Source organism: Tenrec ecaudatus, chromosome 3 (assembly GCF_050624435.1).
Source record: "Tenrec ecaudatus isolate mTenEca1 chromosome 3, mTenEca1.hap1, whole genome shotgun sequence".
Classification (NCBI taxonomy): domain Eukaryota; kingdom Metazoa; phylum Chordata; class Mammalia; order Afrosoricida; family Tenrecidae; genus Tenrec; species Tenrec ecaudatus.
Genome location: NC_134532.1, coordinates 53,609,413 through 53,681,501, shown reverse-complemented (window position 1 = coordinate 53,681,501; position 72,089 = coordinate 53,609,413).

Genomic DNA, 72,089 nt, shown 5'->3' with positions numbered 1-72,089 from the left:
TATCTTGATTTCTTAGCGGGGACTTGGACTATATAGGTTACCTAGCGGGACCTTGGACTATGTAGGTTACCTAGCAGGCACTTGGACAATCTAGGTTAACGAAATGGCACTTGGACTATGTACGTCCCCTAGCAGGCACTTAGACTATCTAGGTTAACTAGAGGGCCCTTGGACTATGTAGGTTAACTAGCGGGCACTTGGACTATCTAGATTAACTAACGGGCCCTTATACTATCTAGGTTTACTAGCGGGCACTTGGACTATCTAGGTTAACTAGCGGGCACTTGGACTATGTAGTTTCCTTAGTGGGCATTTGGATTATTTAGGTTACCTAGTGGGCACTTGGACTATGTAGGTTGCCTAGCAGGCACTTGGACTATCTAGGTTAACGAAATGGCACTTGGACTATGTAGGTTACCTAGCGGGCACTTGGATTATCTAGGTTAGCTAACAGGAACTTGGAATATCTAGGTAACCTAGCAGGCACTTGGACTATGGAGGTTACCTTGCGGGGACTTGTACTATCTAGGTTACCTAACGGGAACTTGGACTATGTAGGTTAACTAGCATACACTTGGACGATCTAGGTTAACTAGCTTGCACTTGGAATATCTAGGTTAACTAGCGGGGACTTGGACTATGTAGGTTAACTAGCAGGCACTTGGACAATGTAGGTTAACTAGCGGGCACTTGGACTATCTAGGTTACCTAGCGGGCACTTGGACTATGTACGTCCCCTAGCAGGCACTTGGACTATCTAGGTTAACTAGAGGGCCCTTGGACTATGTAGGTTAACTAGCGGGCACTTGGACTATCTAGGTTAACTAGCGGGCACTTGGACTATCTAGATTAACTAACGGGCCCTTATACTATCTAGGTTTACTAGCGGGCACTTTGGACTATCTAGGTTAACTAGCGGGCACTTGGACTATGTAGTTTCCCTAGTGGGCATTTGGATTATTTAGGTTACCTAGTGGGCACTTGGACTATGTAGGTTGCCTAGCAGGCACTTGGACTATCTAGATTAACGAAATGGCACTTGGACTATGTAGGTTACCTAGCGGGCACTTGGATTATCTAGGGTAGCTAACAGGAACTTGTAATATCTAGGTTACCTAGCGGGCACTTGGACTATGGAGGTTACCTTGCGGGCACTTGTACTATCTAGGTTACCTAACGGGAACTTGGACTATGTAGGTTAACTAACATACACTTGGACGATCTAGGTTAACTAGCGGGCACTTGGAATATCTAGGTTAACTAGCGGGCCCTTGGACTATGTAGGTTAACTAGCAGGCACTTGGACTATCTAGGTTAACTAGCTGACCTTAGACTAATAGGTTAACTATTGGGCACTTCGACTATCTTGGTTAACTAGCGGGCACTTGGACTATCTAGGTTAACTAGCGGGCACTTGGACTATGTAGGTTCCTCTGCGGGCACTTGGACTATGTACGTTCCCTATCAGGCACTTGGACTATGTAGGTTAACTATCGGGCACTTGGACTATCTAGGTTAACTAGCGGGCACGTGGAATATCTAGGTAAATTAGCGGGCACTTGTACAATGCAGGTTCCCTAGCCGGCATTTTGAGTATGTAGGTTCCCTAGTGGGCACTTGGACTATCTAGGTTCCGTAACGGGCACTTGGAATATGTAGGTTCCCTATCGGGCACTTGGACTTTGTAGGTTCCTCCGGGGGCACTTGGACTATGTAGGTTCCCTATCGGGCATTGGACTATGTAGGTTAACTAGCAGGACCTTGGACTATCTAGGTTACCTAGCGGGCACTTGGACTATGTAGGTTAACTAGCGGACACTTGGAGAATCTAGGTTACCTAGCGGGCACTTGAACTATGTACATACCTTGGCGGGCACTTGGACTATCTAGGTTACCTAGCGGGCACTTGGACTATGTACGTCCCCTAGCGGGCACTTGGACTATTTAGGTTAACTAGAAGGCCCTTGTACTATGTAGGTTAACTAGCGGGCACTTGGATTATCTAGGTTAACTAGCGGGCACTTAGACGATCTAGGTTAACTAGCGGGCACTTGGACTATCTAGGTTAACTAGCGGGCCCTTGGACTATGTAGGTTAACTAGCAGGCACTTGGACTATGTAGGTTAACTAGCGGGAACTTGGACTATCTAGGTTAACTAGCTGACCTTGGACTATGTAGGTTAACTATCGGGCACTTGGACTATCTAGGTTAACTAGCGGGCACGTGGAACATCTAGGTTAATTAGCGGGCACTTGTACAATGCAGGTTCCCTAGCGGGCATTTTGAGTATGTAGGTTCCCTAGCGGGCACTTGGACTATCTAGGTTCCCTAACGGGCACTTGGAATATGTAGGTTCCTCAGCGGGCACTTGGACTATGTAGGTTCCCTATCGGACATTGGACTATGTAGGTTAACTAGCAGGACCTTGGACTATGTAGGTAAACTAGCGGGCACTCGGACAGTTCCGGTTACCTAGCTTGCACTTGGACTTCTAGGTTAACCAATGGGCACTTGGACTATGTATGTTGCATAGCGGGCAATTGGATTATGTAGGTTAGGTAACGGGCACTTGGACTATCTAGGTTACCTAGCAGGAACTTGGACTATTTAGGTTACCTAGCGGGCACTTGGACTATCTAGGTTACCTAACGGGCATTTGGACTATCTTGATTTCTTAGCGGGGACTTGGACTATATAGGTTACCTAGCGGGACCTTGGACTATGTAGGTTACCTAGCAGGCACTTGGACAATCTAGGTTAACGAAATGGCACTTGGACTATGTAGGTTACCTAGCGGGCACTTGGATTATCTAGGTTAGCTAACAGGAACTTGGAATATCTAGGTAACCTAGCGGGCACTTGGACTATGGAGGTTACCTTGCGGGGACTTGTACTATCTAGGTTACCTAACGGGAACTTGGACTATGTAGGTTAACTAGCATACACTTGGACGATCTAGGTTAACTAGCGGGCACTTGGAATAGCTAGGTTAACTAGCGGGGCCTTGGACTATGTAGGTTAACTAGCAGGCACTTGGACAATGTAGGTTAACTAGCGGGCACTTGGACTATCTAGGTTACCTAGCGGGCACTTGGAGTATGTACGTCCCCTAGCAGGCACTTGGACTATCTAGGTTAACTAGAGGGCCCTTGGACTATGTAGGTTAACTAGCGGGCACTTGGACTATCTAGATTAACTAACGGGCCCTTATACTATCTAGGTTTACTAGCGGGCACTTGGACTATCTAGGTTAACTAGCGGGCACTTGGACTATGTAGTTTCCCTAGTGGGCATTTGGATTATTTAGGTTACCTAGTGGGCACTTGGACTATGTAGGTTGCCTAGCAGGCACTTGGACAATCTAGGTTAACGAAATGGCACTTGGACTATGTAGGTTACCTAGCGGGCACTTGGATTATCTAGGTTAGCTAACAGGAACTTGGAATATCTAGGTAACCTAGCGGGCACTTGGACTATGGAGGTTACCTTGCGGGGACTTGTACTATCTAGGTTACCTAACGGGAACTTGGACTATGTAGGTTAACTAGCATACACTTGGACGATCTAGGTTAACTAGCGGGCACTTGGAATATCTAGGTTAACTAGCGGGGCCTTGGACTATGTAGGTTAACTAGCAGGCACTTGGACAATGTAGGTTAACTAGCGGGCACTTGGACTATCTAGGTTACCTAGCGGGCACTTGGACTATGTACGTCCCCTAGCAGGCACTTAGACTATCTAGGTTAACTAGAGGGCCCTTGGACTATGTAGGTTAACTAGCGGGCACTTGGACTATCTAGGTTAACTAGCGGGCACTTGGACTATCTAGATTAACTAACGGGCCCTTATACTATCTAGGTTTACTAGCGGGCACTTGGACTATCTAGGTTACCTAGCGGGCACTTGGACTATGTACGTCCCCTAGCAGGCACTTGGACTATCTAGGTTAACTAGAGGGCCCTTGGACTATGTAGGTTAACTAGCGGGCACTTGGACTATCTAGGTTAACTAGCGGGCACTTGGACTATCTAGATTAACTAACGGGCCCTTATACTATCTAGGTTTACTAGCGGGCATTTGGACTATCTAGGTTAACTAGCGGGCACATGGACTATGTAGTTTCCCTAGTGGGCATTTGGATTATTTAGGTTACCTAGTGGGCACTTGGACTATGTAGGTTGCCTAGCAGGCACTTGGACTATCTAGATTAACGAAATGGCACTTGGACTATGTAGGTTACCTAGCGGGCACTTGGATTATCTAGGTTAGCTAACAGGAACTTGTAATATCTAGGTTACCTAGCGGGCACTTGGACTATGGAGGTTACCTTGCGGGCACTTGTACTATCTAGGTTACCTAACGGGAACTTGGACTATGTAGGTTAACTAACATACACTTGGACGATCTAGGTTAACTAGCGGGCACTTGGAATATCTAGGTTAACTAGCGGGCCCTTGGACTATGTAGGTTAACTAGCAGGCACTTGGACTATCTAGGTTAACTAGCTGACCTTGGACTAATAGGTTAACTATTGGGCACTTCGACTATCTAGGTTAACTAGCGGGCACTTGGACTATCTAGGTTAACTAGCGGGCACTTGCACAAAACAGGTTCCCTAGCGGGCACTTTTACTATGTAGGCTCCCTAGCGGGCAATTGGACTATATAGTTTCCCTACGGGCACTTGGACTATCTAGGTTCCCTAACGGGCACTTGGACTATGTAGGTTCCTCTGCGGGCACTTGGACTATGTACGTTCCCTATCAGGCACTTGGACTATGTGGTTAACTATCGGGCACTTGGACTGTCTAGGTTAACTAGCGGGCACGTGGAATATCTAGGTAAATTAGCGGGCACTTGTACAATGCAGGTTCCCTAGCCGGCATTTTGAGTATGTAGGTTCCCTAGCGGGCACTTGGACTATCTAGGTTCCGTAACGGGCACTTGGAATATGTAGGTTCCCTATCGGGCACTTGGACTTTGTAGGTTCCTCGGGGGGCACTTGGACTATGTAGGTTCCCTATCGGGCATTGGACTATGTAGGTTAACTAGCAGGACCTTGGACTATCTAGGTTACCTAGCGGGCACTTGGACTATGTAGGTTAACTAGCGGACACTTGGACAATCTAGGTTACCTAGCGGGCACTTGAACTATGTACATACCTTGGCGGGCACTTGGACTATCTAGGTTACCTAGCGGGCACTTGGACTATGTACGTCCCCTAGCGGGAACTTGGACTATTTAGGTTAACTAGAAGGCCCTTGTACTATGTAGGTTAACTAGCGGGCACTTGGATTATCTAGGTTAACAAGCGGGCACTTAGACGATCTAGGTTAACTAGCGGGCACTTGGACTATCTAGGTTAACTAGTGGGCACTTGGACTATCTAGATTAACTAACGGGCCCTTATACTATCTAGGTTTACTAGCGGTCACTTGGACTATGTACGTTCCCTAGCGGGCACTTGGACTATGTACGTTTCCTAGCGGGTACTTGGACTATCTATGTTATCTAGCGGGCACTTGGACTATGTAGGTTCCCTATCGGGCACTTGGACTAGATAGGTTCCCTAGCGGGCACTTGGTCTATCTAGGTTTACTAGTGGGCACTTGGACTATCTATTTTAAGTAGCGAGCACTTGGACTATCTAGGTTAACTAGCGGACATTTGGACTATTAGGGTCCCTAGCGGGCATTTGGACTATATTGGTTACATAGCGCGCACTTGGATTATGTAGGTAAATGAACGGGCACTTGGACTATGTAGGTAACCTAGTGCTCACTTGAACTGTCTAGGTTACCTAGCGGGCACTTGGAGTATGTAGGTTAACTAGGGGGCACTTGGACTACGTAGGTTAACTAGCGGGCCCTTGGACGATGCAGGTTAACTAGTGGGCCCTTGGACTATGTAGGTTAACTAGCGGGCCCTTGGACTATGTAAGTTAACTAGCGGGCACTTGGACGATCTAGGTTAACTAGCGGATACTTGGACTATGTAGGTTAACTTGCGGGCCCTTAAACTATGTAGATTAACTAGAGGCAGTTGGAGTACCTACGTTAACTAGCGGGCCCTTGGACTATGTAGATTCCTTGGCGGGCACTTGGACTATGTAAGTTCCAGAGCGGGCACTTGTACTATGTAGGTTCCCTAGCAGGCACTTGGACTATGTTGGTTCCGTAGCGGGCACTTGTACTATGTAGGTTAACTAGCGGATACTTGGACGATCTAGGTTAACTAGCCGGTACTTGGACTATGTAGGTTAACTAGCGGTCCCTTGAACTATGTAGATTAACTAGCGGCACTTGGACTATCTACGTTAACTAGCGGGCCCTTGGACTATGTAGATTCCCTAGCGGGCACTTGGACTATGTAGGTTCCCTAGCGGGCACTTGTACTATGTAGGTTAACTAGGGGACACTTGCTCTATATAGGTTACCTAGCGGCACTTGGACTATCTAGGTTAACTAGCGGGCACTTGGAATATCTGGGTTAACTAGCGTGCACTTGGACTATGTAGGTTCCTTAGCGAGAATTTGGATATCTAGTTTACCCAGCGGGCACTGGGACTATGTACGTCCCCTAGAGGGCACTTGGACTATTTAGGTTAACTAGAAGGCCCTTGTACTATGTAGGTTAACTAGCGGGCACTTGGATTATCAAGGTTAACTAGCGGGCACTTAGACGATCTAGGTTAACTTGCGGGCACTTGGACTATCTAGGTTAACTAGCGGGCCCTTATACTATCTAGGTTTACTAGCGGGCACTTGGACTATCTAGGTTACCTAGCGGGCACTTGGACTATGTACGTTCCCTAGCGGGCACTTGGACTATGTACGTTTCCTAGTGGGTACTTGGACTATCTATGTTATCTAGCGGGCACTTGGACTATGTAGGTTCCCTATCGGGCACTTGGACTAGATAGGTTCCCTAGCGGGCATTTGGTCTATCTAGGTTAACTAGTGGGCACTTGGACTATCTATGTTAAGTAATGAGCACTTGGACTATCTAGGTTAACTAGCGGACATTTGGACTATTAGGGTCCCTAGCGGGCATTTGGACTATATTGGTTACCTAGCGGGCACTTGGATTATGTAGGTAAACGAACGGGCACTTGGACTATGTAGGTAAACTAGTGCTCACTTGAACTGTCTAGGTTACCTAGCGGGCACTTGGAGTATGTAGGTTAACTAGGGGGCACTTGGACTACGTAGGTTAACTAGCGGGCCCTTGGACGATGTAGGTTAACTAGTGGGCCCTTGGACTATGTAGGTTAACTAGCGGGCCCTTGGACAATGTAAGTTAACTAGCGGTCACTTGGACGATCTAGGTTGACTAGCGGATACTTGGACTATGTAGGTTAACTTGCGGGCCCTTAAACTATGTAGATTAACTAGAGGCACTTGGAGTATCTTCGTTAACTAGCGGGCCCTTGGACTATGTAGATTCCCTGGCGGGCACTTGGACTATGTATGTTCCAGAGCGGGCACTTGGACTATGTAGGTTCCCTAGCAGGCACTTGGACTATGTAGGTTCCCTAGCGGGCACTTGTACTATGTAGGTTAACTAGCGGACACTTGGACGATCTAGGTTAACTAGCCGGTACTTGGACTATGTAGGTTAACTAGCGGTCCCTTGAACTATGTAGATTAACTAGCGGCACTTGGACTATCTACGTTAACTAGCGGGCCCTTGGACTATGTAGATTCCCTAGCGGGCACTTGGACTACGTAGGTTCCCTAGCGGGCACTTAGACTCTGTATGTTCCCTAGCGGGCACTTGGACTATATATGTTCCTTACGGACACTTGAACTATGTAAGTTAACTAACGGGCACTTGGACTATGTAGGTTAACTAGCGCGCCCTTGGACTATCTAGGTAACCTAGCGGGCACTTGGGCTATGTAGGTTAACTACCGGGCACTTGCACTATCTAGGTTACCTAACGGGCACTTGGACTATGTACGTTCCCTAGCGGGCACTTGGACTATCTATGTTAACTAGCGGGCACTTGGACTATGTAGGTTAACTAGGGGACACTTGCACTATATAGGTTACCTAGCGGCACTTGGACTATCTAGGTTATCTAGCGGGCACTTGGACTATCTGGGTTAACTAGCGTGCACTTGGACTATGTAGGTTCCTTAGCGGGAATTTGGATATCTAGTTTACCTAGCGGGCACTTGGACTATGTAGGTTAACTAGCGGGCCCTTGGACTATCTAAGTTACATAGATGGAACTTGGATTTTATAGGTCACCTTGCGGGCACTTGGACTATGTAGGTTAACCGAGGCACTTGGACGATCTAAGTTAAATAGTGGGCCCTTGGACTATGTAGGTTAACGAACGGGCATTTGGACTATGTAGGTTACCTAGCAGGCACTTGGACTGTCTAGGTTACCTAGCGGGCACTTGGACTATCTAGGTTAACGAACGGGCACTTGGACTATCTACGTTAACGAAATGGCACTAGGACTATGTAGGTTACCTAGCGGGCACTTGTATTATCTAGGTTAGCTAACAGGAACTTGGAATATCTAGGTTACCTAGCAGGCACTTGGACTATGGAGGTTACCTTGCGGGCAATTGTACTATCTAGGTTACCTAACGGGAACTTGGACTATGTAGGTTAACTAGCATACACTTGGACGATCTAGGTTAACTAGCGGGCACTTGGAATATCTAGGTTAACTAGCGGGCCCTTGGACTATGTAGGTTAACTAGCAGGCACTTGGACTATGTAGGTTAACTAGCGGGAACTTGGACTATCTAGGTTAACTAGCTGACCTTGGACTATGTAGGTTAACTATCGGGCACTTGGACTATCTAGGTTAACTAGCGGGCACTTGGACTATCTATGTTAACTAGCGGGCACTTGCACAAAGCAGGTTCCCTAGCGGGCACTTTTACTATGTAGGTTCCCTAGCGGGCACTTGGACTATCTAGGTTCCCTATGGGCACTTGGACTATCTAGGTTCCCTAACGGGCACTTGGACTATGTAGGTTCCTCTGCGGGCACTTGGACTATGTAGGTTCCCTATCAGGCTCTTGGACTATGTAGGTTAAATATCGGGTACTTGGACTATCTAGGTTAACTAGAGGGCACGTGGACTATCTAAGTTAATTAGCGGGTACTTGTACAATGCAGGTTCCCTAGCGGGCATTTTGAGTATGTAGGTTCCCTAGCGGGCACTTGGACTCTATATAAATTCCCTAACGGGCACTTGGAATATATAGGTTCCCTATCGGGCACTTGGACTATGTAGGTTCCTCAGCGGGCACTTGGACTATGTAGGTTCCCTATTGGGCATTGGACTATGTAGGTTAACTAGCAGGACCTTGGACTATCTAAGATACCTAGCGGGCACTTGGACTATGTAGTTTAACTAGCGGACACTTGGACAATCTAGGTTACCAAGCGGGCACTTGAACTATGTACATACCTTGGCGGGCACTTGGACTATCTAGGTTACCTAGCGGGCACTTGGACTATGTACGTCCCCTAGCGGGCACTTGGACTATCTAGGTTAACTAGAAGGCCCTTGTACTATGTAGGTTAACTAGCGGGCACTTGGATTATCAAGGTTAACTAGCGGGCACTTGGATTATCAAGGTTAACTAGCGGGCACTTAGACGATCTAGGTTAACTAGCGGGCACTTGGACTATCTAGGTTAACTAGCGGGCCCTTATACTATCTAGGTTTACTAGCGGGCACTTGGACTATCTAGGTTACCTAGCGGGCACTTGGACTATGTACGTTCCCTAGCGGGCACTTGGACTATGTACGTTTCCTAGCGGGTACTTGGACTATCTATGTTATCTAGCGGGCACTTGGACTATGTAGGTTCCCTATCGGGCACTTGGACTAGATAGGTTCCCTAGCGGGCACTTGGTTTATCTAGGTTAACTAGTGGGCACTTGGACTATCTATGTTAAGTAGTGAGCACTTGGACTATCTAGGTTAACTAGCGGACATTTGGACTATTAGGGTCCCTAGCGGGCATTTGGACTATATTGGTTACGTAGCGGGCACTTGGATTATGTAGGTAAACGAACGGGCACTTGGACTATGTAGGAACCTAGTGCTCACTTGAACTGTCTAGGTTACCTAGCGGGCACTTGGAGTATGTAGGTTAACTAGGGGGCACTTGGACTACGTAGGTTAACTAGCGGGCCCTTGGACGATGTAGGTTAACTAGCGGGCCCTTGGACTATGTAGGTTAACTAGCGGGCCCTTGGACTATGTAAGTTAACTAGCGGTCACTTGGACGATCTAGGTTGACTAGCGGATACTTGGACTATGTAGGTTAACTTGCGGGCCCTTAAACTATGTAGATTAACTAGAGGCACTTGGAGTATCTTCGTTAACTAGCGGGCCCTTGGACTATGTAGATTCCCTGGCGGGCACTTGGACTATGTATGTTCCAGAGCGGGCACTTGGACTATGTAGGTTCCCTAGCAGGCACTTGGACTATGTAGGTTCCCTAGCGGGCACTTGTACTATGTAGGTTAACTAGCGGACACTTGGACGATCTAGGTTAACTAGCCGGTACTTGGACTATGTAGGTTAACTAGCGGTCCCTTGAACTATGTAGATTAACTAGCGGCACTTGGACTATCTACGTTAACTAGCGGGCCCTTGGACTATGTAGATTCCCTAGCGGGCACTTGGACTACGTAGGTTCCCTAGCGGGCACTTAGACTCTGTATGTTCCCTAGCGGGCACTTGGACTATATATGTTCCTTACGGACACTTGAACTATGTAAGTTAACTAACGGGCACTTGGACTATGTAGGTTAACTAGCGCGCCCTTGGACTATCTAGGTAACCTAGCGGGCACTTGGGCTATGTAGGTTAACTACCGGGCACTTGCACTATCTAGGTTACCTAACGGGCACTTGGACTATGTACGTTCCCTAGCGGGCACTTGGACTATCTATGTTAACTAGCGGGCACTTGGACTATGTAGGTTAACTAGGGGACACTTGCACTATATAGGTTACCTAGCGGCACTTGGACTATCTAGGTTAACTAGCGGGCACTTGGACTATCTGGGTTAACTAGCGTGCACTTGGACTATGTAGGTTCCTTAGCGGGAATTTGGATATCTAGTTTACCTAGCGGGCACTTGGACTATGTAGGTTAACTAGCGGGCCCTTGGACTATCTAGGTTACATAGATGGAACTTGGATTTTATAGGTCACCTTGCTGGCACTTGGACTATGTAGGTTACCCGAGGCACTTGGACGATCTAAGTTAAATAGTGGGCCCTTGGACTATGTAGGTTAACGAACGGGCATTTGGACTATGTAGGTTACCTAGCAGGCACTTGGACTGTCTAGGTTACCTAGCGGGCACTTGGACTATCTAGGTTAACGAACGGGCACTTGGACTATCTAGGTTAACGAAATGGCACTTGGACTATGTAGGTTACCTAGCGGGCACTTGCACTATCTAGGTTACCTAGCGGGCACTTGGACTATGTAGGTTAATTAGCGGGCATTTGGACTATGTAGGTAACCTAGCGGGCACTTGGACAGTCCCGGTTACCTAGCGGGCACTTGGATTTCTAGGTTAACGAATGGGCACTTGGACTATGTATGTTGCATAGCGGGCAATTGGATTATCTAGGTTAGGTAACGGGCACTTGGAATATTTAGGTTACCTAGCGGGAACTTGGACTATCTAGGTTAACTAACGGGCACTTGGACTATGTAGGTTCCCTAGCGGGCCCTTGGATTATGTAAGTTCCCTAAGGGGAACTTGGACTATGTGGGTTCCCTAGCGGGCATTTGGACTATCTAGGTTACGTAACGGGCACTTGGACTATGTGGGTTCCCTAGCGGGCATTTGGACTATCCAGGTTACCTAGCGGGCACTTGGACTATGTACGTTACCTAGCGGGCACTTGGCCTATTTACGTTTCCTAGCGGGTACTTGGACTATCTATGTTATCTAGTGGGCACTTGGACTATGTAGGTTCCCTATCGGGCACTTGGACTAGATAGGTTCCCTAGCGGGCACTTGGTCTATCTAGGTTAACTAGTGGGCACTTGGACTATCTATGTTAAGTAGCGAGCACTTGGACTATCTAGGTTAACTAGTGGGCATTTGGACTATTAGGGTCCCTAGCGGGCATTTGGACTATATTGGTTACCTAGCGGGCACTTGGATTATGTAGGTAAACGAACGGGCACTTGGACTATGTAGGTAACCTAGTGCTCACTTGAACTGTCTAGGTTACCTAGCGGGCACTTGGAGTATATAGGTTAACTCAGGGGCACTTGGACTACGTAGGTTAACTGGTGGGCCCTTGGACGATGTAGGTTAACTAGCGGGCCCTTGGACTATGTAGGTTAACTAGCGGGCCCTTGGACTATGTAGATTCCCTAGCGGGCACTTGGACTATGTATGTTCCAGAGCGGGCACTTGGACTATGTAGGTTCCCTAGCAGGCACTTGGACTATGTAGGTTCCCTATCGGGCACTTGGACTAGATAGGTTCCCTAGCGGGCACTTGGTCTATCTAGGTTAACTAGTGGGCACTTGGACTATCTATGTTAAGTAGCGAGCACTTGGACTATCTAGGTTAACTAGCGGACATTTGGACTATTAGGGTCCCTAGCGGGCATTTGGACTATATTGGTTACCTAGCGGGCACTTGGATTATGTAGGTAAACGAACGGGCACTTGGACTATGTAGGTAACCTAGTGCTCACTTGAACTGTCTAGGTTACCTAGCGGGCACTTGGAGTATGTAGGTTAACTAGGGGGCACTTGGACTACGTAGGTTAACTAGCGGGCCCTTGGACGATGTAGGTTAACTAGTGGGCCCTTGGACTATGTAGGTTAACTAGCGGGCCCTTGGACAATGTAAGTTAACTAGCGGTCACTTGGACGATCTAGGTTGACTAGCGGATACTTGGACTATGTAGGTTAACTTGCGGGCCCTTAAACTATGTAGATTAACTAGAGGCACTTGGAGTATCTTCGTTAACTAGCGGGCCCTTGGACTATGTAGATTCCCTGGCGGGCACTTGGACTATGTATGTTCCAGAGCGGGCACTTGGACTATGTAGGTTCCCTAGCAGGCACTTGGACTATGTAGGTTCCCTAGCGGGCACTTGTACTATGTAGGTTAACTAGCGGACACTTGGACGATCTAGGTTAACTAGCCGGTACTTGGACTATGTAGGTTAACTAGCGGTCCCTTGAACTATGTAGATTAACTAGCGGCACTTGGACTATCTACGTTAACTAGCGGGCCCTTGGACTATGTAGATTCCCTAGCGGGCACTTGGACTACGTAGGTTCCCTAGCGGGCACTTAGACTCTGTATGTTCCCTAGCGGGCACTTGGACTATATATGTTCCTTACGGACACTTGAACTATGTAAGTTAACTAACGGGCACTTGGACTATGTAGGTTAACTAGCGCGCCCTTGGACTATCTAGGTAACCTAGCGGGCACTTGGGCTATGTAGGTTAACTACCGGGCACTTGCACTATCTAGGTTACCTAACGGGCACTTGGACTATGTACGTTCCCTAGCGGGCACTTGGACTATCTATGTTAACTAGTGGGCACTTGGACTATGTAGGTTAACTAGGGGACACTTGCACTATATAGGTTACCTAGCGGCACTTGGACTATCTAGGTTAACTAGCGGGCACTTGGACTATCTGGGTTAACTAGCATGCACTTGGACTATGTAGGTTCCTTAGCGGGAATTTGGATATCTAGTTTACCTAGCGGGCACTTGGACTATTTAGGTTAACTAGCGGGCCCTTGGACTATCTAGGTTACATAGATGGAACTTGGATTTATAGGTCACCTTGCGGGCACTTGGACTATGTAGGTTAACCGAGGCACTTGGACGATCTAAGTTAAATAGTGGGCCCTTGGACTATGTAGGTTAACGAACGGGCATTTGGACTATGTAGGTTACCTAGCAGGCACTTGGACTGTCTAGGTTACCTAGCTGGCACTTGGACTATCTAGGTTAACGAACGGGCACTTGGACTATCTACGTTAACGAAATGGCACTGGGACTATTTAGGTTACCTAGCGGGCACTTGTATTATCTAGGTTAGCTAACAGGAACTTGGAATATCTAGGTTACCTAGCAGGCACTTGGACTATGGAGGTTACCTTGCGGGCAATTGTACTATCTAGGTTACCTAACGGGAACTTGGACTATGTAGGTTAACTAGCATACACTTGGACGATCTAGGTTAACTAGCGGGCACTTGGAATATCTAGGTTAACTAGCGGGCCCTTAGACTATGTAGGTTAACTAGCAGGCACTTGGACTATGTAGGTTAACTAGCGGGAACTTGGACTATCTAGGTTAACTAGCTGACCTTGGACTATGTAGGTTAACTATCGGGCACTTGGACTATCTATGTTAACTAGCGGGCACTTGCACAAAGCAGGTTCCCTAGCGGGCACTTTTACTATGTAGGTTCCCTAGCGGGCACTTGGACTATCTAGGTTCCCTATGGGCACTTGGACTATCTAGGTTCCCTAACGGGCACTTGGACTATGTAGGTTCCTCTGCGGGCACTTGGACTATGTAGGTTCCCTATCAGGCTCTTGGACTATGTAGGTTAAATATCGGGCACTTGGACTATCTAGGTTAACTAGAGGGCACGTGGACTATCTAAGTTAATTAGCGGGTACTTGTACAATGCAGGTTCCCTAGCGGGCATTTTGAGTATGTAGGTTCCCTAGCGGGCACTTGGACTATATAAGTTCCCTAACGGGCACTTGGAATATATAGGTTCCCTATCGGGCACTTGGACTATGTAGGTTCCTCAGCGGGCACTTGGACTATGTAGGTTCCCTATTGGGCATTGGACTATGTAGGTTAACTAGCAGGACCTTGGACTATCTAAGATACCTAGCGGGCACTTGGACTATGTAGTTTAACTAGCGGACACTTGGACAATCTAGGTTACCAAGCGGGCACTTGAACTATGTACATACCTTGGCGGGCACTTGGACTATCTAGGTTACCTAGCGGGCACTTGGACTATGTACGTCCCCTAGCGGGCACTTGGACTATCTAGGTTAACTAGAAGGCCCTTGTACTATGTAGGTTAACTAGCGGGCACTTGGATTATCAAGGTTAACTAGCGGGCACTTGGATTATCAAGGTTAACTAGCGGGCACTTAGACGATCTAGGTTAACTAGCGGGCACTTGGACTATCTAGTTTAACTAGCGGGCCCTTATACTATCTAGGTTTACTAGCGGGCACTTGGACTATCTAGGTTACCTAGCGGGCACTTGGACTATGTACGTTCCCTAGCGGGCACTTGGACTATGTACGTTTCCTAGCGGGTACTTGGACTATCTATGTTATCTAGCGGGCACTTGGACTATGTAGGTTCCCTATCGGGCACTTGGACTAGATAGGTTCCCTAGCGGGCACTTGGTCTATCTAGGTTAACTAGTGGGCACTTGGACTATCTATGTTAAGTAGTGAGCACTTGGACTATCTAGGTTAACTAGCGGACATTTGGACTATTAGGGTCCCTAGCGGGCATTTGGACTATATTGGTTACGTAGCGGGCACTTGGATTATGTAGGTAAACGAACGGGCACTTGGACTATGTAGGTAACCTAGTGCTCACTTGAACTGTCTAGGTTACCTAGCGGGCACTTGGAGTATGTAGGTTAACTAGGGGGCACTTGGACTACGTAGGTTAACTAGCGGGCCCTTGGACGATGTAGGTTAACTAGCGGGCCCTTGGACTATGTAGGTTAACTTGCGGGCCCTTGGACTATGTAAGTTAACTAGCGGTCACTTGGACGATCTAGGTTGACTAGCGGATACTTGGACTATGTAGGTTAACTTGCGGGCCCTTAAACTATGTAGATTAACTAGAGGCACTTGGAGTATCTTCGTTAACTAGCGGGCCCTTGGACTATGTAGATTCCCTGGCGGGCACTTGGACTATGTATGTTCCAGAGCGGGCACTTGGACTATGTAGGTTCCCTAGCAGGCACTTGGACTATGTAGGTTCCCTAGCGGACACTTGTACTATGTAGGTTAACTAGCGGACACTTGGACGATCTAGGTTAACTAGCCGGTACTTGGACTATGTAGGTTAACTAGCGGTCCCTTGAACTATGTAGATTAACTAGCGGCACTTGGACTATCTACGTTAACTAGCGGGCCCTTGGACTATGTAGATTCCCTAGCGGGCACTTGGACTACGTAGGTTCCCTAGTGGGCACTTAGACTCTGTATGTTCCCTAGCGGGCACTTGGACTATATATGTTCCTTACGGACACTTGAACTATGTAAGTTAACTAACGGGCACTTGGACTATCTAGGTAAACTAGCGGGCACTTGGGCTATGTAGGTTAACTACCGGGCACTTGCACTATCTAGGTTACCTAACGGGCACTTGGACTATGTACGTTCCCTAGCGGGCACTTGGACTATCTATGTTAACTAGCGGGCACTTGGACTATGTAGGTTAACTAGGGGACACTTGCACTATATAGGTTACCTAGCGGCACTTGGACTATCTAGGTTAACTAGCGGGCACTTGGACTATCTGGGTTAACTAGCGTGCACTTGGACTATGTAGGTTCCTTAGCGGGAATTTGGATATCTAGTTTACCTAGCGGGCACTTGGACTATGTAGGTTAACTAGCGGGCCCTTGGACTATCTAGGTTACATAGATGGAACTTGGATTTTATAGGTCACCTTGCGGGCACTTGGACTATGTAGGTTAACCGAGGCACTTGGACGATCTAAGTTAAATAGTGGGCCCTTGGACTATGTAGGTTAACGAACGGGCATTTGGACTATGTAGGTTACCTAGCAGGCACTTGGACTGTCTAGGTTACCTAGCGGGCACTTGGACTATCTAGGTTAACGAACGGGCACTTGGACTATCTACGTTAACGAAATGGCACTAGGACTATGTAGGTTACCTAGCGGGCACTTGTATTATCTAGGTTAGCTAACAGGAACTTGGAATATCTAGGTTACCTAGCAGGCACTTGGACTATGGAGGTTACCTTGCGGGCAATTGTACTATCTAGGTTACCTAACGGGAACTTGGACTATGTAGGTTAACTAGCATACACTTGGACGATCTAGGTTAACTAGCGGGCACTTGGAATATCTAGGTTAACTAGCGGGCCCTTGGACTATGTAGGTTAACTAGCAGGCACTTGGACTATGTAGGTTAACTAGCGGGAACTTGGACTATCTAGGTTAACTAGCTGACCTTGGACTATGTAGGTTAACTATCGGGCACTTGGACTATCTAGGTTAACTAGCGGGCACTTGGACTATCTATGTTAACTAGCGGGCACTTGCACAAAGCAGGTTCCCTAGCGGGCACTTTTACTATGTAGGTTCCCTAGCGGGCACTTGGACTATCTAGGTTCCCTACGGGCACTTGGACTATCTAGGTTCCTTAACGGGCACTTGGACTATGTAGGTTCCTCTGCGGGCACTTGGACTATGTAGGTTCCCTATCAGGCTCTTGGACTATGTAGGTTAAATATCGGGCACTTGGACTATCTTGGTTAACTAGAGGGCACGTGGACTATCTAAGTTAATTAGCGGGTACTTGTACAATGCAGGTTCCCTAGCGGGCATTTTGAGTATGTAGGTTCCCTAGCGGGCACTTGGACTATATAAGTTCCCTAACGGGCACTTGGAATATATAGGTTCCCTATCGGGCACTTGGACTATGTAGGTTCCTCAGCGGGCACTTGGACTATGTAGGTTCCCTATTGGGCATTGGACTATGTAGGTTAACTAGCAGGACCTTGGACTATCTAAGATACCTAGCGGGCACTTGGACTATGTAGTTTAACTAGCGGACACTTGGACAATCTAGGTTACCAAGCGGGCACTTGAACTATGTACATACCTTGGCGGGCACTTGGACTATCTAGGTTACCTAGCGGGCACTTGGACTATGTACGTCCCCTAGCGGGCACTTGGACTATCTAGGTTAACTAGAGGGCCCTTGGACTATGTAGGTTAACTAGCGGGCACTTGGATTATGTAGGTTAACTAGCGGGCACTTAGACGATCTAGGTTAACTAGCGGGCACTTGGACTATCTAGGTTAACTAGCGGGCACTTGGACTATGTAGTTTCCCTAGTGGGCTTTGGATTATTTAGGTTACCTAGTGGGCACTTGGACTATGTAGGTTACCTAGCAGGCACTTGGACTATCTAGGTTAACGAAATGGCACTAGGACTATGTAGGTTACCTAGCGGGCACTTGTATTATCTAGGTTAGCTAACAGGAACTTGGAATATCTAGGTTACCTAGCAGGCACTTGGACTATGGAGGTTACCTTGCGGGCACTTGTACTATCTAGGTTACCTAACGGGAACTTGGACTATGTAGGTTAACTAGCATACACTTGGACGATCTAGGTTAACTAGCGGGCACTTGGAATATCTAGGTTAACTAGCGGGCCCTTGGACTATGTAGGTTAACTAGCAGGCACTTGGACTATGTAGGTTAACTAGCGGGAACTTGGACTATCTAGGTTAACTAGCTGACCTTGTACTATGTAGGTTAACTATCGGGCACTTGGACTATCTAGGTTAACTAGCGGGCACGTGGAACATCTAGGTTAATTAGCGGGCACTTGTACAATGCAGGTTCCCTAGCGGGCATTTTGAGTATGTAGGTTCCCTAGCGGGCACTTGGACTATCTAGGTTCCCTAACGGGCACTTGGAATATGTAGGTTCCTCAGCGGGCACTTGGACTATGTAGGTTCCCTATCGGGCATTTTACTATGTAGGTTAACTAGCAGGACCTTGGACTATGTAGGTAAACTAGCGGGCACTTGGACAGTTCCGGTTACCTAGCTTGCACTTGGACTTCTAGGTTAACCAATGGGCACTTGGACTATGTATGTTGCATAGCGGGCAATTGGATTATGTAGGTTAGGTAACGGGCACTTGGACTATCTAGGTTACCTAGCAGGAACTTGGACTATTTAGGTTACCTAGCGGGCACTTGGACTATCTAGGTTACCTAACGGGCACTTGGACTATCTTGATTTCTTAGCGGGGACATGGACTATATAGGTTACCTAGCGGGACCTTGGACTATGTAGGTTACCTAGCAGGCACTTGGACAATCTAGGTTAACGAAATGGCACTTGGACTATGTAGGTTACCTAGCGGGCACTTGAATTATCTAGGTTAGCTAACAGGAACTTGTAATATCTAGGTAACCTAGCGGGCACTTGGACTATGGAGGTTACATTGCGGTGACTTGTACTATCTAGGTTACCTAACGGGACTTGGACAATGTAGGTTACCTAGCATACACTTGGACGATCTAGGTTAACTAGCGGGCACTTGGAATATCTAGGTTAACCAGCGGGGCCTTGGACTATGTAGGTTAACTAGCGGGTACTTGAACTATCTAGGTTAACTAGCTGACCTTGGACTATAGGTTAACTATTGGGCACTTCGACTATCTAGGTTAACTAGCGGGAACTTGGACTATCTAGGTTAACTAGCGGGCCCTTGGACTATGTAGGTTAACTAGCGGGCCCTTGGACTATGTAGATTCCCTAGCGGGCACTTGGACTATGTATGTTCCAGACCGGGCACTTGGACTATGTAGGTTCCCTAGCAGGCACTTGGACTATGTAGGTTCCCTAGCGGGCACTTGTACTATGTAGGTTAACTAGGGGACACTTGCTCTATATAGGTTACCTAGCGGCACTTGGACTATCTAGGTTAACTAGCGGGCACTTGGAATATCTGGGTTAACTAGCGTGCACTTGGACTATGTAGGTTCCTTAGCGAGAATTTGGATATCTAGTTTACCTAGCGGGCACTGGGACTATGTGCGTCCCCTAGAGGGCACTTGGCCTATTTAGGTTAACTAGAAGGCCCTTGTACTATGTAGGTTAACTAGCGGGCACTTGGATTATCAAGGTTAACTAGCGGGCACTTAGACGATCTAGGTTAACTAGCGGGCACTTGGACTATCTAGGTTAACTAGCGGGCCCTTATACTATCTAGGTTTACTAGCGGGCACTTGGACTATCTAGGTTACCTAGCGGGCACTTGGACTATGTACGTTCCCTAGCGGGCACTTGGACTATGTACGTTTCCTAGCGGGTACTTGGACTATCTATGTTATCTAGCGGGCACTTGGACTATGTAGGTTCCCTATCGGGCACTTGGACTAGATAGGTTCCCTAGCGGGCACTTGGTCTATCTAGGTTAACTAGTGGGCACTTGGACTATCTATGTTAAGTAGCGAGCACTTGGACTATCTAGGTTAACTAGCGGACATTTGGACTATTAGGGTCCCTAGCGGGCATTTGGACTATATTGGTTACCTAGCGGGCACTTGGATTATGTAGGTAAACGAACGGGCACTTGGACTATGTAGGTAACCTAGTGCTCACTTGAACTGTCTAGGTTACCTAGCGGGCACTTGGAGTATGTAGGTTAACTAGGGGGCACTTGGACTACGTAGGTTAACTAGCGGGCCCTTGGACGATGTAGGTTAACTAGTGGGCCCTTGGACTATGTAGGTAAACTAGCGGGCCATTGGACAATGTAAGTTAACTAGCGGTCACTTGGACGATCTAGGTTGACTAGCGGATACTTGGACTATGTAGGTTAACTTGCGGGCCCTTAAACTATGTAGATTAACTAGAGGCACTTGGAGTATCTTCGTTAACTAGCGGGCCCTTGGACTATGTAGATTCCCTGGCGGGCACTTGGACTATGTATGTTCCAGAGCGGGCACTTGGACTATGTAGGTTCCCTAGCAGGCACTTGGACTATGTAGGTTCCCTAGCGGGCACTTGTACTATGTAGGTTAACTAGCGGACACTTGGACGATCTAGGTTAACTAGCCGGTACTTGGACTATGTAGGTTAACTAGCGGTCCCTTGAACTATGTAGATTAACTAGCGGCACTTGGACTATCTACGTTAACTAGCGGGCCCTTGGACTATGTAGATTCCCTAGCGGGCACTTGGACTACGTAGGTTCCCTAGCGGGCACTTAGACTCTGTATGTTCCCTAGCGGGCACTTGGACTATATATGTTCCTTACGGACACTTGAACTATGTAAGTTAACTAACGGGCACTTGGACTATGTAGGTTAACTAGCGCGCCCTTGGACTATCTAGGTAACCTAGCGGGCACTTGGGCTATGTAGGTTAACTACCGGGCACTTGCACTATCTAGGTTACCTAACGGGCACTTGGACTATGTACGTTCCCTAGCGGGCACTTGGACTATCTATGTTAACTAGTGGGCACTTGGACTATGTAGGTTAACTAGGGGACACTTGCACTATATAGGTTACCTAGCGGCACTTGGACTATCTAGGTTAACTAGCGGGCACTTGGACTATCTGGGTTAACTAGCGTGCACTTGGACTATGTAGGTTCCTTAGCGGGAATTTGGATATCTAGTTTACCTAGCGGGCACTTGGACTATTTAGGTTAACTAGCGGGCCCTTGGACTATCTAGGTTACATAGATGGAACTTGGATTTATAGGTCACCTTGCGGGCACTTGGACTATGTAGGTTAACCGAGGCACTTGGACGATCTAAGTTAAATAGTGGGCCCTTGGACTATGTAGGTTAACGAACGGGCATTTGGACTATGTAGGTTACCTAGCAGGCACTTGGACTGTCTAGGTTACCTAGCTGCCACTTGGACTATCTAGGTTAATGAACGGGCACTTGGACTATCTACGTTAACGAAATGGCACTAGGACTATGTAGGTTACCTAGCGGGCACTTGTATTATCTAGGTTAGCTAACAGGAACTTGGAATATCTAGGTTACCTAGCAGGCACTTGGACTATGGAGGTTACCTTGCGGGCAATTGTACTATCTAGGTTACCTAACGGGAACTTGGACTATGTAGGTTAACTAGCATACACTTGGACGATCTAGGTTAACTAGCGGGCACTTGGAATATCTAGGTTAACTAGCGGGCCCTTAGACTATGTAGGTTAACTAGCAGGCACTTGGACTATGTAGGTTAACTAGCGGGAACTTGGACTATCTAGGTTAACTAGCTGACCTTGGACTATGTAGGTTAACTATCGGGCACTTGGACTATCTAGGTTAACTGGCGGGCACTTGGACTATCTATGTTAACTAGCGGGCACTTGCACAAAGCAGGTTCCCTAGCGGGCACTTTTACTATGTAGGTTCCCTAGCGGGCACTTGGACTATCTAGGTTCCCTATGGGCACTTGGACTATCTAGGTTCCCTAACGGGCACTTGGACTATGTAGGTTCCTCTGCGGGCACTTGGACTATGTAGGTTCCCTATCAGGCTCTTGGACTATGTAGGTTAAATATCGGGCACTTGGACTATCTAGGTTAACTAGAGGGCACGTGGACTATCTAAGTTAATTAGCGGGTACTTGTACAATGCAGGTTCCCTAGCGGGCATTTTGAGTATGTAGGTTCCCTAGCGGGCACTTGGACTATATAAGTTCCCTAACGGGCACTTGGAATATATAGGTTCCCTATCGGGCACTTGGACTATGTAGGTTCCTCAGCGGGCACTTGGACTATGTAGGTTCCCTATTGGGCATTGGACTATGTAGGTTAACTAGCAGGACCTTGGACTATCTAAGATACCTAGCGGGCACTTGGACTATGTAGTTTAACTAGCGGACACTTGGACAATCTAGGTTACCAAGCGGGCACTTGAACTATGTACATACCTTGGCGGGCACTTGGACTATCTAGGTTACCTAGCGGGCACTTGGACTATGTACGTCCCCTAGCGGGCACTTGGACTATCTAGGTTAACTAGAAGGCCCTTGTACTATGTAGGTTAACTAGCGGGCACTTGGATTATCAAGGTTAACTAGCGGGCACTTGGATTATCAAGGTTAACTAGCGGGCACTTAGACGATCTAGGTTAACTAGCGGGCACTTGGACTATCTAGTTTAACTAGCGGGCCCTTATACTATCTAGGTTTACTAGCGGGCACTTGGACTATCTAGGTTACCTAGCGGGCACTTGGACTATGTACGTTCCCTAGCGGGCACTTGGACTATGTACGTTTCCTAGCGGGTACTTGGACTATCTATGTTATCTAGCGGGCACTTGGACTATGTAGGTTCCCTATCGGGCACTTGGACTAGATAGGTTCCCTAGCGGGCACTTGGTCTATCTAGGTTAACTAGTGGGCACTTGGACTATCTATGTTAAGTAGTGAGCACTTGGACTATCTAGGTTAACTAGCGGACATTTGGACTATTAGGGTCCCTAGCGGGCATTTGGACTATATTGGTTACGTAGCGGGCACTTGGATTATGTAGGTAAACGAACGGGCACTTGGACTATGTAGGTAACCTAGTGCTCACTTGAACTGTCTAGGTTACCTAGCGGGCACTTGGAGTATGTAGGTTAACTAGGGGGCACTTGGACTACGTAGGTTAACTAGCGGGCCCTTGGACGATGTAGGTTAACTAGCGGGCCCTTGGACTATGTAGGTTAACTTGCGGGCCCTTGGACTATGTAAGTTAACTAGCGGTCACTTGGACGATCTAGGTTGACTAGCGGATACTTGGACTATGTAGGTTAACTTGCGGGCCCTTAAACTATGTAGATTAACTAGAGGCACTTGGAGTATCTTCGTTAACTAGCGGGCCCTTGGACTATGTAGATTCCCTGGCGGGCACTTGGACTATGTATGTTCCAGAGCGGGCACTTGGACTATGTAGGTTCCCTAGCAGGCACTTGGACTATGTAGGTTCCCTAGCGGGCACTTGTACTATGTAGGTTAACTAGCGGACACTTGGACGATCTAGGTTAACTAGCCGGTACTTGGACTATGTAGGTTAACTAGCGGTCCCTTGAACTATGTAGATTAACTAGCGGCACTTGGACTATCTACGTTAACTAGCGGGCCCTTGGACTATGTAGATTCCCTAGCGGGCACTTGGACTACGTAGGTTCCCTAGTGGGCACTTAGACTCTGTATGTTCCCTAGCGGGCACTTGGACTATATATGTTCCTTACGGACACTTGAACTATGTAAGTTAACTAACGGGCACTTGGACTATCTAGGTAAACTAGCGGGCACTTGGGCTATGTAGGTTAACTACCGGGCACTTGCACTATCTAGGTTACCTAACGGGCACTTGGACTATGTACGTTCCCTAGCGGGCACTTGGACTATCTATGTTAACTAGCGGGCACTTGGACTATGTAGGTTAACTAGGGGACACTTGCACTATATAGGTTACCTAGCGGCACTTGGACTATCTAGGTTAACTAGCGGGCACTTGGACTATCTGGGTTAACTAGCGTGCACTTGGACTATGTAGGTTCCTTAGCGGGAATTTGGATATCTAGTTTACCTAGCGGGCACTTGGACTATGTAGGTTAACTAGCGGGCCCTTGGACTATCTAGGTTACATAGATGGAACTTGGATTTTATAGGTCACCTTGCGGGCACTTGGACTATGTAGGTTAACCGAGGCACTTGGACGATCTAAGTTAAATAGTGGGCCCTTGGACTATGTAGGTTAACGAACGGGCATTTGGACTATGTAGGTTACCTAGCAGGCACTTGGACTGTCTAGGTTACCTAGCGGGCACTTGGACTATCTAGGTTAACGAACGGGCACTTGGACTATCTACGTTAACGAAATGGCACTAGGACTATGTAGGTTACCTAGCGGGCACTTGTATTATCTAGGTTAGCTAACAGGAACTTGGAATATCTAGGTTACCTAGCAGGCACTTGGACTATGGAGGTTACCTTGCGGGCAATTGTACTATCTAGGTTACCTAACGGGAACTTGGACTATGTAGGTTAACTAGCATACACTTGGACGATCTAGGTTAACTAGCGGGCACTTGGAATATCTAGGTTAACTAGCGGGCCCTTGGACTATGTAGGTTAACTAGCAGGCACTTGGACTATGTAGGTTAACTAGCGGGAACTTGGACTATCTAGGTTAACTAGCTGACCTTGGACTATGTAGGTTAACTATCGGGCACTTGGACTATCTAGGTTAACTAGCGGGCACTTGGACTATCTATGTTAACTAGCGGGCACTTGCACAAAGCAGGTTCCCTAGCGGGCACTTTTACTATGTAGGTTCCCTAGCGGGCACTTGGACTATCTAGGATCCCTACGGGCACTTGGACTATCTAGGTTCCCTAACGGGCACTTGGACTATGTAGGTTCCTCTGCGGGCACTTGGACTATGTAGGTTCCCTATCAGGCTCTTGGACTATGTAGGTTAAATATCGGGCACTTGGACTATCTAGGTTAACTAGAGGGCACGTGGACTATCTAAGTTAATTAGCGGGTACTTGTACAATGCAGGTTCCCTAGCGGGCATTTTGAGTATGTAGGTTCCCTAGCGGGCACTTGGACTATATAAGTTCCCTAACGGGCACTTGGAATATATAGGTTCCCTATCGGGCACTTGGACTATGTAGGTTCCTCAGCGGGCACTTGGACTATGTAGGTTCCCTATTGGGCATTGGACTATGTAGGTTAACTAGCAGGACCTTGGACTATCTAAGATACCTAGCGGGCACTTGGACTATGTAGTTTAACTAGCGGACACTTGGACAATCTAGGTTACCAAGCGGGCACTTGAACTATGTACATACCTTGGCGGGCACTTGGACTATCTAGGTTACCTAGCGGGCACTTGGACTATGTACGTCCCCTAGCGGGCACTTGGACTATCTAGGTTAACTAGAGGGCCCTTGGACTATGTAGGTTAACTAGCGGGCACTTGGATTATGTAGGTTAACTAGCGGGCACTTAGACGATCTAGGTTAACTAGCGGGCACTTGGACTATCTAGGTTAACTAACGGGCCCTTATACTATCTAGGTTTACTAGCGGGCACTTGGACTATCTAGGTTAACTAGCGGGCACTTGGACTATGTAGTTTCCCTAGTGGGCTTTGGATTATTTAGGTTACCTAGTGGGCACTTGGACTATGTAGGTTACCTAGCAGGCACTTGGACTATCTAGGTTAACGAAATGGCACTAGGACTATGTAGGTTACCTAGCGGGCACTTGTATTATCTAGGTTAGCTAACAGGAACTTGGAATATCTAGGTTACCTAGCAGGCACTTGGACTATGGAGGTTACCTTGCGGGCACTTGTACTATCTAGGTTACCTAACGGGAACTTTGACTATGTAGGTTAACTAGCATACACTTGGACGATCTAGGTTAACTAGCGGGCACTTGGAATATCTAGGTTAACTAGCGGGCCCTTGGACTATGTAGGTTAACTAGCAGGCACTTGGACTATATAGGTTAACTAGCGGGAACTTGGACTATCTAGGTTAACTAGCTGACCTTGTACTATGTAGGTTAACTATCGGGCACTTGGACTATCTAGGTTAACTAGCGGGCACGTGGAACATCTAGGTTAATTAGCGGGCACTTGTACAATGCAGGTTCCCTAGCGGGCATTTTGAGTATGTAGGTTCCCTAGCGGGCACTTGGACTATCTAGGTTCCCTAACGGGCACTTGGAATATGTAGGTTCCTCAGCGGGCACTTGGACTATGTAGGTTCCCTATCGGGCATTGGACTATGTAGGTTAACTAGCAGGACCTTGGACTATGTAGGTAAACTAGCGGGCACTTGGACAGTTCCGGTTACCTAGCTTGCACTTGGACTTCTAGGTTAACCAATGGGCACTTGGACTATGTATGTTGCATAGCGGGCAATTGGATTATGTAGGTTAGGTAACGGGCACTTGGACTATCTAGGTTACCTAGCAGGAACTTGGACTATTTAGGTTACCTAGCGGGCACTTGGACTATCTAGGTTACCTAACGGGCACTTGGACTATCTTGATTTCTTTGCGGGATCATGGACTATATAGGTTACCTAGCGGGACCTTGGACTATGTAGGTTACCTAGCAGGCACTTGGACAATCTAGGTTAACGAAATGGCACTTGGACTATGTAGGTTACCTAGCGGGCACTTGAATTATCTAGGTTAGCTAACAGGAACTTGTAATATCTAGGTAACCTAGCGGGCACTTGGACTATGGAGGTTACATTGCGGTGACTTGTACTATCTAGGTTACCTAACGGGACTTGGACAATGTAGGTTACCTAGCATACACTTGGACGATCTAGGTTAACTAGCGGGCACTTGGAATATCTAGGTTAACCAGCGGGGCCTTGGACTATGTAGGTTAACTAGCGGGTACTTGAACTTTCTAGGTTAACTAGCTGACCTTGGACTATAGGTTAACTATTGGGCACTTCGACTATCTAGGTTAACTAGCGGGAACTTGGACTATCTAGGTTAACTAGCGGGCACTTGGACTATCTAGGTTAACTAGCGGGCACTTGCACAAAGCAGGTTACCTAGCGGGCACTTTTACTATGTAGGCTCCCTAGTGGGCACTTGGACTATATAGGTTCCCTAACGGGCACTTGGAATATGTAGGTTCCCTATCGGGCACTTGGACTATGTAGGTTCCTCAGCGGGCACTTGGACTATGTAGGTTCCCTATCGGGCATTGGACTATGTAGGTTAACTAGCAGGACCTTGGACTATCTAGGTTACCTAGCGGGCACTTGGACTATGTAGTTTAACTAGCGGACACTTGGACAATCTAGGTTACCTAGAGGGCACTTGAACTATGTACATACCTTGGCGGGCACTTGGACTATCTAGGTTACCTAGCGGGCACTTGGACTATGTACGTCCCCTAGCAGGCACTTGGACTATCTAGGTTAACTAGAGGGCCCTTGGACTATGTAGGTTAACAAGCGGGCACTTGGACTATCTAGATTAACTAACGGGCCCTTATACTATCTAGGTTTACTAGCGGGCACTTGGACTATCTAGGTTAACTAGCGGGCACTTGGACTATGTAGTTTCCCTAGTGGGCATTTGGATTATTTAGGTTACCTAGTGGGCACTTGGACTATGTAGGTTGCCTAGCAGGCACTTGGACTATCTAGGTTAACGAAATGGCACTTGGACTATGTAGGTTACCTAGCGGGCACTTGGATTATCTAGGTTAGCTAACAGGAACTTGGAATATCTAGGTAACCTAGCGGGCACTTGGACTATGGAGGTTACCTTGCGGGGACTTGTACTATCTAGGTTACCTAACGGGAACTTGGACTATGTAGGTTAACTAGCATACACTTGGACGATCTAGGTTAACTAGCGGGCACTTGGAATATCTAGGTTAACTAGCGGAGCCTTGGACTATGTAGGTTAACTAGCAGGCACTTGGACAATGTAGGTTAACTAGCGGGCACTTGGACTATCTAGGTTACCTAGCGGGCACTTGGACTATGTACGTCCCCTAGCAGGCACTTTGACTATCTAGGTTAACTAGAGGGCCCTTGGACTATGTAGGTTAACTAGCGGGCACTTGGACTATCTAGATTAACTAACGGGCCCTTATACTATCTAGGTTTACTAGCGGGCACTTGGACTATCTAGGTTAACTAGCGGGCACTTGGACTATGTAGTTTCCCTAGTGGGCATTTGGATTATTTAGGTTACCTAGTGGGCACTTGGACTATGTAGGTTGCCTAGCAGGCACTTGGACTATCTAGGTTAACGAAATGGCACTTGGACTATGTAGGTTACCTAGCGGGCACTTGGATAATCTAGGTTAGCTAACAGGAACTTGGAATATCTAGGTAACCTAGCGGACACTTGGACTATGGAGGTTACCTTGCGGGGACTTGTACTATCTAGGTTACCTAACGGGAACTTGGACTATGTAGGTTAACTAGCATACACTTGGACGATCTAGGTTAACTAGCGGGCACTTGGAATATCTAGGTTAACTAGCGGGGCCTTGGACTATGTAGGTTAACTAGCAGGCACTTGGACAATGTAGGTTAACTAGCGGGCACTTGGACTATCTAGGTTACCTAGCGGGCACTTGGACTATGTACGTCCCCTAGTAGGCACTTGGACTATCTAGGTTAACTAGAGGGCCCTTGGACTATGTAGGTTAACTAGCGGGCACTTGGACTATCTAGGTTAACTAGCGGGCACTTGGACTATCTAGATTAACTAACGGGCCCTTATACTATCTAGGTTTACTAGCGGGCACTTGGATTATCTAGGTTAACTAGCGGGCACTTGGACTATGTAGTTTCCCTAGTGGGCATTTGGATTATTTAGGTTACCTAGTGGGCACTTGGACTATGTAGGTTACCTAGCAGGCACTTGGACTATCTAGGTTAACGAAATGGCACTTGGACTATGTAGGTTACCTAGCGGCCACTTGGATTATCTAGCTTAGCTAAGAGGAACTTGGAATATCTAGGTTACCTAGCGCGCACTTGGACTATGGAGGTTACCTTGCGGGCACTTGTACTATGTAGGTTACCTAACGGGAACTTGGACTATGTAGGTTATCTAGCATACACTTGGACGATCTAGGTTAACTAGCGGGCACTTGGAATATCTAGGTTAACTAGCGGGCCCTTGGACTATGTAGGTTAACTAGCAGGCACTTGGACTATCTAGGTTAACTAGCTGTCCTTGGACTAATAGGTTAACTTTTGGGCACTTCGGCTATCTAGGTTAACTAGCGGGCACTTGGACTATCTAGGTTAACTAGTGGGAACTTGCACAAAGCAGGTTCCCTAGCGGGCACTTTTACTATGTAGGCTCCCTAGCGGGCACTTGGACTATATAGTTTCCTTACGGGCACTTGGACTATCTAGGTTCCCTAACGGGCACTTGGACTATGTAGGTTCCTCTGCGGGCACTTGGACTATGTACGTTCCCTATCAGGCACTTGGACTATGTAGGTTAACTATCGGGCACTTGACTATCTAGGTTAACTAGCGGGCACGTGGAATATCTAGGTAAATTAGCGGGTACTTGTACAATGCAGGTTCCCTAGCGGGCATTTTGAGTATGTAGGTTCCCTAGCGGGCACTTGGACTATCTAGGTTCCGTAACGGGCACTTGGAATATGTAGGTTCCCTATCGGGCACTTGGACTATGTAGGTTCCTCGGGGGGGCACTTGGACTATGTAGGTTCCCTATTGGGCATTGGACTATGTAGGTTAACTAGCAGGACCTTGGACTATCTAGGTTACCTAGCGGGCACTTGAACTATGTAGGTTAACTAGCGGACACTTGGAATCTAGGTTACCTAGCGGGCACTTGAACTATGTACATACCTTGGCGGGCACTTGGACTATCTAGGTTACCTAGCGGGCACTTGGACTATGTACGTCCCCTAGCGGGCACTTGGACTATTTAGGTTAACTAGAAGGCCCTTGTACTATGTAGGTTAACTAGCGGGCACTTGGATTATCTAGGTTAACTAGCGGGCACATAGACGATCTAGGTTAACTAGCGGGCACTTGGACTATCTAGGTTAACTAGTGGGCACTTGGACTATCTAGATTAACTAACGGGCCCTTATACTATCTAGGTTTACTAGAGGTCACTTGGACTATCTAGGTTACCTAGCGGGCACTTGGACTATGTACGTTCCCTAGCGGGCACTTGGACTATGTACGTTTCCTAGCAGGTACTTGGACTATCTATGTTATCTAGCGGGCACCTGGATTATGTAGGTTCCCTATCGGGCACTTGGACTAGATAGGTTCCCTAGCGGGCACTTGGTCTATCTAGGTTAACTAGTGGGCATTTGGACTATTAGGGTCCCTAGCGGGCATTTGGACTATATTGGTTACCTAGCGGGCACTTGGATTATGTAGGTAAAGGAACGGGCACTTGGACTATGTATGTAACCTAGTGCTCACTTGAACTGTCTAGGTTACCTAGCGGGCACTTGGAGTATGTAGGTTAACTAGGGGGCACTTGGACTATGTAGGTTAACTAGCGGGCCCTTGGACGATGTAGGTTAACTAGCGGGCCCTTGGACTATGTAGGTTAACTAGCGGGTCCTTGGACTATGTAAGTTAACTAGCGGGCACTTGGACGATCTAGGTTAACTAGCGGATACTTAGACTATGTAGGTTAACTTGCGGGCCCTTAAACTATGTAGATTAACTAGAGGCAGTTGGAGTATCTACGTTAACTAGCGGGCCCTTGGACTATGTAGATTCCCTGGCGGGCACTTGGACTATGTATGTTCCAGAGCGGGCACTTGGACTATGTAGGTTCCGTAGTGGGCACTTGTACTATGTAGGTTAACTAGCGGACACTTGGACGATCTAGGTTAACTAGCCGGTACTTGGACTATGTAGGTTAACTAGCGGTCCCTTGAACTATGTAGATTAACTAGTGGCACTTGGACTATCTACGTTAACTAGCGGGCCCTTGGACTATGTAGATTCCCTAGCGGGCACTTGGACTACGTAGGTTCCCTAGCGGGCACTTAGACTCTGTATGTTCCCTAGCGGGCACTTGGACTATATATGTTCCTTACGGACACTTGAACTATGTAAGTTAACTAACGGGCACTTGGACTATGTTGGTTAACTAGCGCGCCCTTGGACTATCTAGGTAACCTAGCGGGCACTTGGGCTATGTAGGTTAACTACCGGGCACTTGCACTATCTAGGTTACCTAACGGGCACTTGGACTATGTACGTTCCCTAGCGGGCACTTGGACTATCTATGTTAACTAGTGGGCACTTGGACTATGTAGGTTAACTAGGGGACACTTGCACTATATAGGTTACCTAGCGGCACTTGGACTATCTAGGTTAACTAGCGGGCACTTGGACTATCTGGGTTAACTAGCATGCACTTGGACTATGTAGGTTCCTTAGCGGGAATTTGGATATCTAGTTTACCTAGCGGGCACTTGGACTATTTAGGTTAACTAGCGGGCCCTTGGACTATCTAGGTTACATAGATGGAACTTGGATTTATAGGTCACCTTGCGGGCACTTGGACTATGTAGGTTAACCGAGGCACTTGGACGATCTAAGTTAAATAGTGGGCCCTTGGACTATGTAGGTTAACGAACGGGCATTTGGACTATGTAGGTTACCTAGCAGGCACTTGGACTGTCTAGGTTACCTAGCTGGCACTTGGACTATCTAGGTTAACGAACGGGCACTTGGACTATCTACGTTAACGAAATGGCACTGGGACTATTTAGGTTACCTAGCGGGCACTTGTATTATCTAGGTTAGCTAACAGGAACTTGGAATATCTAGGTTACCTAGCAGGCACTTAGACTATGGAGGTTACCTTGCGGGCAATTGTACTATCTAGGTTACCTAACGGGAACTTGGACTATGTAGGTTAACTAGCATACACTTGGACGATCTAGGTTAACTAGCGGGCACTTGGAATATCTAGGTTAACTAGCGGGCCCTTAGACTATGTAGGTTAACTAGCAGGCACTTGGACTATGTAGGTTAACTAGCGGGAACTTGGACTATCTAGGTTAACTAGCTGACCTTGGACTATGTAGGTTAACTATCGGGCACTTGGACTATCTATGTTAACTAGCGGGCACTTGCACAAAGCAGGTTCCCTAGCGGGCACTTTTACTATGTAGGTTCCCTAGCGGGCACTTGGACTATCTAGGTTCCCTATGGGCACTTGGACTATCTAGGTTCCCTAACGGGCACTTGGACTATGTAGGTTCCTCTGCGGGCACTTGGACTATGTAGGTTCCCTATCAGGCTCTTGGACTATGTAGGTTAAATATCGGGCACTTGGACTATCTAGGTTAACTAGAGGGCACGTGGACTATCTAAGTTAATTAGCGGGTACTTGTACAATGCAGGTTCCCTAGCGGGCATTTTGAGTATGTAGGTTCCCTAGCGGGCACTTGGACTATATAAGTTCCCTAACGGGCACTTGGAATATATAGGTTCCCTATCGGGCACTTGGACTATGTAGGTTCCTCAGCGGGCACTTGGACTATGTAGGTTCCCTATTGGGCATTGGACTATGTAGGTTAACTAGCAGGACCTTGGACTATCTAAGATACCTAGCGGGCACTTGGACTATGTAGTTTAACTAGCGGACACTTGGACAATCTAGGTTACCAAGCGGGCACTTGAACTATGTACATACCTTGGCGGGCACTTGGACTATCTAGGTTACCTAGCGGGCACTTGGACTATGTACGTCCCCTAGCGGGCACTTGGACTATCTAGGTTAACTAGAAGGCCCTTGTACTATGTAGGTTAACTAGCGGGCACTTGGATTATCAAGGTTAACTAGCGGGCACTTGGATTATCAAGGTTAACTAGCGGGCACTTAGACGATCTAGGTTAACTAGCGGGCACTTGGACTATCTAGTTTAACTAGCGGGCCCTTATACTATCTAGGTTTACTAGCGGGCACTTGGACTATCTAGGTTACCTAGCGGGCACTTGGACTATGTACGTTCCCTAGCGGGCACTTGGACTATGTACGTTTCCTAGCGGGTACTTGGACTATCTATGTTATCTAGCGGGCACTTGGACTATGTAGGTTCCCTATCGGGCACTTGGACTAGATAGGTTCCCTAGCGGGCACTTGGTCTATCTAGGTTAACTAGTGGGCACTTGGACTATCTATGTTAAGTAGTGAGCACTTGGACTATCTAGGTTAACTAGCGGACATTTGGACTATTAGGGTCCCTAGCGGGCATTTGGACTATATTGGTTACGTAGCGGGCACTTGGATTATGTAGGTAAACGAACGGGCACTTGGACTATGTAGGTAACCTAGTGCTCACTTGAACTGTCTAGGTTACCTAGCGGGCACTTGGAGTATGTAGGTTAACTAGGGGGCACTTGGACTACGTAGGTTAACTAGCGGGCCCTTGGACGATGTAGGTTAACTAGCGGGCCCTTGGACTATGTAGGTTAACTTGCGGGCCCTTGGACTATGTAAGTTAACTAGCGGTCACTTGGACGATCTAGGTTGACTAGCGGATACTTGGACTATGTAGGTTAACTTGCGGGCCCTTAAACTATGTAGATTAACTAGAGGCACTTGGAGTATCTTCGTTAACTAGCGGGCCCTTGGACTATGTAGATTCCCTGGCGGGCACTTGGACTATGTATGTTCCAGAGCGGGCACTTGGACTATGTAGGTTCCCTAGCAGGCACTTGGACTATGTAGGTTCCCTAGCGGACACTTGTACTATGTAGGTTAACTAGCGGACACTTGGACGATCTAGGTTAACTAGCCGGTACTTGGACTATGTAGGTTAACTAGCGGTCCCTTGAACTATGTAGATTAACTAGCGGCACTTGGACTATCTACGTTAACTAGCGGGCCCTTGGACTATGTAGATTCCCTAGCGGGCACTTGGACTACGTAGGTTCCCTAGTGGGCACTTAGACTCTGTATGTTCCCTAGCGGGCACTTGGACTATATATGTTCCTTACGGACACTTGAACTATGTAAGTTAACTAACGGGCACTTGGACTATCTAGGTAAACTAGCGGGCACTTGGGCTATGTAGGTTAACTACCGGGCACTTGCACTATCTAGGTTACCTAACGGGCACTTGGACTATGTACGTTCCCTAGCGGGCACTTGGACTATCTATGTTAACTAGCGGGCACTTGGACTATGTAGGTTAACTAGGGGACACTTGCACTATATAGGTTACCTAGCGGCACTTGGACTATCTAGGTTAACTAGCGGGCACTTGGACTATCTGGGTTAACTAGCGTGCACTTGGACTATGTAGGTTCCTTAGCGGGAATTTGGATATCTAGTTTACCTAGCGGGCACTTGGACTATGTAGGTTAACTAGCGGGCCCTTGGACTATCTAGGTTACATAGATGGAACTTGGATTTTATAGGTCACCTTGCGGGCACTTGGACTATGTAGGTTAACCGAGGCACTTGGACGATCTAAGTTAAATAGTGGGCCCTTGGACTATGTAGGTTAACGAACGGGCATTTGGACTATGTAGGTTACCTAGCAGGCACTTGGACTGTCTAGGTTACCTAGCGGGCACTTGGACTATCTAGGTTAACGAACGGGCACTTGGACTATCTACGTTAACGAAATGGCACTAGGACTATGTAGGTTACCTAGCGGGCACTTGTATTATCTAGGTTAGCTAACAGGAACTTGGAATATCTAGGTTACCTAGCAGGCACTTGGACTATGGAGGTTACCTTGCGGGCAATTGTACTATCTAGGTTACCTAACGGGAACTTGGACTATGTAGGTTAACTAGCATACACTTGGACGATCTAGGTTAACTAGCGGGCACTTGGAATATCTAGGTTAACTAGCGGGCCCTTGGACTATGTAGGTTAACTAGCAGGCACTTGGACTATGTAGGTTAACTAGCGGGAACTTGGACTATCTAGGTTAACTAGCTGACCTTGGACTATGTAGGTTAACTATCGGGCACTTGGACTATCTAGGTTATCTAGCGGGCACTTGGACTATCTATGTTAACTAGCGGGCACTTGCACAAAGCAGGTTCCCTAGCGGGCACTTTTACTATGTAGGTTCCCTAGCGGGCACTTGGACTATCTAGGTTCCCTACGGGCACTTGGACTATCTAGGTTCCCTAACGGGCACTTGGACTATGTAGGTTCCTCTGCGGGCACTTGGACTATGTAGGTTCCCTATCAGGCTCTTGGACTATGTAGGTTAAATATCGGGCACTTGGACTATCTTGGTTAACTAGAGGGCACGTGGACTATCTAAGTTAATTAGCGGGTACTTGTACAATGCAGGTTCCCTAGCGGGCATTTTGAGTATGTAGGTTCCCTAGCGGGCACTTGGACTATATAAGTTCCCTAACGGGCACTTGGAATATATAGGTTCCCTATCGGGCACTTGGACTATGTAGGTTCCTCAGCGGGCACTTGGACTATGTAGGTTCCCTATTGGGCATTGGACTATGTAGGTTAACTAGCAGGACCTTGGACTATCTAAGATACCTAGCGGGCACTTGGACTATGTAGTTTAACTAGCGGACACTTGGACAATCTAGGTTACCAAGCGGGCACTTGAACTATGTACATACCTTGGCGGGCACTTGGACTATCTAGGTTACCTAGCGGGCACTTGGACTATGTACGTCCCCTAGCGGGCACTTGGACTATCTAGGTTAACTAGAGGGCCCTTGGACTATGTAGGTTAACTAGCGGGCACTTGGATTATGTAGGTTAACTAGCGGGCACTTAGACGATCTAGGTTAACTAGCGGGCACTTGGACTATCTAGGTTAACTAGCGGGCACTTGGACTATGTAGTTTCCCTAGTGGGCTTTGGATTATTTAGGTTACCTAGTGGGCACTTGGACTATGTAGGTTACCTAGCAGGCACTTGGACTATCTAGGTTAACGAAATGGCACTAGGACTATGTAGGTTACCTAGCGGGCACTTGTATTATCTAGGTTAGCTAACAGGAACTTGGAATATCTAGGTTACCTAGCAGGCACTTGGACTATGGAGGTTACCTTGCGGGCACTTGTACTATCTAGGTTACCTAACGGGAACTTGGACTATGTAGGTTAACTAGCATACACTTGGACGATCTAGGTTAACTAGCGGGCACTTGGAATATCTAGGTTAACTAGCGGGCCCTTGGACTATGTAGGTTAACTAGCAGGCACTTGGACTATGTAGGTTAACTAGCGGGAACTTGGACTATCTAGGTTAACTAGCTGACCTTGTACTATGTAGGTTAACTATCGGGCACTTGGACTATCTAGGTTAACTAGCGGGCACGTGGAACATCTAGGTTAATTAGCGGGCACTTGTACAATGCAGGTTCCCTAGCGGGCATTTTGAGTATGTAGGTTCCCTAGCGGGCACATGGACTATCTAGGTTCCCTAACGGGCACTTGGAATATGTAGGTTCCTCAGCGGGCACTTGGACTATGTAGGTTCCCTATCGGGCATTGGACTATGTAGGTTAACTAGCAGGACCTTGGACTATGTAGGTAAACTAGCGGGCACTTGGACAGTTCCGGTTACCTAGCTTGCACTTGGACTTCTAGGTTAACCAATGGGCACTTGGACTATGTATGTTGCATAGCGGGCAATTGGATTATGTAGGTTAGGTAACGGGCACTTGGACTATCTAGGTTACCTAGCAGGAACTTGGACTATTTAGGTTACCTAGCGGGCACTTGGACTATCTAGGTTACCTAACGGGCACTTGGACTATCTTGATTTCTTAGCGGGGACATGGACTATATAGGTTACCTAGCGGGACCTTGGACTATGTAGGTTACCTAGCAGGCACTTGGACAATCTAGGTTAACGAAATGGCACTTGGACTATGTAGGTTACCTAGCGGGCACTTGAATTATCTAGGTTAGCTAACAGGAACTTGTAATATCTAGGTAACCTAGCGGGCACTTGGACTATGGAGGTTACATTGCGGTGACTTGTACTATCTAGGTTACCTAACGGGACTTGGACAATGTAGGTTACCTAGCATACACTTGGACGATCTAGGTTAACTAGCGGGCACTTGGAATATCTAGGTTAACCAGCGGGGCCTTGGACTATGTAGGTTAACTAGCGGGTACTTGAACTATCTAGGTTAACTAGCTGACCTTGGACTATAGGTTAACTATTGGGCACTTCGACTATCTAGGTTAACTAGCGGGAACTTGGACTATCTAGGTTAACTAGCGGGCCCTTGGACTATGTAGGTTAACTAGCGGGCCCTTGGACTATGTAGATTCCCTAGCGGGCACTTGGACTATGTATGTTCCAGAGCGGGCACTTGGACTATGTAGGTTCCCTAGCAGGCACTTGGACTATGTAGGTTCCCTAGCGGGCACTTGTACTATGTAGGTTAACTAGGGGACACTTGCTCTATATAGGTTACCTAGCGGCACTTGGACTATCTAGGTTAACTAGCGGGCACTTGGAATATCTGGGTTAACTAGCGTGCACTTGGACTATGTAGGTTCCTTAGCGAGAATTTGGATATCTAGTTTACCTAGCGGGCACTGGGACTATGTGCGTCCCCTAGAGGGCACTTGGACTATTTAGGTTAACTAGAAGGCCCTTGTACTATGTAGGTTAACTAGCGGGCACTTGGATTATCAAGGTTAACTAGCGGGCACTTAGACGATCTAGGTTAACTAGCGGGCACTTGGACTATCTAGGTTAACTAGCGGGCGTTATACTATCTAGGTTTACTAGCGGGCACTTGGACTATCTAGGTTACCTAGCGGGCACTTGGACTATGTACGTTCCCTAGCGGGCACTTGGACTATGTACGTTTCCTAGGGGGTACTTGGACTATCTATGTTATCTAGCGGGCACTTGGACTATGTAGGTTCCCTATCGGGCACTTGGACTAGATAGGTTCCCTAGCGGGCACTTGGTCTATCTAGGTTAACTAGTGGGCACTTGGACTATCTATGTTAAGTAGCGAGCACTTGGACTATCTAGGTTAACTAGCGGACATTTGGACTATTAGGGTCCCTAGCGGGCATTTGGACTATATTGGTTACCTAGCGGGCACTTGGATTATGTAGGTAAACGAACGGGCACTTGGACTATGTAGGTAACCTAGTGCTCACTTGAACTGTCTAGGTTACCTAGCGGGCACTTGGAGTATGTAGGTTAACTAGGGGGCACTTGGACTACGTAGGTTAACTAGCGGGCCCTTGGACGATGTAGGTTAACTAGTGGGCCCTTGGACTATGTAGGTTAACTAGCGGGCCATTGGACAATGTAAGTTAACTAGCGGTCACTTGGACGATCTAGGTTGACTAGCGGATACTTGGACTATGTAGGTTAACTTGCGGGCCCTTAAACTATGTAGATTAACTAGAGGCACTTGGAGTATCTTCGTTAACTAGCGGGCCCTTGGACTATGTAGATTCCCTGGCGGGCACTTGGACTATGTATGTTCCAGAGCGGGCACTTGGACTATGTAGGTTCCCTAGCAGGCACTTGGACTATGTAGGTTCCCTAGCGGGCACTTGTACTATGTAGGTTAACTAGCGGACACTTGGACGATCTAGGTTAACTAGCCGGTACTTGGACTATGTAGGTTAACTAGCGGTCCCTTGAACTATGTAGATTAACTAGCGGCACTTGGACTATCTACGTTAACTAGCGGGCCCTTGGACTATGTAGATTCCCTAGCGGGCACTTGGACTACGTAGGTTCCCTAGCGGGCACTTAGACTCTGTATGTTCCCTAGCGGGCACTTGGACTATATATGTTCCTTACGGACACTTGAACTATGTAAGTTAACTAACGGGCACTTGGACTATGTAGGTTAACTAGCGCGCCCTTGGACTATCTAGGTAACCTAGCGGGCACTTGGGCTATGTAGGTTAACTACCGGGCACTTGCACTATCTAGGTTACCTAACGGGCACTTGGACTATGTACGTTCCCTAGCGGGCACTTGGACTATCTATGTTAACTAGTGGGCACTTGGACTATGTAGGTTAACTAGGGGACACTTGCACTATATAGGTTACCTAGCGGCACTTGGACTATCTAGGTTAACTAGCGGGCACTTGGACTATCTGGGTTAACTAGCGTGCACTTGGACTATGTAGGTTCCTTAGCGGGAATTTGGATATCTAGTTTACCTAGCGGGCACTTGGACTATTTAGGTTAACTAGCGGGCCCTTGGACTATCTAGGTTACATAGATGGAACTTGGATTTATAGGTCACCTTGCGGGCACTTGGACTATGTAGGTTAACCGAGGCACTTGGACGATCTAAGTTAAATAGTGGGCCCTTGGACTATGTAGGTTAACGAACGGGCATTTGGACTATGTAGGTTACCTAGCAGGCACTTGGACTGTCTAGGTTACCTAGCTGGCACTTGGACTATCTAGGTTAACGAACGGGCACTTGGACTATCTACGTTAACGAAATGGCACTAGGACTATTTAGGTTACCTAGCGGGCACTTGTATTATCTAGGTTAGCTAACAGGAACTTGGAATATCTAGGTTACCTAGCAGGCACTTGGACTATGGAGGTTACCTTGCGGGCAATTGTACTATCTAGGTTACCTAACGGGAACTTGGACTATGTAGGTTAACTAGCATACACTTGGACGATCTAGGTTAACTAGCGGGCACTTGGAATATCTAGGTTAACTAGCGGGCCCTTAGACTATGTAGGTTAACTAGCAGGCACTTGGACTATGTAGGTTAACTAGCGGGAACTTGGACTATCTAGGTTAACTAGCTGACCTTGGACTATGTAGGTTAACTATCGGGCACTTGGACTATCTAGGTTAACTGGCGGGCACTTGGACTATCTATGTTAACTAGCGGGCACTTGCACAAAGCAGGTTCCCTAGCGGGCACTTTTACTATGTAGGTTCCCTAGCGGGCACTTGGACTATCTAGGTTCCCTATGGGCACTTGGACTATCTAGGTTCCCTAACGGGCACTTGGACTATGTAGGTTCCTCTGCGGGCACTTGGACTATGTAGGTTCCCTATCAGGCTCTTGGACTATGTAGGTTAAATATCGGGCACTTGGACTATCTAGGTTAACTAGAGGGCACGTGGACTATCTAAGTTAATTAGCGGGTACTTGTACAATGCAGGTTCCCTAGCGGGCATTTTGAGTATGTAGGTTCCCTAGCGGGCACTTGGACTATATAAGTTCCCTAACGGGCACTTGGAATATATAGGTTCCCTATCGGGCACTTGGACTATGTAGGTTCCTCAGCGGGCACTTGGACTATGTAGGTTCCCTATTGGACATTGGACTATGTAGGTTAACTAGCAGGACCTTGGACTATCTAAGATACCTAGCGGGCACTTGGACTATGTAGTTTAACTAGCGGACACTTGGACAATCTAGGTTACCAAGCGGGCACTTGAACTATGTACATACCTTGGCGGGCACTTGGACTATCTAGGTTACCTAGCGGGCACTTGGACTATGTACGTCCCCTAGCGGGCACTTGGACTATCTAGGTTAACTAGAAGGCCCTTGTACTATGTAGGTTAACTAGCGGGCACTTGGATTATCAAGGTTAACTAGCGGGCACTTGGATTATCAAGGTTAACTAGCGGGCACTTAGACGATCTAGGTTAACTAGCGGGCACTTGGACTATCTAGTTTAACTAGCGGGCCCTTATACTATCTAGGTTTACTAGCGGGCACTTGGACTATCTAGGTTACCTAGCGGGCACTTGGACTATGTACGTTCCCTAGCGGGCACTTGGACTATGTACGTTTCCTAGCGGGTACTTGGACTATCTATGTTATCTAGCGGGCACTTGGACTATGTAGGTTCCCTATCGGGCACTTGGACTAGATAGGTTCCCTAGCGGGCACTTGGTCTATCTAGGTTAACTAGTGGGCACTTGGACTATCTATGTTAAGTAGTGAGCACTTGGACTATCTAGGTTAACTAGCGGACATTTGGACTATTAGGGTCCCTAGCGGGCATTTGGACTATATTGGTTACGTAGCGGGCACTTGGATTATGTAGGTAAACGAACGGGCACTTGGACTATGTAGGTAACCTAGTGCTCACTTGAACTGTCTAGGTTACCTAGCGGGCACTTGGAGTATGTAGGTTAACTAGGGGGCACTTGGACTACGTAGGTTAACTAGCGGGCCCTTGGATGATGTAGGTTAACTAGCGGGCCCTTGGACTATGTAGGTTAACTTGCGGGCCCTTGGACTATGTAAGTTAACTAGCGGTCACTTGGACGATCTAGGTTGACTAGCGGATACTTGGACTATGTAGGTTAACTTGCGGGCCCTTAAACTATGTAGATTAACTAGAGGCACTTGGAGTATCTTCGTTAACTAGCGGGCCCTTGGACTATGTAGATTCCCTGGCGGGCACTTGGACTATGTATGTTCCAGAGCGGGCACTTGGACTATGTAGGTTCCCTAGCAGGCACTTGGACTATGTAGGTTCCCTAGCGGGCACTTGTACTATGTAGGTTAACTAGCGGACACTTGGACGATCTAGGTTAACTAGCCGGTACTTGGACTATGTAGGTTAACTAGCGGTCCCTTGAACTATGTAGATTAACTAGCGGCACTTGGACTATCTACGTTAACTAGCGGGCCCTTGGACTATGTAGATTCCCTAGCGGGCACTTGGACTACGTAGGTTCCCTAGTGGGCACTTAGACTCTGTATGTTCCCTAGCGGGCACTTGGACTATATATGTTCCTTACGGACACTTGAACTATGTAAGTTAACTAACGGGCACTTGGACTATCTAGGTAAACTAGCGGGCACTTGGGCTATGTAGGTTAACTACCGGGCACTTGCACTATCTAGGTTACCTAACGGGCACTTGGACTATGTACGTTCCCTAGCGGGCACTTGGACTATCTATGTTAACTAGCGGGCACTTGGACTATGTAGGTTAACTAGGGGACACTTGCACTATATAGGTTACCTAGTGGCACTTGGACTATCTAGGTTAACTAGCGGGCACTTGGACTATCTGGGTTAACTAGCGTGCACTTGGACTATGTAGGTTCCTTAGCGGGAATTTGGATATCTAGTTTACCTAGCGGGCACTTGGACTATGTAGGTTAACTAGCGGGCCCTTGGACTATCTAGGTTACATAGATGGAACTTGGATTTTATAGGTCACCTTGCGGGCACTTGGACTATGTAGGTTAACCGAGGCACTTGGACGATCTAAGTTAAATAGTGGGCCCTTGGACTATGTAGGTTAACGAACGGGCATTTGGACTATGTAGGTTACCTAGCAGGCACTTGGACTGTCTAGGTTACCTAGCGGGCACTTGGACTATCTAGGTTAACGAACGGGCACTTGGACTATCTACGTTAACGAAATGGCACTAGGACTATGTAGGTTACCTAGCGGGCACTTGTATTATCTAGGTTAGCTAACAGGAACTTGGAATATCTAGGTTACCTAGCAGGCACTTGGACTATGGAGGTTACCTTGCGGGCAATTGTACTATCTAGGTTACCTAACGGGAACTTGGACTATGTAGGTTAACTAGCATACACTTGGACGATCTAGGTTAACTAGCGGGCACTTGGAATATCTAGGTTAACTAGCGGGCCCTTGGACTATGTAGGTTAACTAGCAGGCACTTGGACTATGTAGGTTAACTAGCGGGAACTTGGACTATCTAGGTTAACTAGCTGACCTTGGACTATGTAGGTTAACTATCGGGCACTTGGACTATCTAGGTTAACTAGCGGGCACTTGGACTATCTATGTTAACTAGCGGGCACTTGCACAAAGCAGGTTCCCTAGCGGGCACTTTTACTATGTAGGTTCCCTAGCGGGCACTTGGACTATCTAGGTTCCCTACGGGCACTTGGACTATCTAGGTTCCCTAACGGGCACTTGGACTATGTAGGTTCCTCTGCGGGCACTTGGACTATGTAGGTTCCCTATCAGGCTCTTGGACTATGTAGGTTAAATATCGGGCACTTGGACTATCTAGGTTAACTAGAGGGCACGTGGACTATCTAAGTTAATTAGCGGGTACTTGTACAATGCAGGTTCCCTAGCGGGCATTTTGAGTATGTAGGTTCCCTAGCGGGCACTTGGACTATATAAGTTCCCTAACGGGCACTTGGAATATATAGGTTCCCTATCGGGCACTTGGACTATGTAGGTTCCTCAGCGGGCACTTGGACTATGTAGGTTCCCTATTGGGCATTGGACTATGTAGGTTAACTAGCAGGACCTTGGACTATCTAAGATACCTAGCGGGCACTTGGACTATGTAGTTTAACTAGCGGACACTTGGACAATCTAGGTTACCAAGCGGGCACTTGAACTATGTACATACCTTGGCGGGCACTTGGACTATCTAGGTTACCTAGCGGGCACTTGGACTATGTACGTCCCCTAGCGGGCACTTGGACTATCTAGGTTAACTAGAGGGCCCTTGGACTATGTAGGTTAACTAGCGGGCACTTGGATTATGTAGGTTAACTAGCGGGCACTTAGACGATCTAGGTTAACTAGTGGGCACTTGGACTATCTAGGTTAACTAGCGGGCACTTGGACTATGTAGTTTCCCTAGTGGGCTTTGGATTATTTAGGTTACCTAGTGGGCACTTGGACTATGTAGGTTACCTAGCAGGCACTTGGACTATCTAGGTTAACGAAATGGCACTAGGACTATGTAGGTTACCTAGCGGGCACTTGTATTATCTAGGTTAGCTAACAGGAACTTGGAATATCTAGGTTACCTAGCAGGCACTTGGACTATGGAGGTTACCTTGCGGGCACTTGTACTATCTAGGTTACCTAACGGGAACTTGGACTATGTAGGTTAACTAGCATACACTTGGACGATCTAGGTTAACTAGCGGGCACTTGGAATATCTAGGTTAACTAGCGGGCCCTTGGACTATGTAGGTTAACTAGCAGGCACTTGGACTATGTAGGTTAACTAGCGGGAACTTGGACTATCTAGGTTAACTAGCTGACCTTGTACTATGTAGGTTAACTATCGGGCACTTGGACTATCTAGGTTAACTAGCGGGCACGTGGAACATCTAGGTTAATTAGCGGGCACTTGTACAATGCAGGTTCCCTAGCGGGCATTTTGAGTATGTAGGTTCCCTAGCGGGCACTTGGACTATCTAGGTTCCCTAACGGGCACTTGGAATATGTAGGTTCCTCAGCGGGCACTTGGACTATGTAGGTTCCCTATCGGGCATTGGACTATGTAGGTTAACTAGCAGGACCTTGGACTATGTAGGTAAACTAGCGGGCACTTGGACAGTTCCGGTTACCTAGCTTGCACTTGGACTTCTAGGTTAACCAATGGGCACTTGGACTATGTATGTTGCATAGCGGGCAATTGGATTATGTAGGTTAGGTAACGGGCACTTGGACTATCTAGGTTACCTAGCAGGAACTTGGACTATTTAGGTTACCTAGCGGGCACTTGGACTATCTAGGTTACCTAACGGGCACTTGGACTATCTTGATTTCTTAGCGGGGACATGGACTATATAGGTTACCTAGCGGGACCTTGGACTATGTAGGTTACCTAGCAGGCACTTGGACAATCTAGGTTAACGAAATGGCACTTGGACTATGTAGGTTACCTAGCGGGCACTTGAATTATCTAGGTTAGCTAACAGGAACTTGTAATATCTAGGTAACCTAGCGGGCACTTGGACTATGGAGGTTACATTGCGGTGACTTGTACTATCTAGGTTACCTAACGGGACTTGGACAATGTAGGTTACCTAGCATACACTTGGACGATCTAGGTTAACTAGCGGGCACTTGGAATATCTAGGTTAACCAGCGGGGCCTTGGACTATGTAGGTTAACTAGCGGGTACTTGAACTATCTAGGTTAACTAGCTGACCTTGGACTATAGGTTAACTATTGGGCACTTCGACTATCTAGGTTAACTAGCGGGAACTTGGACTATCTAGGTTAACTAGCGGGCACTTGGACTATCTAGGTTAACTAGCGGGCACTTGCACAAAGCAGGTTACCTAGCGGGCACTTTTACTATGTAGGCTCCCTAGTGGGCACTTGGACTATATAGGTTCCCTAACGGGCACTTGGAATATGTAGGTTCCCTATCGGGCACTTGGACTATGTAGGTTCCTCAGCGGGCACTTGGACTATGTAGGTTCCCTATCGGGCATTGGACTATGTAGGTTAACTAGCAGGACCTTGGACTATCTAGGTTACCTAGCGGGCACTTGGACTATGTAGTTTAACTAGCGGACACTTGGACAATCTAGGTTACCTAGAGGGCACTTGAACTATGTACATACCTTGGCGGGCACTTGGACTATCTAGGTTACCTAGCGGGCACTTGGACTATGTACGTCCCCTAGCAGGCACTTGGACTATCTAGGTTAACTAGAGGGCCCTTGGACTATGTAGGTTAACAAGCGGGCACTTGGACTATCTAGATTAACTAACGGGCCCTTATAATATCTAGGTTTACTAGCGGGCACTTGGACTATCTAGGTTAACTAGCGGGCACTTGGACTATGTAGTTTCCCTAGTGGGCATTTGGATTATTTAGGTTACCTAGTGGGCACTTGGACTATGTAGGTTGCCTAGCAGGCACTTGGACTATCTAGGTTAACGAAATGGCACTTGGACTATGTAGGTTACCTAGCGGGCACTTGGATTATCTAGGTTAGCTAACAGGAACTTGGAATATCTAGGTAACCTAGCGGGCACTTGGACTATGGAGGTTACCTTGCGGGGACTTGTACTATCTAGGTTACCTAACGGGAACTTGGACTATGTAGGTTAACTAGCATACACTTGGACGATCTAGGTTAACTAGCGGGCACTTGGAATATCTAGGTTAACTAGCGGAGCCTTGGACTATGTAGGTTAACTAGCAGGCACTTGGACAATGTAGGTTAACTAGCGGGCACTTGGACTATCTAGGTTACCTAGCGGGCACTTGGACTATGTACGTCCCCTAGCAGGCACTTTGACTATCTAGGTTAACTAGAGGGCCCTTGGACTATGTAGGTTAACTAGCGGGCACTTGGACTATCTAGATTAACTAACGGGCCCTTATACTATCTAGGTTTACTAGCGGGCACTTGGACTATCTAGGTTAACTAGCGGGCACTTGGACTATGTAGTTTCCCTAGTGGGCATTTGGATTATTTAGGTTACCTAGTGGGCACTTGGACTATGTAGGTTGCCTAGCAGGCACTTGGACTATCTAGGTTAACGAAATGGCACTTGGACTATGTAGGTTACCTAGCGGGCACTTGGATAATCTAGGTTAGCTAACAGGAACTTGGAATATCTAGGTAACCTAGCGAACACTTGGACTATGGAGGTTACCTTGCGGGGACTTGTACTATCTAGGTTACCTAACGGGAACTTGGACTATGTAGGTTAACTAGCATACACTTGGACGATCTAGGTTAACTAGCGGGCACTTGGAATATCTAGGTTAACTAGCGGGGCCTTGGACTATGTAGGTTAACTAGCAGGCACTTGGACAATGTAGGTTAACTAGCGGGCACTTGGACTATCTAGGTTACCTAGCGGGCACTTGGACTATGTACGTCCCCTAGTAGGCACTTGGACTATCTAGGTTAACTAGAGGGCCCTTGGACTATGTAGGTTAACTAGCGGGCACTTGGACTATCTAGGTTAACTAGCGGGCACTTGGACTATCTAGATTAACTAACGGGGCCTTATACTATCTAGGTTTACTAGCGGGCACTTGGATTATCTAGGTTAACTAGCGGGCACTTGGACTATGTAGTTTCCCTAGTGGGCATTTGGATTATTTAGGTTACCTAGTGGGCACTTGGACTATGTAGGTTACCTAGCAGGCACTTGGACTATCTAGGTTAACGAAATGGCACTTGGACTATGTAGGTTACCTAGCGGCCACTTGGATTATCTAGCTTAGCTAAGAGGAACTTGGAATATCTAGGTTACCTAGCGCGCACTTGGACTATGGAGGTTACCTTGCGGGCACTTGTACTATGTAGGTTACCTAACGGGAACTTGGACTATGTAGGTTATCTAGCATACACTTGGACGATCTAGGTTAACTAGCGGGCACTTGGAATATCTAGGTTAACTAGCGGGCCCTTGGACTATGTAGGTTAACTAGCAGGCACTTGGACTATCTAGGTTAACTAGCTGTCCTTGGACTAATAGGTTAACTTTTGGGCACTTCGGCTATCTAGGTTAACTAGCGGGCACTTGGACTATCTAGGTTAACTAGTGGGAACTTGCACAAAGCAGGTTCCCTAGCGGGCACTTTTACTATGTAGGCTCCCTAGCGGGCACTTGGACTATATAGTTTCCTTACGGGCACTTGGACTATCTAGGTTCCCTAACGGGCACTTGGACTATGTAGGTTCCTCTGCGGGCACTTGGACTATGTACGTTCCCTATCAGGCACTTGGACTATGTAGGTTAACTATCGGGCACTTGGACTATCTAGGTTAACTAGCGGGCACGTGGAATATCTAGGTAAATTAGCGGGTACTTGTACAATGCAGGTTCCCTAGCGGGCATTTTGAGTATGTAGGTTCCCTAGCGGGCACTTGGACTATCTAGGTTCCGTAACGGGCACTTGGAATATGTAGGTTCCCTATCGGGCACTTGGACTATGTAGGTTCCTCGGGGGGGCACTTGGACTATGTAGGTTCCCTATTGGGCATTGGACTATGTAGGTTAACTAGCAGGACCTTGGACTATCTAGGTTACCTAGCGGGCACTTGAACTATGTAGGTTAACTAGCGGACACTTGGAATCTAGGTTACCTAGCGGGCACTTGAACTATGTACATACCTTGGCGGGCACTTGGACTATCTAGGTTACCTAGCGGGCACTTGGACTATGTACGTCCCCTAGCGGGCACTTGGACTATTTAGGTTAACTAGAAGGCCCTTGTACTATGTAGGTTAACTAGCGGGCACTTGGATTATCTAGGTTAACTAGCGGGCACTTAGACGATCTAGGTTAACTAGCGGGCACTTGGACTATCTAGGTTAACTAGTGGGCACTTGGACTATCTAGATTAACTAACGGGCCCTTATACTATCTAGGTTTACTAGAGGTCACTTGGACTATCTAGGTTACCTAGCGGGCACTTGGACTATGTACGTTCCCTAGCGGGCACTTGGACTATGTACGTTTCCTAGCAGGTACTTGGACTATCTATGTTATCTAGCGGGCACCTGGACTATGTAGGTTCCCTATCGGGCACTTGGACTAGATAGGTTCCCTAGCGGGCACTTGGTCTATCTAGGTTAACTAGTGGGCATTTGGACTATTAGGGTCCCTAGCGGGCATTTGGACTATATTGGTTACCTAGCGGGCACTTGGATTATGTAGGTAAAGGAACGGGCACTTGGACTATGTATGTAACCTAGTGCTCACTTGAACTGTCTAGGTTACCTAGCGGGCACTTGGAGTATGTAGGTTAACTAGGGGGCACTTGGACTATGTAGGTTAACTAGTGGGCCCTTGGACGATGTAGGTTAACTAGCGGGCCCTTGGACTATGTAGGTTAACTAGCGGGTCCTTGGACTATGTAAGTTAACTAGCGGGCACTTGGACGATCTAGGTTAACTAGCGGATACTTAGACTATGTAGGTTAACTTGCGGGCCCTTAAACTATGTAGATTAACTAGAGGCAGTTGGAGTATCTACGTTAACTAGCGGGCCCTTGGACTATGTAGATTCCCTGGCGGGCACTTGGACTATGTATGTTCCAGAGCGGGCACTTGGACTATGTAGGTTCCGTAGTGGGCACTTGTACTATGTAGGTTAACTAGCGGACACTTGGACGATCTAGGTTAACTAGCCGGTACTTGGACTATGTAGGTTAACTAGCGGTCCCTTGAACTATGTAGATTAACTAGTGGCACTTGGACTATCTACGTTAACTAGCGGGCCCTTGGACTATGTAGATTCCCTAGCGGGCACTTGGACTACGTAGGTTCCCTAGCGGGCACTTAGACTCTGTATGTTCCCTAGCGGGCACTTGGACTATATATGTTCCTTACGGACACTTGAACTATGTAAGTTAACTAACGGGCACTTGGACTATGTTGGTTAACTAGCGCGCCCTTGGACTATCTAGGTAACCTAGCGGGCACTTGGGCTATGTAGGTTAACTACCGGGCACTTGCACTATCTAGGTTACCTAACGGGCACTTGGACTATGTACGTTCCCTAGCGTGCACTTGGACTATCTATGTTAACTAGCGGGCACTTGGACTATGTAGGTTAACTAGGGGACACTTGCACTATATAGGTTACCTAGCGGCACTTGGACTATCTAGGTTAACTAGCGGGCACTTGGACTATCTGGGTTAACTAGCGTGCACTTGGACTATGTAGATTCCTTAGCGGGAATTTGGATATCTAGTTTACCTAGCTGGCACTTGGACTATGTAGGTTAACTAGCGGGCCCTTGGACTATCTAGGTTACATAGATGGAACTTGGATTTTATAGGTCACCTTGCGGGCACTTGGACTATGTAGGTTAACCGAGGCACTTGGACGATCTAAGTTAAATAGTGGGCTCTTGGACTATGTAGGTTAACGAACGGGCATTTGGACTATGTAGGTTACCTAGCAGACACTTGGACTGTCTAGGTTACCTAGCGGGCACTTGGACTATCTAGGTTAACGAACGGGCACTTGGACTATCTAGGTTAACTAGCGGGCACTTGGAATATGTAGGTTACCTAGCGGGCACTTGCACTATCTAGGTTACCTAGCGGGCACTTGGACTATGTAGGTTAATTAGCGGGCATTTGGACTATGTAGGTAACCTAGCGGGCACTTGGACAGTCCCGGTTACCTAGCGGGCACTTGGATTTCTAGGTTAACGAATGGGCACTTGGACTATGTATGTTGCATAGCGGGCAATTGGATTATCTAGGTTAGGTAACGGGCACTTGGAATATTTAGGTTACCTAGCGGGAACTTGGACTATCTAGGTTAACTAACGGGCACTTGGACTATGTAGGTTCCCTAGCGGGCCCTTGGACTATGTAAGTTCCCTAGCGGGCACTTGGACTATGTGGGTTCCCTAGCGGGCATTTGGACTATCTAGGTTACGTAACGGGCACTTGGACTATGTGGGTTCCCTAGCGGGCATTTGGACTATCCAGGTTATCTAGCGGGACCTTGGACTATGTACGTTCCCTAGCGGGCACTTGGCCTATGTACGTTTCCTAGCGGGTACTTGGACTATCTATGTTATCTAGCGGGCACTTGGACTATGTAGGTTCCCTATCGGGCACTTGGACTAGATAGGTTCCCTAGCGGGCACTTGGTCTATCTAGGTTAACTAGTGGGCACATGGACTATCTATGTTAAGTAGCGAGCACTTGGACTATCTAGGTTAACTAGCGCGCCCTTGGACTATCTAGGTAATCTAGCGGGCACTTGGGCTATGTAGGTTAACTACCGGGCAATTGCACTATCTAGGTTACCTAACGGGCACTTGGACTATGTACGTTCCCTAGCGGGCACTTGGACTATGTAGGTTAACTAGGGGACATTTGCACTATATAGGTTACCTAGCGGCACTTGGACTATCTAGGTTAACTAGCGGGCACTTGGACTATCTGGGTTAACTAGCGTGCACTTGGACTATGTAGGTTCCTTAGCGGGAATTTGGATATCTAGTTTACCTAGCGGGCACTTGGACTATGTAGTTTCCCTAGCGGGCACTTGTACTATGTAGGTTAACTAGCGGACACTTGGACGATCTAGGTTAACTAGCCGGTACTTGGACTATGTAGGTTAACTAGCGGTCCCTTGAACTAGGTAGATTAACTAGCGGCACTTGGACTATCTACGTTAACTAGCGGGCCCTTGGACTATGTAGATTCCCTAGCGGGCATTTGGACTACGTAGGTTCCCTAGTGGGCACTTAGACTCTGTATGTTCCCTAGCGGGCACTTGGACTATATATGTTCCTTACGGACACTTGAACTATGTAAGTTAACTAACGGGCACTTGGACTATCTAGGTAAACTAGCAGGCACTTGGGCTATGTAGGTTAACTACCGGGCACTTGCACTATCTAGGTTACCTAACGGGCACTTGGACTATGTACGTTCCCTAGCGGGCACTTGGACTATCTATGTTAACTAGCGGGCACTTGGACTATGTAGGTTAACTAGGGGACACTTGCACTATATAGGTTACCTAGCGGCACTTGGACTATCTAGGTTAACTAGCGGGCACTTGGACTATCTGGGTTAACTAGCGTGCACTTGGACTATGTAGGTTCCTTAGCGGGAATTTGGATATCTAGTTTACCTAGCGGGCACTTGGACTATGTAGGTTAACTAGCGGGCCCTTGGACTATCTAGGTTACATAGATGGAACTTGGATTTTATAGGTCACCTTGCGGGCACTTGGACTATGTAGGTTAACCGAGGCACTTGGACGATCTAAGTTAAATAGTGGGCCCTTGGACTATGTAGGTTAACGAACGGGCATTTGGACTATGTAGGTTACCTAGCAGGCACTTGGACTGTCTAGGTTACCTAGCGGGCACTTGGACTATCTAGGTTAACGAACGGGCACTTGGACTATCTACGTTAACGAAATGGCACTAGGACTATGTAGGTTACCTAGCGGGCACTTGTATTATCTAGGTTAGCTAACAGGAACTTGGAATATCTAGGTTACCTAGCAGGCACTTGGACTATGGAGGTTACCTTGCGGGCAATTGTACTATCTAGGTTACCTAACGGAAACTTGGACTATGTAGGTTAACTAGCATACACTTGGACGATCTAGGTTAACTAGCGGGCACTTGGAATATCTAGGTTAACTAGCGGGCCCTTGGACTATGTAGGTTAACTAGCAGGCACTTGGACTATGTAGGTTAACTAGCGGGAACTTGGACTATCTAGGTTAACTAGCTGACCTTGGACTATGTAGGTTAACTATCGGGCACTTGGACTATCTAGGTTAACTAGCGGGCACTTGGACTATCTATGTTAACTAGCGGGCACTTGCACAAAGCAGGTTCCCTAGCGGGCACTTTTACTATGTAGGTTCCCTAGCGGGCACTTGGACTATCTAGGTTCCCTACGGGCACTTGGACTATCTAGGTTCCCTAACGGGCACTTGGACTATGTAGGTTCCTCTGCGGGCACTTGGACTATGTAGGTTCCCTATCAGGCTCTTGGACTATGTAGGTTAAATATCGGGCACTTGGACTATCTAGGTTAACTAGAGGGCACGTGGACTATCTAAGTTAATTAGCGGGTACTTGTACAATGCAGGTTCCCTAGCGGGCATTTTGAGTATGTAGGTTCCCTAGCGGGCACTTGGACTATATAAGTTCCCTAACGGGCACTTGGAATATATAGGTTCCCTATCGGGCACTTGGACTATGTAGGTTCCTCAGCGGGCACTTGGACTATGTAGGTTCCCTATTGGGCATTGGACTATGTAGGTTAACTAGCAGGACCTTGGACTATCTAAGATACCTAGCGGGCACTTGGACTATGTAGTTTAACTAGCGGACACTTGGACAATCTAGGTTACCAAGCGGGCACTTGAACTATGTACATACCTTGGCGGGCACTTGGACTATCTAGGTTACCTAGCGGGCACTTGGACTATGTACGTCCCCTAGCGGGCACTTGGACTATCTAGGTTAACTAGAGGGCCCTTGGACTATGTAGGTTAACTAGCGGGCACTTGGATTATGTAGGTTAACTAGCGGGCACTTAGACGATCTAGGTTAACTAGCGGGCACTTGGACTATCTAGGTTAACTAACGGGCCCTTATACTATCTAGGTTTACTAGCGGGCACTTGGACTATCTAGGTTAACTAGCGGGCACTTGGACTATGTAGTTTCCCTAGTGGGCTTTGGATTATTTAGGTTACCTAGTGGGCACTTGGACTATGTAGGTTACCTAGCAGGCACTTGGACTATCTAGGTTAACGAAATGGCACTAGGACTATGTAGGTTACCTAGCGGGCACTTGTATTATCTAGGTTAGCTAACAGGAACTTGGAATATCTAGGTTACCTAGCAGGCACTTGGACTATGGAGGTTACCTTGCGGGCACTTGTACTATCTAGGTTACCTAACGGGAACTTGGACTATGTAGGTTAACTAGCATACACTTGGACGATCTAGGTTAACTAGCGGGCACTTGGAATATCTAGGTTAACTAGCGGGCCCTTGGACTATGTAGGTTAACTAGCAGGCACTTGGACTATGTAGGTTAACTAGCGGGAACTTGGACTATCTAGGTTAACTAGCTGACCTTGTACTATGTAGGTTAACTATCGGGCACTTGGACTATCTAGGTTAACTAGCGGGCACGTGGAACATCTAGGTTAATTAGCGGGCACTTGTACAATGCAGGTTCCCTAGCGGGCATTTTGAGTATGTAGGTTCCCTAGCGGGCACTTGGACTATCTAGGTTCCCTAACGGGCACTTGGAATATGTAGGTTCCTCAGCGGGCACTTGGACTATGTAGGTTCCCTATCGGGCATTGGACTATGTAGGTTAACTAGCAGGACCTTGGACTATGTAGGTAAACTAGCGGGCACTTGGACAGTTCCGGTTACCTAGCTTGCACTTGGACTTCTAGGTTAACCAATGGGCACTTGGACTATGTATGTTGCATAGCGGGCAATTGGATTATGTAGGTTAGGTAACGGGCACTTGGACTATCTAGGTTACCTAGCAGGAACTTGGACTATTTAGGTTACCTAGCGGGCACTTGGACTATCTAGGTTACCTAACGGGCACTTGGACTATCTTGATTTCTTAGCGGGGACATGGACTATATAGGTTACCTAGCGGGACCTTGGACTATGTAGGTTACCTAGCAGGCACTTGGACAATCTAGGTTAACGAAATGGCACTTGGACTATGTAGGTTACCTAGCGGGCACTTGAATTATCTAGGTTAGCTAACAGGAACTTGTAATATCTAGGTAACCTAGCGGGCACTTGGACTATGGAGGTTACATTGCGGTGACTTGTACTATCTAGGTTACCTAACGGGACTTGGACAATGTAGGTTACCTAGCATACACTTGGACGATCTAGGTTAACTAGCTGGCACTTGGAATATCTAGGTTAACCAGCGGGGCCTTGGACTATGTAGGTTAACTAGCGGGTACTTGAACTATCTAGGTTAACTAGCTGACCTTGGACTATAGGTTAACTATTGGGCACTTCGACTATCTAGGTTAACTAGCGGGAACTTGGACTATCTAGGTTAACTAGCGGGCCCTTGGACTATGTAGGTTAACTAGCGGGCCCTTGGACTATGTAGATTCCCTAGCGGGCACTTGGACTATGTATGTTCCAGAGCGGGCCCTTGGACTATGAAGGTTCCCTAGCAGGCACTTGTACTATGTAGGTTCCCTAGCGGGCACTTGTACTATGTAGGTTAACTAGGGGACACTTGCTCTATATAGGTTACCTAGCGGCACTTGGACTATCTAGGTTAACTAGCGGGCACTTGGAATATCTGGGTTAACTAGCGTGCACTTGGACTATGTAGGTTCCTTAGCGAGAATTTGGATATCTAGTTTACCTAGCGGGCACTGGGACTATGTGCGTCCCCTAGAGGGCACTTGGACTATTTAGGTTAACTAGAAGGCCCTTGTACTATGTAGGTTAACTAGCGGGCACTTGGATTATCAAGGTTAACTAGCGGGCACTTAGACGATCTAGGTTAACTAGCGGGCACTTGGACTATCTAGGTTAACTAGCGGGCCCTTATGCTATCTAGGTTTACTAGCGGGCACTTGGACTATCTAGGTTACCTAGCGGGCACTTGGACTATGTACGTTCCCTAGCGGGCACTTGGACTATGTACGTTTCCTAGCGGGTACTTGGACTATCTATGTTATCTAGCGGGCACTTGGACTATGTAGGTTCCCTATCGGGCACTTGGACTAGATAGGTTCCCTAGCGGGCACTTGGTCTATCTAGGTTAACTAGTGGGCACTTGGACTATCTATGTTAAGTAGCGAGCACTTGGACTATCTAGGTTAACTAGCGGACATTTGGACTATTAGGGTCCCTAGCGGGCATTTGGACTATATTGGTTACCTAGCGGGCACTTGGATTATGTAGGTAAACGAACGGGCACTTGGACTATGTAGGTAACCTAGTGCTCACTTGAACTGTCTAGGTTACCTAGCGGGCACTTGGAGTATGTAGGTTAACTAGGGGGCACTTGGACTACGTAGGTTAACTAGCGGGCCCTTGGACGATGTAGGTTAACTAGTGGGCCCTTGGACTATGTAGGTTAACTAGCGGGCCATTGGACAATGTAAGTTAACTAGCGGTCACTTGGACGATCTAGGTTGACTAGCGGATACTTGGACTATGTAGGTTAACTTGCGGGCCCTTAAACTATGTAGATTAACTAGAGGCACTTGGAGTATCTTCGTTAACTAGCGGGCCCTTGGACTATGTAGATTCCCTGGCGGGCACTTGGACTATGTATGTTCCAGAGCGGGCACTTGGACTATGTAGGTTCCCTAGCAGGCACTTGGACTATGTAGGTTCCCTAGCGGGCACTTGTACTATGTAGGTTAACTAGCGGACACTTGGACGATCTAGGTTAACTAGCCGGTACTTTGACTATGTAGGTTAACTAGCGGTCCCTTGAACTATGTAGATTAACTAGCGGCACTTGGACTATCTACGTTAACTAGCGGGCCCTTGGACTATGTAGATTCCCTAGCGGGCACTTGGACTACGTAGGTTCCCTAGCGGGCACTTAGACTCTGTATGTTCCCTAGCGGGCACTTGGACTATATATGTTCCTTACGGACACTTGAACTACGTAAGTTAACTAACGGGCACTTGGACTATGTAGGTTAACTAGCGCGCCCTTGGACTATCTAGGTAACCTAGCGGGCACTTGGGCTATGTAGGTTAACTACCGGGCACTTGCACTATCTAGGTTACCTAACGGGCACTTGGACTATGTACGTTCCCTAGCGGGCACTTGGACTATCTATGTTAACTAGTGGGCACTTGGACTATGTAGGTTAACTAGGGGACACTTGCACTATATAGGTTACCTAGCGGCACTTGGACTATCTAGGTTAACTAGCGGGCACTTGGACTATCTGGGTTAACTAGCGTGCACTTGGACTATGTAGGTTCCTTAGCGGGAATTTGGATATCTAGTTTACCTAGCGGGCACTTGGACTATGTAGGTTAACTAGCGGGCCCTTGGACTATCTAGGTTACATAGATGGAACTTGGATTTATAGGTCACCTTGCGGGCACTTGGACTATGTAGGTTAACCGAGGCACTTGGACGATCTAAGTTAAATAGTGGGCCCTTGGACTATGTAGGTTAACGAACGGGCATTTGGACTATGTAGGTTACCTAGCAGGCACTTGGACTGTCTAGGTTACCTAGCTGGCACTTGGACTATCTAGGTTAACGAACGGGCACTTGGACTATCTACGTTAACGAAATGGCACTAGGACTATTTAGGTTACCTAGCGGGCACTTGTATTATCTAGGTTAGCTAACAGGAACTTGGAATATCTAGGTTACCTAGCAGGCACTTGGACTATGGAGGTTACCTTGCGGGCAATTGTACTATCTAGGTTACCTAACGGGAACTGGGACTATGTAGGTTAACTAGCATACACTTGGACGATCTAGGTTAACTAGCGGGCACTTGGAATATCTAGGTTAACTAGCGGGCCCTTAGACTATGTAGGTTAACTAGCAGGCACTTGGACTATGTAGGTTAACTAGCGGGAACTTGGACTATCTAGATTAACTAGCTGACCTTGGACTATGTAGGTTAACTATCGGGCACTTGGACTATCTAGGTTAACTGGCGGGCACTTGGACTATCTATGTTAACTAGCGGGCACTTGCACAAAGCAGGTTCCCTAGCGGGCACTTTTACTATGTAGGTTCCCTAGCGGGCACTTGGACTATCTAGGTTCCCTATGGGCACTTGGACTATCTAGGTTCCCTAACGGGCACTTGGACTATGTAGGTTCCTCTGCAGGCACTTGGACTATGTAGGTTCCCTATCAGGCTCTTGGACTATGTAGGTTAAATATCGGGCACTTGGACTATCTAGGTTAACTAGAGGGCACGTGGACTATCTAAGTTAATTAGCGGGTACTTGTACAATGCAGGTTCCCTAGCGGGCATTTTGAGTATGTAGGTTCCCTAGCGGGCACTTGGACTATATAAGTTCCCTAACGGGCACTTGGAATATATAGGTTCCCTATCGGGCACTTGGACTATGTAGGTTCCTCAGCGGGCACTTGGACTATGTAGGTTCCCTATTGGGCATTGGACTATGTAGGTTAACTAGCAGGACCTTGGACTATCTAAGATACCTAGCGGGCACTTGGACTATGTAGTTTAACTAGCGGACACTTGGACAATCTAGGTTACCAAGCGGGCACTTGAACTATGTACATACCTTGGCGGGCACTTGGACTATCTAGGTTACCTAGCGGGCACTTGGACTATGTACGTCCCCTAGCGGGCACTTGGACTATCTAGGTTAACTAGAAGGCCCTTGTACTATGTAGGTTAACTAGCGGGCACTTGGATTATGTAGGTTAACTAGCGGGCACTTGGATTATCAAGGTTAACTAGCGGGCACTTAGACGATCTAGGTTAACTAGCGGGCACTTGGACTATCTAGTTTAACTAGCGGGCCCTTATACTATCTAGGTTTACTAGCGGGCACTTGGACTATCTAGGTTACCTAGCGGGCACTTGGACTATGTACGTTCCCTAGCGGGCACTTGGACTATGTACGTTTCCTAGCGGGTACTTGGACTATCTATGTTATCTAGCGGGCACTTGGACTATGTAGGTTCCCTATCGGGCACTTGGACTAGATAGGTTCCCTAGCGGGCACTTGGTCTATCTAGGTTAACTAGTGGGCACTTGGACTATCTATGTTAAGTAGTGAGCACTTGGACTATCTAGGTTAACTAGCGGACATTTGGACTATTAGGGTCCCTAGCGGGCATTTGGACTATATTGGTTACGTAGCGGGCACTTGGATTATGTAGGTAAACGAACGGGCACTTGGACTATGTAGGTAACCTAGTGCTCACTTGAACTGTCTAGGTTACCTAGCGGGCACTTGGAGTATGTAGGTTAACTAGGGGGCACTTGGACTACGTAGGTTAACTAGCGGGCCCTTGGACGATGTAGGTTAACTAGCGGGCCCTTGGACTATGTAGGTTAACTTGCGGGCCCTTGGACTATGTAAGTTAACTAGCGGTCACTTGGACGATCTAGGTTGACTAGCGGATACTTGGACTATGTAGGTTAACTTGCGGGCCCTTAAACTATGTAGATTAACTAGAGGCACTTGGAGTATCTTCGTTAACTAGCGGGCCCTTGGACTATGTAGATTCCCTGGCGGGCACTTGGACTATGTATGTTCCAGAGCGGGCACTTGGACTATGTAGGTTCCCTAGCAGGCACTTGGACTATGTAGGTTCCCTAGCGGGCACTTGTACTATGTAGGTTAACTAGCGGACACTTGGACGATCTAGGTTAACTAGCCGGTACTTGGACTATGTAGGTTAACTAGCGGTCCCTTGAACTATGTAGATTAACTAGCGGCACTTGGACTATCTACGTTAACTAGCGGGCCCTTGGACTATGTAGATTCCCTAGCGGGCACTTGGACTACGTAGGTTCCCTAGTGGGCACTTAGATTCTGTATGTTCCCTAGCGGGCACTTGGACTATATATGTTCCTTACGGACACTTGAACTATGTAAGTTAACTAACGGGCACTTGGACTATCTAGGTAAACTAGCGGGCACTTGGGCTATGTAGGTTAACTACCGGGCACTTGCACTATCTAGGTTACCTAACGGGCACTTGGACTATGTACGTTCCCTAGCGGGCACTTGGACTATCTATGTTAACTAGCGGGCACTTGGACTATGTAGGTTAACTAGGGGACACTTGCACTATATAGGTTACCTAGCGGCACTTGGACTATCTAGGTTAACTAGCGGGCACTTGGACTATCTGGGTTAACTAGCGTGCACTTGGACTATGTAGGTTCCTTAGCGGGAATTTGGATATCTAGTTTACCTAGCGGGCACTTGGACTATGTAGGTTAACTAGCGGGCCCTTGGACTATCTAGGTTACATAGATGGAACTTGGATTTTATAGGTCACCTTGCGGGCACTTGGACTATGTAGGTTAACCGAGGCACTTGGACGATCTAAGTTAAATAGTGGGCCCTTGGACTATGTAGGTCAACGAACGGGCATTTGGACTATGTAGGTTACCTAGCAGGCACTTGGACTGTCTAGGTTACCTAGCGGGCACTTGGACTATCTAGGTTAACGAACGGGCACTTGGACTATCTACGTTAACGAAATGGCACTAGGACTATGTAGGTTACCTAGCGGGCACTTGTATTATCTAGGTTAGCTAACAGGAACTTGGAATATCTAGGTTACCTAGCAGGCACTTGGACTATGGAGGTTACCTTGCGGGCAATTGTACTATCTAGGTTACCTAACGGGAACTTGGACTATGTAGGTTAACTAGCATACACTTGGACGATCTAGGTTAACTAGCGGGCACTTGGAATATCTAGGTTAACTAGCGGCCCTTGGACTATGTAGGTTAACTAGCAGGCACTTGGACTATGTAGGTTAACTAGCGGGAACTTGGACTATCTAGGTTAACTAGCTGACCTTGGACTATGTAGGTTAACTATCGGGCACTTGGACTATCTAGGTTAACTAGCGGGCACTTGGACTATCTATGTTAACTAGCGGGCACTTGCACAAAGCAGGTTCCCTAGCGGGCACTTTTACTATGTAGGTTCCCTAGCGGGCACTTGGACTATCTAGGTTCCCTACGGGCACTTGGACTATCTAGGTTCCCTAACGGGCACTTGGACTATGTAGGTTCCTCTGCGGGCACTTGGACTATGTAGGTTCCCTATCAGGCTCTTGGACTATGTAGGTTAAATATCGGGCACTTGGACTATCTAGGTTAACTAGAGGGCACGTGGACTATCTAAGTTAATTAGCGGGTACTTGTACAATGCAGGTTCCCTAGCGGGCATTTTGAGTATGTAGGTTCCCTAGCGGGCACTTGGACTATATAAGTTCCCTAACGGGCACTTGGAATATATAGGTTCCCTATCGGGCACTTGGACTATGTAGGTTCCTCAGCGGGCACTTGGACTATGTAGGTTCCCTATTGGGCATTGGACTATGTAGGTTAACTAGCAGGACCTTGGACTATCTAAGATACCTAGCGGGCACTTGGACTATGTAGTTTAACTAGCGGACACTTGGACAATCTAGGTTACCAAGCGGGCACTTGAACTATGTACATACCTTGGCGGGCACTTGGACTATCTAGGTTACCTAGCGGGCACTTGGACTATGTACGTCCCCTAGCGGGCACTTGGACTATCTAGGTTAACTAGAGGGCCCTTGGACTATGTAGGTTAACTAGCGGGCACTTGGATTATGTAGGTTAACTAGCGGGCACTTAGACGATCTAGGTTAACTAGCGGGCACTTGGACTATCTAGGTTAACTAACGGGCCCTTATACTATCTAGGTTTACTAGCGGGCACTTGGACTATCTAGGTTAACTAGCGGGCACTTGGACTATGTAGTTTCCCTAGTGGGCTTTGGATTATTTAGGTTACCTAGTGGGCACTTGGACTATGTAGGTTACCTAGCAGGCACTTGGACTATCTAGGTTAACGAAATGGCACTAGGACTATGTAGGTTACCTAGTGGGCACTTGTATTATCTAGGTTAGCTAACAGGAACTTGGAATATCTAGGTTACCTAGCAGGCACTTGGACTATGGAGGTTACCTTGCGGGCACTTGTACTATCTAGGTTACCTAACGGGAACTTGGACTATGTAGGTTAACTAGCATACACTTGGACGATCTAGGTTAACTAGCGGGCACTTGGAATATCTAGGTTAACTAGCGGGCCCTTGGACTATGTAGGTTAACTAGCAGGCACTTGGACTATGTAGGTTAACTAGCGGGAACTTGGACTATCTAGGTTAACTAGCTGACCTTGTACTATGTAGGTTAACTATCGGGCACTTGGACTATCTAGGTTAACTAGCGGGCACGTGGAACATCTAGGTTAATTAGCGGGCACTTGTACAATGCAGGTTCCCTAGCGGGCATTTTGAGTATGTAGGTTCCCTAGCGGGCACTTGGACTATCTAGGTTCCCTAACGGGCACTTGGAATATGTAGGTTCCTCAGCGGGCACTTGGACTATGTAGGTTCCCTATCGGGCATTGGACTATGTAGGTTAACTAGCAGGACCTTGGACTATGTAGGTAAACTAGCGGGCACTTGGACAGTTCCGGTTACCTAGCTTGCACTTGGACTTCTAGGTTAACCAATGGGCACTTGGACTATGTATGTTGCATAGCGGGCAATTGGATTATGTAGGTTAGGTAACGGGCACTTGGACTATCTAGGTTACCTAGCAGGAACTTGGACTATTTAGGTTACCTAGCGGGCACTTGGACTATCTAGGTTACCTAACGGGCACTTGGACTATCTTGATTTCTTAGCGGGGACATGGACTATATAGGTTACCTAGCGGGACCTTGGACTATGTAGGTTACCTAGCAGGCACTTGGACAATCTAGGTTAACGAAATGGCACTTGGACTATGTAGGTTACCTAGCGGGCACTTGAATTATCTAGGTTAGCTAACAGGAACTTGTAATATCTAGGTAACCTAGCGGGCACTTGGACTATGGAGGTTACATTGCGGTGACTTGTACTATCTAGGTTACCTAACGGGACTTGGACAATGTAGGTTACCTAGCATACACTTGGACGATCTAGGTTAACTAGCGGGCACTTGGAATATCTAGGTTAACCAGCGGGGCCTTGGACTATGTAGGTTAACTAGCGGGTACTTGAACTATCTAGGTTAACTAGCTGACCTTGGACTATAGGTTAACTATTGGGCACTTCGACTATCTAGGTTAACTAGCGGGAACTTGGACTATCTAGGTTAACTAGCGGGCACTTGGACTATCTAGGTTAACTAGCGGGCACTTGCACAAAGCAGGTTACCTAGCGGGCACTTTTACTATGTAGGCTCCCTAGTGGGCACTTGGACTATATAGGTTCCCTAACGGGCACTTGGAATATGTAGGTTCCCTATCGGGCACTTGGACTATGTAGGTTCCTCAGCGGGCACTTGGACTATGTAGGTTCCCTATCGGGCATTGGACTATGTAGGTTAACTAGCAGGACCTTGGACTATCTAGGTTACCTAGCGGGCACTTGGACTATGTAGTTTAACTAGCGGACACTTGGACAATCTAGGTTACCTAGAGGGCACTTGAACTATGTACATACCTTGGCGGGCACTTGGACTATCTAGGTTACCTAGCGGGCACTTGGACTATGTACGTCCCCTAGCAGGCACTTGGACTATCTAGGTTAACTAGAGGGCCCTTGGACTATGTAGGTTAACAAGCGGGCACTTGGACTATCTAGATTAACTAACGGGCCCTTATACTATCTAGGTTTACTAGCGGGCACTTGGACTATCTAGGTTAACTAGCTGACCTTGGACTATAGGTTAACTATTGGGCACATCGACTATCTAGGTTAACTAGCGGGAACTTGGACTATCTAGGTTAACTAGCGGGCACTTGGACTATCTAGGTTAACTAGCGGGCACTTGCACAAAGCAGGTTACCTAGCGGGCACTTTTACTATGTAGGCTCCCTAGTGGGCACTTGGACTATATAGGTTCCCTAACGGGCACTTGGAATATGTAGGTTCCCTATCGGGCACTTGGACTATGTAGGTTCCTCAGCGGGCACTTGGACTATGTAGGTTCCCTATCGGGCATTGGACTATGTAGGTTAACTAGCAGGACCTTGGACTATCTAGGTTACCTAGCGGGCACTTGGACTATGTAGTTTAACTAGCGGACACTTGGACAATCTAGGTTACCTAGAGGGCACTTGAACTATGTACATACCTTGGCGGGCACTTGGACTATCTAGGTTACCTAGCGGGCACTTGGACTATGTACGTCCCCTAGCAGGCACTTGGACTATCTAGGTTAACTAGAGGGCCCTTGGACTATGTAGGTTAACAAGCGGGCACTTGGACTATCTAGATTAACTAACGGGCCCTTATACTATCTAGGTTTACTAGCGGGCACTTGGACTATCTAGGTTAACTAGCGGGCACTTGGACTATGTAGTTTCCCTAGTGGGCATTTGGATTATTTAGGTTACCTAGTGGGCACTTGGACTATGTAGGTTGCCTAGCAGGCACTTGGACTATCTAGGTTAACGAAATGGCACTTGGACTATGTAGGTTACCTAGCGGGCACTTGGATTATCTAGGTTAGCTAACAGGAACTTGGAATATCTAGGTAACCTAGCGGGCACTTGGACTATGGAGGTTACCTTGCGGGGACTTGTACTATCTAGGTTACCTAACGGGAACTTGGACTATGTAGGTTAACTAGCATACACTTGGACGATCTAGGTTAACTAGCGGGCACTTGGAATATCTAGGTTAACTAGCGGAGCCTTGGACTATGTAGGTTAACTAGCAGGCACTTGGACAATGTAGGTTAACTAGCGGGCACTTGGACTATCTAGGTTACCTAGCGGGCACTTGGACTATGTACGTCCCCTAGCAGGCACTTGGACTATCTAGGTTAACTAGAGGGCCCTTGGACTATGTAGGTTAACTAGCGGGCACTTGGACTATCTAGATTAACTAACGGGCCCTTATACTATCTAGGTTTACTAGCGGGCACTTGGACTATCTAGGTTAACTAGCGGGCACTTGGATTATCTAGGTTAACTAGCGGGCACTTGGACTATGTAGTTTCCCTAGTGGGCATTTGGATTATTTAGGTTACCTAGTGGGCACTTGGACTATGTAGGTTACCTAGCAGGCACTTGGACTATCTAGGTTAACGAAATGGCACTTGGACTATGTAGGTTACCTAGCGGCCACTTGGATTATCTAGCTTAGCTAAGAGGAACTTGGAATATCTAGGTTACCTAGCGCGCACTTGGACTATGGAGGTTACCTTGCGGGCACTTGTACTATGTAGGTTACCTAACGGGAACTTGGATTATGTAGGTTATCTAGCATACACTTGGACGATCTAGGTTAACTAGCGGGCACTTGGAATATCTAGGTTAACTAGCGGGCCCTTGGACTATGTAGGTTAACTAGCAGGCACTTGGACTATCTAGGTTAACTAGCTGTCCTTGGACTAATAGGTTAACTTTTGGGCACTTCGGCTATCTAGGTTAACTAGCGGGCACTTGGACTATCTAGGTTAACTAGTGGGAACTTGCACAAAGCAGGTTCCCTAGCGGGCACTTTTACTATGTAGGCTCCCTAGCGGGCACTTGGACTATATAGTTTCCTTACGGGCACTTGGACTATCTAGGTTCCCTAACGGGCACTTGGACTATGTAGGTTCCTCTGCGGGCACTTGGACTATGTACGTTCCCTATCAGGCACTTGGACTATGTAGGTTAACTATCGGGCACTTGGACTATCTAGGTTAACTAGCGGGCACGTGGAATATCTAGGTAAATTAGCGGGTACTTGTACAATGCAGGTTCCCTAGCGGGCATTTTGAGTATGTAGGTTCCCTAGCGGGCACTTGGACTATCTAGGTTCCGTAACGGGCACTTGGAATATGTAGGTTCCCTATCGGGCACTTGGACTATGTAGGTTCCTCGGGGGGGCACTTGGACTATGTAGGTTCCCTATTGGGCATTGGACTATGTAGGTTAACTAGCAGGACCTTGGACTATCTAGGTTACCTAGCGGGCACTTGAACTATGTAGGTTAACTAGCGGACACTTGGAATCTAGGTTACCTAGCGGGCACTTGAACTATGTACATACCTTGGCGGGCACTTGGACTATCTAGGTTACCTAGCGGGCACTTGGACTATGTACGTCCCCTAGCGGGCACTTGGACTATTTAGGTTAACTAGAAGGCCCTTGTACTATGTAGGTTAACTAGCGGGCACTTGGATTATCTAGGTTAACTAGCGGGCACTTAGACGATCTAGGTTAACTAGCGGGCACTTGGACTATCTAGGTTAACTAGCGGGCACTTGGACTATCTAGATTAACTAACGGGCCCTTATACTATCTAGGTTTACTAGAGGTCACTTGGACTATCTAGGTTACCTAGCGGGCACTTGGACTATGTACGTTCCCTAGCGGGCACTTGGACTATGTACGTTTCCTAGCGGGTACTTGGACTATCTATGTTATCTAGCGGGCACCTGGACTATGTAGGTTCCCTATCGGGCACTTGGACTAGATAGGTTCCCTAGCGGGCACTTGGTCTATCTAGGTTAACTAGTGGGCATTTGGACTATTAGGGTCCCTAGCGGGCATTTGGACTATATTGGTTACCTAGCGGGCACTTGGATTATGTAGGTAAAGGAACGGGCACTTGGACTATGTATGTAACCTAGTGCTCACTTGAACTGTCTAGGTTACCTAGCGGGCACTTGGAGTATGTAGGTTAACTAGGGGGCACTTGGACTATGTAGGTTAACTAGCGGGCCCTTGGACGATGTAGGTTAACTAGCGGGCCCTTGGACTATGTAGGTTAACTAGCGGGTCCTTGGACTATGTAAGTTAACTAGCGGGCACTTGGACGATCTAGGTTAACTAGCGGATACTTAGACTATGTAGGTTAACTTGCGGGCCCTTAAACTATGTAGATTAACTAGAGGCAGTTGGAGTATCTACGTTAACTAGCGGGCCCTTGGACTATGTAGATTCCCTGGCGGGCACTTGGACTATGTATGTTCCAGAGCGGGCACTTGGACTATGTAGGTTCCGTAGTGGGCACTTGTACTATGTAGGTTAACTAGCGGACACTTGGACGATCTAGGTTAACTAGCCGGTACTTGGACTATGTAGGTTAACTAGCGGTCCCTTGAACTATGTAGATTAACTAGTGGCACTTGGACTATCTACGTTAACTAGCGGGCCCTTGGACTATGTAGATTCCCTAGCGGGCACTTGGACTACGTAGGTTCCCTAGCGGGCACTTAGACTCTGTATGTTCCCTAGCGGGCACTTGGACTATATATGTTCCTTACGGACACTTGAACTATGTAAGTTAACTAACGGGCACTTGGACTATGTTGGTTAACTAGCGCGCCCTTGGACTATCTAGGTAACCTAGCGGGCACTTGGGCTATGTAGGTTAACTACCGGGCACTTGCACTATCTAGGTTACCTAACGGGCACTTGGACTATGTACGTTCCCTAGCGTGCACTTGGACTATCTATGTTAACTAGCGGGCACTTGGACTATGTAGGTTAACTAGGGGACACTTGCACTATATAGGTTACCTAGCGGCACTTGGACTATCTAGGTTAACTAGCGGGCACTTGGACTATCTGGGTTAACTAGCGTGCACTTGGACTATGTAGATTCCTTAGCGGGAATTTGGATATCTAGTTTACCTAGCGGGTACTTGGACTATGTAGGTTAACTAGCGGGCCCTTGGACTATCTAGGTTACATAGATGGAACTTGGATTTTATAGGTCACCTTGCGGGCACTTGGACTATGTAGGTTAACCGAGGCACTTGGACGATCTAAGTTAAATAGTGGGCTCTTGGACTATGTAGGTTAACGAACGGGCATTTGGACTATGTAGGTTACCTAGCAGGCACTTGGACTGTCTAGGTTACCTAGCGGGCACTTGGACTATCTAGGTTAACGAACGGGCACTTGGACTATCTAGGTTAACTAGCGGGCACTTGGAATATGTAGGTTACCTAGCGGGCACTTGCACTATCTAGGTTACCTAGCGGGCACTTGGACTATGTAGGTTAATTAGCGGGCATTTGGACTATGTAGGTAACCTAGCGGGCACTTGGACAGTCCCGGTTACCTAGCGGGCACTTGGATTTCTAGGTTAACGAATGGGCACTTGGACTATGTATGTTGCATAGCGGGCAATTGGATTATCTAGGTTAGGTAACGGGCACTTGGAATATTTAGGTTACCTAGCGGGAACTTGGACTATCTAGGTTAACTAACGGGCACTTGGACTATGTAGGTTCCCTAGCGGGCCCTTGGACTATGTAAGTTCCCTAGCGGGCACTTGGACTATGTGGGTTCCCTAGCGGGCATTTGGACTATCTAGGTTACGTAACGGGCACTTGGACTATGTGGGTTCCCTAGCGGGCATTTGGACTATCCAGGTTATCTAGCGGGACTTTGGACTATGTACGTTCCCTAGCGGGCACTTGGCCTATGTACGTTTCCTAGCGGGTACTTGGACTATCTATGTTATCTAGCGGGCACTTGGACTATGTAGGTTCCCTATCGGGCACTTGGACTAGATAGGTTCCCTAGCGGGCACTTGGTCTATCTAGGTTAACTAGTGGGCACTTGGACTATCTATGTTAAGTAGCGAGCACTTGGACTATCTAGGTTAACTAGCGCGCCCTTGGACTATCTAGGTAACCTAGCGGGCACTTGGGCTATGTAGGTTAACTACCGGGCACTTGCACTATCTAGGTTACCTAACGGGCACTTGGACTATGTACGTTCCCTAGCGGGCACTTGGACTATGTAGGTTAACTAGGGGACATTTGCACTATATAGGTTACCTAGCGGCACTTGGACTATCTAGGTTAACTAGCGGGCACTTGGACTATCTGGGTTAACTAGCGTGCACTTGGACTATGTAGGTTCCTTAGCGGGAATTTGGATATCTAGTTTACCTAGCGGGCACTTGGACTATGTAGGTTAACTAGCGGGCCCTTGGACTATCTAGGTTACATAGATGGAACTTGGATTTTATAGGTCACCTTGCGGCCACTTGGACTATGTAGGTTAACCGAGGCACTTGGACGATCTAAGTTAAATAGTGGGCCCTTGGACTATGTAGGTTAACGAACGGGCATTTGGACTATGTAGGTTACCTAGCAGGCACTTGGACTGTCTAGGTTACCTAGCGGGCACTTGGACTATCTAGGTTAGCGAACGGGCACTTGGACTATCTAGGTTAACGAAATGGCACTAGGACTATGTAGGTTACCTAGCGGGCACTTGTATTATCTAGGTTAGCTAACAGGAACTTGGAATATCTAGGTTACCTAGCAGGCACTTGGACTATGGAGGTTACCTTGCGGGCAATTGTACTATCTAGGTTACCTAACGGGAACTTGGACTATGTAGGTTAACTAGCATACACTTGGACGATCTAGGTTAACTAGCGGGCACTTGGAATATCTAGGTTAACTAGCGGGCCCTTGGACTATGTAGGTTAACTAGCAGGCACTTGGACTATGTAGGTTACCTAGCGGGAACTTGGACTATCTAGGTTAACTAGCTGACCTTGGACTATGTAGGTTAACTATCGGGCACTTGGACTATCTAGGTTAACTAGCGGGCACTTGGACTATCTATGTTAACTAGCGGGCACTTGCACAAAGCAGTTTCTCTAGCGGGCACTTTTACTATGTAGGTTCCCTAGCGGGCACTTGGACTATCTAGGTTCCCTACGGGCACTTGGACTATCTAGGTTCCCTAACGGGCACTTGGATTATGTACGTTCCCTAGCGGGCACTTGGACTATGTACGTTTCCTAGCGGGTACTTGGACTATCTATGTTATCTAGCGGGCACTTGGACTATGTAGGTTCCCTATCGGGTACTTGGACTAGATAGGTTCCCTAGCGGGCACTTGGTCTATCTAGGTTAACTAGTGGGCACTTGGACTATCTATGTTAAGTAGCGAGCACTTGGACTATCTAGGTTAACTAGCGGACATTTGGACTATTAGGGTCCCTAGCGGGCATTTGGACTATATTGTTTACCTAGCGGGCACTTGGATTATGTAGGTAAACGAACGGGCACTTGGACTATGTAGGTAACCTAGTGCTCACTTGAACTGTCTATGTTACCTAGCGGGCACTTGGACTATGTAGGTTAACTAGCGGGCCCTTGGACTATGTAAGTTAACTAGCGGTCACTTGGACGATCTAGGTTGACTAGCGGATACTTGGACTATGTAGGTTAACTTGCGGGCCCTTAAACTATGTAGATTAACTAGAGGCACTTGGAGTATCTTCGTTAACTAGCGGGCCCTTGGACTATGTAGATTCCCTGGCGGGCACTTGGACTATGTATGTTCCAGAGCGGGCACTTGGACTATGTAGGTTCCCCAGCAGGCACTTGGACTATGTAGGTTCCCTAGCGGGCACTTGTACTATGTAGGTTAACTAGCGGACACTTGGACGATCTAGGTTAACTAGCCGGTACTTGGACTATGTAGGTTAACTAGCGGTCCCTTGAACTATGTAGATTAACTAGCGGCACTTGGACTATCTACGTTAACTAGCGGGCCCTTGGACTATGTAGATTCCCTAGCGGGCACTTGGACTACGTAGGTTCCCTAGCGGGCACTTAGACTCTGTATGTTCCCTAGCGGGCACTTGTACTATATATGTTCCTTACGGACACTTGAACTATGTAAGTTAACTAACGGGCACTTGGACTATGTAGGTTAACTAGCGCGCCCTTGGACTATCTAGGTAACCTAGCGGGCACTTGGGCTATGTAGGTTAACTACCGGGCACTTGCACTATCTAGGTTACCTAACGGGCACTTGGACTATGTACGTTCCCTAGCGGGCACTTGGACTATCTATGTTAATTAGCGGGCACTTGGACTATGTAGGTTAAGTAGGGGACATTTGCACTATATAGGTTACCTAGCGGCACTTGGACTATCTAGGTTAACTAGCGGGCACTTGGACTATCTGGGTTAACTAGCGTGCACTTGGACTATGTAGGTTCCTTAGCGGGAATTTGGATATCTAGTTTACCTAGCGGGCACTTGGACTATGTAGGTTAACTAGCGGGCCCTTGGACTATCTAGGTTACATAGATGGAACTTGGATTTTATAGGTCACCATGCGGGCACTTGGACTATGTAGGTTAACCGAGGCACTTGGACGATCTAAGTTAAATAGTGGGCCCTTGGACTATGTAGGTTAACGAACGGGCATTTGGACTATGTAGGTTACCTAGCAGGCACTTGGACTGTCTAGGTTACCTAGCGGGCACTTGGACTATCTAGGTTAGCGAACGGGCACTTGGACTATCTACGTTAACGAAATGGCACTAGGACTATGTAGGTTACCTAGCGGGCACTTGTATTATCTAGGTTAGCTAACAGGAACTTGGAATATCTAGGTTACCTAGCAGGCACTTGGACTATGGAGGTTACCTTGCGGGCAATTGTACTATCTAGGTTACCTAACGGGAACTTGCACTATGTAGGTTAACTAGCATACACTTGGACGATCTAGGTTAACTAGCGGGCACTTGGAATATCTAGGTTAACTAGCGGGCCCTTGGACTATGTAGGTTAACTAGCAGGCACTTGGACTATGTAGGTTAACTAGCGGGAACTTGGACTATCTAGGTTAACTAGCTGACCTTGGACTATGTAGGTTAACTATCGGGGACTTGGACTATCTAGGTTAACTAGCGGGCACTTGGACTATCTATGTTAACTAGCGGGCACTTGCACAAAGCAGGTTCTCTAGCGGACACTTTTACTATGTAGGTTCCCTAGCGGGCACTTGGACTATCTAGGTTCCCTACGGGCACTTGGACTATCTAGGTTCCCTAACGGGCACTTGGACTATGTAGGTTCCTCTGCGGGCACTTGGATTTTGTAGGTTCCCTATCAGGCTCTTGGACTATGTAGGTTAAATATCGGGCACTTGGACTATCTAGGTTAACTAGAGGGCACGTGGACTATCTAAGTTAATTAGCGGGCACTTGTACAATGCAGGTTCCCTAGCGGGCATTTTGAGTATGTAGGTTCCCTAGCGGGCACTTGGACTATATAAGTTCCCTAACGGGCACTTGGAATATATAGGTTCGCTATCGGGCACTTGGACTATGTAGGTTCCTCAGCGGGCACTTGGACTATGTAGGTTCCCTATTGGGCATTGGACTATGTAGGTTAACGAGCAGGACCTTGGACTATCTAAGATACCTAGCGGGCACTTGGACTATGTAGTTTAACTAGCGGACACTTGGACAATCTAGGTTACCAAGCGGGCACTTGAACTATGTACATACCTTGGCGGGCACTTGGACTATGTACGTCCCCTAGCGGGCACTTGGACTATCTAGGTTAACTAGAGGGCCCTTGGACTATGTAGGTTAACTAGCGGGCACTTGGATTATCTAGGTTAACTAGCGGGCACTTAGACGATCTAGGTTAACTAGCGGGCACTTGGACTATCTAGGTTAACTAACGGGCCCTTATACTATCTAGGTTTACTAGCGGGCACTTGGACTATCTAGGTTAACTAGTGGGCACTTGGACTATGTAGTTTCCCTAGTGGGCTTCGGATTATTTAGGTTACCTAGTGGGCACTTGGACTATGTAGGTTACCTAGCAGGCACTTGGACTATCTAGGTTAACAAATGGCACTAGGACAATGTAGGTTACCTAGCGGGCACTTGTATTATCTAGGTTAGCTAACAGGAACTTGGAATATCTAGGTTACCTAGCAGGCACTTGGACTATGGAGGTTACCTTGCGGGCACTTGTACTATCTAGGTTACCTAACGGGAACTTGTACTATGTAGGTTAACTAGCATACACTTGGACGATCTAGGTTAACTAGCGGGCACTTGGAATATCTAGGTTA